We start from the raw sequence: 69,168 nt of genomic DNA, 5'->3' as shown, positions 1-69,168 counted from the left end.
TACCTTAACTCTAACCATCGCCTAATGTTAACCAATCCAGAAACTAAACCGATTATAAACGTATTATAGATGTTTTAAATGAAGCATTTTTCTTTATAGTTGTCCTGTCTGTGGTACCTGTGATAACCTTATATCCAGTGATGAAAAGTGGTCTGTGTTTTTAGTACAGATGCAGTACATAAGACCTACATAGAATGTGAATAATGACATTAAGGGCACGTCTCAAATGTCACCATATTCCCTGTATAGTGCACTACCTTTAACCAGGGTCCATCACTATGTAGGAAATAGGGTTCTATTTGGGACACAGTAAGTTTAGGGAAGTTATTGCTGGAACACCTATTGTATTGTAATTTCAGTTGATTTCAGCATGCGTTGCTGTGCCAACACATTTTAGGCCATACCACTGACTTCCTTTAATAACAGCTTCCTGTCTGTCTGTCTCATATCAAATGTTATTGGTCACATACACATGGTTAGCAGATGTTAATGCGAGTGTAGTGAAATGCCTGTGCTTCTAGTTCCGACCATGCAATAATATCTAACAAGTAATCTAACAATTTCACAATTACATTTTACACACAAGTGTAAAGGAATGAATAAGAATATGTACATACATGTAAATACATGAATGAGTGATGGCCGAACGGCATAGGCAAGTTGCAGTAGATGGTATAGAGTACAGTATATACATATGAGATGAGTAATGTAGGATATGTAAACATTATATAAAGTGCCATTGTTTAAAGTGACACATACATTTCATCAAGTTTTTAATTATTAAAGTGGCTAGAGATTTAAGTCAGTATGTTGGCAGCAGCCACTCAATGTTAGTGGTGGCTGTTTAACAGTCTGATGGCCTTGAGATAGAAGCTGTTTTTCAGTCTCTCTGTCCCAGATTTGATGCACCTGTACTGACCTCGCCTTCTGGATGATAGCAGGGTGAACAGGCAGTGACTCGGGTAGTTGTTGTCCTTGATGATCTTTTTGGCCTTCCTGTGAAATCGGGTGGTGTAGGTGTCCTGGAGGGCAGGTAGTTTGCCCCCGGTTATGCGTTGTGCAGACCTCACTACCCTCTGGAGAGCCTTACGGTTGTGGGCAGAGCAGTTGCCGTACCAGGCGGTGATACAGCCCGACAGGACGCTCTCGATTGTGCGTCTGTAAAAGTTTGTGAGTGTTTTTGGTGACAAGCCAAATTTCTTCAGCCTCCTGAGATTGAAGAGGCGCAGTTGCGCCTTCTTTTCACCACACTGTCTGTGTGGGTGGACCATTTCAGTTTGTCCGTGATGTGTACGCCGAGGAACTTAAAACTTTCCACCTTCTCCACTACTGTCCCGTCAATGTGGATGGGGGGCTGCTCCCTCTGCTGTTTCCTGATGTCCACGATCATCTCCTTTATTTTGTTGATGTTGAGTGTGAGTTTATTTTCCTGACACCACACTCCGAGGGCCCTCACCTCCTCCCTGTAGGCTGTCTCGTTGTTGTTGGTAATCAAGCCTACCACTGTAGTGTCGTCACTGGTGGGAGTCACGTGGTGGCCAGTATTGTGTTAATATCACACTGTGGTTGACTGATAAAGAGTTCCACTTCCATAAATCACACAGACACAGGACAGTGCAGGGAGAAGACACAGGTACAGATGTACATTAGAGTTGAGGTTAGAAGTATTTGACCACAAGTTTGTTAAGATGTCAGAGGGAGTCTATGAAAACTCAGAAATATTTAAAGACGATGAGCCTGATGCAATGAAGAACACAGACATTGATGGCCAACTATATGCCAACGTAAGAGCCTTCAAACCCAGTACAAGAGATGGAGTTGTTGCTTCAGGTAAGATTGCATGGACACACACACACACACACACACACACACACACACACACAATACATATAACAGGTGAGATTATCCTGTAGTACTACAGATTTATTTGTCCCAATCCTGGATGATACAGTAAAACATATTACCAAAGATGTTTAATCATTTGTGATTCAGTACATGTTCAGTGGTGGAAGAGACCCTCTGGAGTTGCTGCAGTGTGTCTGGGGCTGCTGTGTGTTCTCCTACTGGCTGGGATCATAGGCCTGTCTGTCCAATGTAAGTCTACAGTATATCTATACTAAACAACAATATAAACGCAACATGCAAACATTTCTAAGATTTCACTGAGTTACAGTTCATATCAGTCAATTGAAATAAATTAATTAGGCCCTAATCTATGGATGTCACATGACTGGCAGAGGTTCAGCCATGGGTGGGCCTTGGAGGGCATAGGTCCACCCACTTGGCCGCCAGATTCCAACCACTGAGGAACCAAGCCCAGCCAATCAGAATGAGTTTTTCCCCACAAAATGGCTTTATTACAGACAGAAATACTCCTCAGCACATCCCCACCCTCAGATGATCCAACAGGTGAAGAAGTCAGATGTGTAGGTCAGGGGCTTGCATGGTTATACGTGGTCTGCAGTTGTGAGGCCAGTTGAACGTACTGCCAAATTCTCTAAAACAACATAGGAGGCAGCTTATGGTAGAGAAATGAACATTAATTTATCTGGCAACGGCTCTGGTGGACATTCCTGCAGTTAGCATGCCAGATGCAGATCCCTCAAAACTTGAGACATTTGTGGCAAAACTACACATTTTTAAAGTGGCCTTTTATTGTCTCCTGCAGAAGGTGCACCTGTGTAATGATCATACTGTTTAATCAACTTCTTGATATGCCACACCTGTTAGGTGGATAGATTATTTTAGCAAAGGGTAACTGCTGAATAACAGGGATGTAAACACATTTGAGAGAAATAAGCTTTTTGTGGGAATGAAACATTTCTGGGATCTTTTAATTCATCTCATGAAACATAGGACCAACACTTTACATGTTACATTTATATTTTTGTTCACTGTTTAAATAGTTCTTATAACTCAGATTTAGTAGTTCTGATGTGATCTATTTTAGTGAGCAACTTGTCTTTATTGTTGTTGCAGACAGCAACGTCTCAAAGAATTCATCTGCAGCGATAGACCAGCTACAGACCAGTAACAACAACCTGACTAAAGAGAGAGACCAGCTACAGACCAGTTATAACAACATGACTAAAGAGAGAGACCAGCTACAGACTGAGAGAGATGTTCTTAGCGGCGGGCTTTCCGATCTCAGTGAGTAAACCTACAATAATAAATGATCATTAACAACACAGACCTGATCAAGAGTCTGTGTTTTTTCATTAAGTGTACAGGGTGATAAATTGAAGGAAATTAATGTTAATCGTCTTGTAGAAAAAACCTGTCCTGAAGGATGGCAGAAGTTAGAATCAAGTTGGTACTTCCTGTCTACTGAGACTAAGACCTGGAAGGAGAGCAGAGAGGACTGTCTGGAGAGAGGAGCAGACCTGGTGATCATAAAGAGTGATAAGGAAAAGGTGAGAGAAAGAGGGAGAGAGAGAAAGAGAGAGAGAGAGAGAGAGAGAGAGAGAGAGAGAGAGAGAGAGAGAGAGAGAGACGGTTAGATATTAACAAACATATGAATATATAGTTATCTTTCTCAACAACAGCCATTTCCCTTCAAAATCAAGAAGAGAGTCTGGATTGGTCTGACTTACTCTGTTAATGAGGGGACCTGGAAATGGGTGGACGGCACCCTACTGATCACAGGGTGAGAGATGATAACTAATGTGTCAATAAGTCTCCATTCAACCTTTTTCTATACAGGTTATTGTCATTGAGGGCAACAAAGTTCACTTTAAGATGAAACATGCCTGTATATTATTTAGGATTGTGATGTTTTAACAGTGATGTCTGACTGTTTTTAACCCTGTAGGTACTGGTATTAACCATGATATCTGACTGTTTTTAACCCTGTAGGTACTGGTATTAACCATGATATCTGACTGTTTTTAACCCTGTAGGTACTGGTATTAACCATGATATCTGACTGTTTTTAACCCTGTATGTACTGGTATTAACCGTGATATCTGACTGTTTGTAACCCTGTATGTACTGGTATTAACCATGATATCTGACTGTTTTTAACTCTGTAGTTACTGTTATTAACCATGATATCTGACTGTTGTTTAACCCTGTAGGTACTGATATTAACCATGATATCTGACTGTTTGTAACCCTGTAGGTACTGGTATTAACCATGATATCTGACTGTTTTTAACCCTGTAGGTACTGGTATTAACCATGATATCTGACTGTTGTTTAACCCTGTAGGTACTGGTATTAACCATGATATCTGACTGTTTTTAACCCTGTAGGTACTGGTATTAACCATGATATCTGACTGTTTGTAACCCTGTAGGTACTGGTATTAACCATGATATCTGACTGTTTGTAACCCTGTAGGTACTGGTATTAACCATGATATCTGACTGTTTTTAACTCTGTAGGTACTGTTATTAACCATGATATCTGACTGTTTTTAACCCTGTAGGTACTGGTATTAACCATGATATCTGACTGTTATAAACCCTGTAGGTACTGGTATTAACCATGATATCTGACTGTTGTTAACCCTGTAGATACTGGTATTAACCATGATATCTGACTGTTTTTAACCCTGTAGGTTCTGGTATGATCCACAGCCTGATAATGGTGTGAAGGACTGTGTTGAGATACGCACAGATCAGAGTCCTCTGAAGGAATGGAATTACTTGTCATGTTTGGAGAATCGTCACTGGATTTGTGAGAAAGGTGTTTAACATCACCATGACAACATATACATACATACATACATACACATACAGCAGCCTACAGTGCACAGAACTTCCTCCTTCATTCTCTGTCTCTGTCTCTCTGTCTCTGTCTCTCTGTCTCTCTGTCTCTGTCTCTCTGTCTCTGTCTCTCTGTCTCTCTGTCTCTCTCTCTCTCTCTCTCTCTCTCTCTCTCTCTCTCTCTCTCTGTCTCTCTGTCTCTCTCTCTCTCTCTCTCTGTCTCTCTGTCTCTCTCTCTCTCTCTCTCAAACCCAGACACTCAAGCATGTTTTATTTGTTTGTATTAGCATATTAATAAAAGTCCAACTTTTTTTCCTGATTGTGACTTCCTGTGTCTCAGTAGTTATGTTTCACACATTATCAGACCCAACATGGAGTTAGTACAGTAGACTCAACAGAATACATTTAACAAGGAAAATGTATAATTTTGCTGTTATAATACCAAACCACACACACACACACTTGTTTACATGTTTGTATGAGCAAATTAATACAATTCCTACTTATTTCCTGATTGAAGCTTCCTGTCTACCAATAGGCGAGTTATGTTCCACAAAACATTGTGGAAGGGCGATGATGCTAATCCGAGGTAATGGCGCTAAGTATAAACCTTTGTCTGCTGCATACAAGCCAAGTCAATTTAAAAACAAATATATTTGTTCTCTTGAGGATCTTGGATACCATCATTCTACCTGCTCTGTTTAGAAACTCAAGGTGGAGTCGGTCTCCAGTAATGTTTGCTCTGAAATGAAGCCTAGCCAGGATGAAGTGCCTGCAGTGGCAGCCATAGTAGAGACTTCCAGCCTTGGCCCTGATCATACCAGAGATGATTTTGGATGGGTAGGAGTGAGATTTTGGGAAAACGTGGATCCCTGCTCTTTGTCCGACCCATGTGTTGTTTCAAGCTGGGAACTGTCACATATGTCACATTTTCGAGAAGTGGAATTGTTTATATTTTGTGTGCATCCAGAGGCAGAGGGTGCTCCACATGATGTAGCATATGATCGGGCCAAAGTAGAGGGATGGTGTGGTGGGTGTGTTGGGGATAGTGGTAGGATCGATAGAGCCAAAGTAGAGGGATGGGGTGGTGGGTGTGTTGGTGAAAGTGCTGTATACAGGTGTAGGATGTTAATTTGATCCCCTTGTTGCACAATAACTTTTCTGCAAAGCATTTAGCATGTACAGTGGGGAGAACAAGTATTTGATACACTGCCGAGTTTGCAGGTTTTCCCACTTACAAAGCATGTAGAGGTCTGTAATTTTTATCATAGGTACACTTCAATTGTGAGAGACGGAATCTAAAACAAAAATCCAGAAAATCACAGTTTTATGATTTTTAAGTAATTAATTTGCATTTTATTACCCTCACTGAGATAACACACACTGTCACTCAGAACACACTGAGAGTAAAAACACTAGCATCAAACACCAATACAGAAAATACAAACTTTTCATCTTTACAGTTTGAACAATTTCAGTGACTTCATACAAAGTAATATTTTCTTCAAAGAAAAGAGTGACATTCTTTCACATGATTTATAAATTTTTTTAGAACATAACAATTCTTTAAGGTAAATGTAAATTAGCAGTTTGCTTCAATAGTCTGTAGTAATTTACGGAATTACAGTAATGAGAAAAAAAAGGTAGAAACTAAAAGTACATACTGTAATTCAAACAAATAATTGAGGGGCTAATCCTGCCTCTCTCTAGCATCAGGCCACAGGTTTTCTTCAACATCACATCTAATGTTTTCTCTTGCCATGCACTTGGGGAAGAACCTTCTGGAGTGCCTTATCCATCCCTGGCAGTCCTCTGGACTCGTGTCCTCACATCCGGCACGCATGACTTCCAAAAGAGACATTTGGTCATGTGGGTGGTGACCAAACACTTTCCACCTCCAAGCAGAGAAAAACTCCTCTATTGGGTTGAGGAAGGGTGAATATGCAGGCAGGTACAAAACCATAAATCTGTGATGTGCTGAAAACCAATCTGTGACAGCTGCAGAGTGGTGAAAAGCAACGTTATCGCAAACTATGACAAAAACTTGGGGGTTTCTTACTGGCTTCCCCTGTTCTGCTGGCACTAGCTGAGCATAGAGCTGTTCTAGGAAAGCTATAAGCCTTTCTGTGTTGTATGGGCCAATGAGTGGTGTGTTGAGAAGCAAACCATCATTGGCCATTGCAGCACACATGGTGATATTTCCCCCCCTTTGGCCTGGAACCTCCACAGTGGCCCTTTGACCTATAACATTCCTTCCTCTGCGCCGTGTTTTGGCAAGGTTAAATCCAGCTTCATCGATAAATACAAATGAATGTGGTCTTTCCAGTGCTTCCACCTCCATTACTCTCTGAAAAACAGTAAGTGCACAGTTTTACTGTAGAAATGCTAGTGTTTTTTTTACTGTAAATATTTTGTATAGCTGTGTACGTAACCTCAGACGTCTTACCTGGACATATTGGTATCTTTGCTCTTTTACCCGTTCACTGTTTCTCTCGAACGGTACAGTGTGTAACTGTTTCATTGTAACTTGGTGTTTCTTTAGGACTCGAGCAATAGTTGTTGTGCTGACAGAATTAACATTTTCAAATATATCATTATCAGCCAGCACTCTATCTTGAATCTCCCGCAGTTTTATTGCATTGTTGACAACAACCATGTCAACGATAGCATTTTCCTGCGCATCTGAAAATATTTTTCCTCTTCCCCCTGTTGGGGGCAGCCTTTGGGTCCTGTTGTAAAAATATATTTTACAGTCAAACTTACCGAAATATATATCTGTGTAAATATTCTATAATTGCAATACAAAATAGATTCCTGTAATGTTTTCATTTACTGTAAGGATGTAACTCTCACCTGTTTGCATGATGGAAAATTCGTATTACAGATGCCACTGTGGATCTTTGCAGATTGGGTTGCACCCTCAACCCTGCCTCTCTCAATGAGAGACCATGGTTCACGACATGGTCTATAAGTGTAGCCCTTATTTCATCTGAAATAACAGCTCTTTGTCTTCTTTGTCTTCCTCCACGCATCCGCCCTCTCCCTGCCACCCTTCTCCCTCCACGAACCCATCTTCCTTGTTCCATTTCCAAAATGAGTCTTTCTGAGCTCTACCTATATATACTGTAATATGTGTGTGTGTTCACTAACAAGTCTAAAACAAGACACCTGCTTAGCCTTTCAGCTGAAATTGCAATCAGCAATGTTTGAAAGGCACAAGGCTGAAATCTATTCCGTTTTGAATGTGTGGTTCACAGTTTTGACAGCAGTGTGTTAGCATTTGAACAAAGTGCTGTAAATCCACAGTGTTGTGCAGGTTGTGGTTAAAGTCATGGGATAAGTGTGTAGAGTTTTGAAAACTGTGTTCAAGAAATGAAAAACGAACTAGAGTTTGGTCCACATGAACTGCTGCTGTGCAGACTGTAGTTAGAGTTTTGCACATGTGACTCCAGTTGTGTCCACTGTCGTTTAGCAATCGAAAAAAACTGTAATACTCTGATTCCAATTTCTACTTCCTCTCCACAGAGAAAAAAACCTGGGCTTCCTCCATGCTTCCACCATTTTAAAGTAATCAACGTTTTTAACTGTGTGGGTTTTCCTATGGGTTGTAGCCTCAATGGCACTACCCACAATGTCAAATATTAAGATGAGTCCTCTATCTATCTCTATGGGTCAAGGTAACGGTAATAGAAGGAAGAAACTGAGCTTGTAGAAGACAGCCAGAGATAAACACTTAATAAAGAAGGTATTATACCCAACATGAGGGACGTTTCTGACCAGCATCCCATTGACAAGCAGATTATAGACAAAACCTAAAACTGACCCTTACCTTGACCCTAACATTCACCTAATTTGAACCAATTCAGAAATTGAACAGATTATAAATGTTTTATGATTTAATAAAATGATGTTATTGATGTTTAAAATAAAGCCTTTATCTGTATATGTCCTGTTGTACTTTATCCATGGATGAAACGTGTCCTGTGTTTTCAGGACAGATGCAGTACATAAGACCTACATAGAATGTGAATAATGACATTAAGGTTATGTCTCAAATGGCACCATATTCCCTGTATAGTGCACTACCTTTAACCAGGGTCCATCACTATGTAGGAAATAGGGTTCCATTTGGGACACAGTAAGTTTAGGGAAGTTATTGCTGGAACACCTATTGTATTGTAATTGCAGTTGATTTCAGCATGCGTTGCTGTGCCAACACATTTTAGGCCATACCACTGACTTCCTTTAATAACAGCTTCCTGTCTGTCTGTCTCAAATGAAATGTTATTGGTCACATACACATGGTTAGCAGATGTTAATGCGAGTGTAGCGAAATGCCTGTGCTTCTAGTTCCGACCATGCAATAATATCTAACAAGTAATCTAACAATTTCACAAGTACATTTTACACACAAGTGTAAAGGAATGAATAAGAATATGTACATATAAATACATGGATGAGCGATGGCCGAACGGCATAGGCAAGTTGCAGTAGATGGTATAGAGTACAGTATATACATATGAGATGAGTCATGTAGGATATGTAAACATTATATAAAGTGGCATTGTTTAAAGTGACACATACATTTCATCAAGTTTTTAATTATTAAAGTGGCTAGAGATTTGAGTCAGTATGTTGGCAGCAGACACTCAATGTTAGTGATGGCTGTTTAACAGTCTGATGGCCTTGAGATAGAAGCTGTTTTTCAGTCTCTCGGTCCCAGATTTGATGCACCTGTCCTGACCTCGCCTTCTGGATGATAGCAGGATGAACAGGCAGTGACTCGGGTAGTTGTTGTCCTTGATGATCTTTTTGGCCTTCCTGTGACATCGGGTGGTGTAGGTGTCCTGGAGGGCAGGTAGTTTGCCCCCGGTTATGCGTTGTGCAGACCTCACTACCCTCTAGAGAGCCTTGCGGTTGTGGGCGGAGCAGTTGCCGTACCAGGCGGTGATACAGCCCGACAGAATGCTCTCGATTGTGCGTCTGTAAAAGTTTGTGAGTGTTTTTGGTGACAAGCCGAATTTCTTCAGCCTCCTGAGATAGAAGAGGCACAGTTGCGCCTTCTTCACCACTCTGTCTGTGTGGGTGGACCATGTCAGTTTGTCCGTGATGTGTACGCCGAGGAACTTAAAACTTTCCACCTTCTCCACTACTGTCCCGTCGATGTGGATAGGGGGGGTGCTCCCTCTGCTGTTTCCTGATGTCCACGATCATCTCCTTTATTTTGTTGATGTTGAGTGTGAGTTTATTTTCCTGACACCACACTCCGAGGGCCCTCACCTCCTCCCTGTAGGCTGTCTCGTTGTTGTTGGTAATCAAGCCTACCACTGTAGTGTCGTCACTGGTGGGAGTCACGTGGTGGCCAGTATTGTGTTAATATCACACTGTGGTTGACTGATAAAGAGTTCCACTTCCATAAATCACACAGACACAGGACAGTGCAGGGAGAAGACACAGGTACAGATGTGCATTAGAGTTGAGGTTAGAAGTAGAAGTTACTGTATTTGACCACAAGTTTGTAAAGATGTCAGAGGGAGTCTATGAAAACCCAGAACCATTTAAAGACGATGAGCCTGATACAATGAAGAACACAGACATTGATGACCAAATATATAACAACTTAAGAGCCTTCAAGTCCAGTCCAAGAGATGGAGGTGTTGCTTCAGGTAAGATTGCACTCATGCTCTCACACACACACGCACACACACACATACACACACACACACACACACACACACACACACACACACACACACACACACACACACACACACACACACACACACACACACAATATATTAAACAAGTGTTATAACCCTGTAGTACTCTAGCTTTATTTGTCCCAATCCTGGATGAAACAGTAAAACACATTACCAAAGATCTTTAATCATTTGTGATTCAGTACATGTTCAGTGGTGGAAAAGACCCTCTGGAGTTGCTGCAGTGTGTCTGGGGCTGCTGTGTGTTCTAATAATCTTTGAAAGTCAGTCTTTGTTGTCAAGTTACATATAAGCACAATATCAAATGATCATATTTGATTGTTGTTCCCCCACATGGGTCCCAAAAGAGGGAAGTGAAGTGGATGTTTCCTGTCACTCAACCAGCTGTCACTCAAAATCTCCTCGACCAATCAGGTTCCTTAAGAGAGAGGGAGGCAGGTCGTCTAGCGGTTGAGATTGTTTGGCCTTAACCTTTTGGTTACTGGCCAAAGGTTGAAATCCCGAGCTGACTACGTAAAAAATCTGTCGATATGCCCTTGAGCAAGGCACTTAACCCTAATGGCTCCTGTACATCTTTCTGGATAAGAGCGTCTGCTAAATAACTAAAATGTAAATGTAGAGGAGAGCCCCGGTGGTTACTGTTGTCATCTCATCCTCACTGGTTAAGACTACCCACCCTCAATATCCACTTAGAGCAGTTTGTAGTGTCACATCTATTGTCTGGACATTATAATGACCCATGTTTGTAGTCCTGGACCTCCTGAACATGTTGATGTATGGAGGAGTTCTGGAAACTCCCTGAATTATCTTGGGGCTGTTAAATATGATATTTAATATATGTTAACAACTAGTCTTTGTTCTCCACTTCCCCTCTATGATCTATATCTTCCTGGTATGATAGTGTCCTGTCCATCATCACAAATAGCAAGTCCCATTCCCTGGACAGGATGACTGTGTTGAGGTGTACTCTGGACAAGATGATCATTTAGAGACATGGAATGGTTTATATTGTGCTGCAGAAATTGGTTTAACAATAAACACTACAACAATCTCTCACACGCACACATGCAAATCAAATCAAAGTTTATTTGTCACGTGCGCCGAATACAACAACACCTTACAGTGAAATGCTTCCTTACAGGCTCTAACCAATAGTGCAAAAAAGGTATTAGGTGAACAATAGGTAAGTAAAGAAATAAAACAACAGTAAAAAGACAGTGAAAAATAACAGTAGTGAGGCTATATACAGTAGAGAGGCTATATACAGTAGAGAGGCTATATACAGGCACCGATTAGTCGGGCTGATTGAGGTAGTATGTACATGTAGATATGGTTAAAGTGACTATGCATATCTGATGAACAGAGAGTAGCAGTAGCGTAAAAGAGGGGTTGGCGGGTGGTGGGTGGCGAGTGGCGGGTGGCGGGAAACAATGCTGATAGTCCGGTTAGGCAATGTGCTGGAGCACTGGTTGGTCGGGCCAATTGAGGTAGTATGTAAATGAATGTATAGTTAAAGTGACTATGTATATATGATAAACAGAGCAGCAGCATAAAAGAGGGGTTGGAGGGGGGGCACACAATGCAAATAGTCTGGATAGCCATTTGATTACCTGTTCAGGAGTCTTATGGCTTGGGGGTAAAAACTGTTGAGAAGCCTTTTTGTCCTAGACTTGGCACTCCGGCACCACTTGCCATGCGGTAGTAGAGAGAACAGTCTATGACTGCACACAGTTGAGAGAACAGTCTATGACTGCACACAAGTACACACACAATTGCATACTCAACTATGCGAACTTGTTCTACGTTTTACATTAGCATAACCACAACTACCGTGCAATTTTGTTGATACTTCCGTAGAGTTAACACCTACACCTACACAGACAGAGACACACAGATGACTCAGAGACAGAGACATCACTAGAAGCAGAGACTTAATGTATAGAGGTCTTACAGTTGATGTACGACGCCTCCTGGTGACCATGTTGGAAGACCACCACATTAATTCTAGAAGCAGAGACTTAATGTATAGTAGACCTACATAGAAAGAAAGACCCAGGCATTGTTAAAGATGTCAAAGGTCATCTATACTGAACCAGATATGAACAAGAAGGTCAAGTTTGACAGAGGTGAGATGGAGGAGAGGATTGTGGATATCTACGTCAGTGCAGACACCCTGAGAGACGGTGAGACCAGCACCAAGAGAGAAGAGACAGCAGACTCTGCTCCTAATAATGGTCGAGGAGACCAGAACTCAGGTAAAACACACACACACACTCACAAAACATAACAATATATTATGTGTGTCCACAGAGCTTGATAGCTCAGGGAAGAGACCCTCTGGAGTTGCTGCAGTGTTTCTGGGGCTGCTGTGTGTTCTCCTACTGGCTGGGATCATAGGCCTGTCTGTCTACTGTGAGTTTGTGTCCAAGTTCATTGCTTATCACCCAGTTATAAGAGGTGCTGGTTACTAAGCCAATTTACCTGGTGTTTTACCTAGTAACTCTGTTTATACTTTGTAGATAACAGAGCCATTAAAGATTCTGAAGATAAAAGGAACATCTTGTCCCAGAGTTTCTCCCTTTTTAAAATCAACACAACTTCAGAGAGAGACCAGCTACAGACCAGCTACAACAACCTGACTGAAGAGAAAGGCCATATTCAAGCCAAGCTTTTTGTGATAGGTGAGATATAAACTGTGATAAATTAGAAGTAAAATCAACAATAATTATATATCAATGGGCTTATGAGTATGAAGCTACTGGCTAAGTTTCTCAATTTGTTCATCTGTGCTCTTCAACAGAGCAGCATTGTCAGGAGGGATGGAGATACTCTGACTCCAGTTTGTACTTCCTGTCTACTGAGAAGAAAACCTGGGAGGAGAGCAGACAGGACTGTCTGGAGAGAGGAGCAGACCTGGTGATCATAAACAGCGATAAGGAACAGGTGAGAGAGAGAGAGAGAGAGAGAGAGAGAGAGAGAGAGCGAGAGAGAGAGAGAGAGAGAGAGAGAGAGAGAAGGAGAGACGGAGCAAATATTATTTTTCATCAGTACACTAATACGTGTGCTGTATTTTTTAAATGTATTAAAATGTACATTATCTTTATCAACAGACATTTGTCTTCAACCTCCACCTGAGTCTGGATTGGTCTGACTGACTCTGTTACTGAGGGGACCTGGAAGTGGGTGGACGGCACATCACTGACCACAGGGTGAGAGATTAGACCATTTTACCTTGGGATATGGTGATAAAAAACAACAATGATATTTTGCTATTAATCATGTTCATCAAAATGTGTGTTTCTGATCATGGATGTCATTCAATGAGAACTATAGATGTATCACAGAAATCAAGTAATATTTTCAGAATAAAATGTCATTATATAAAAATAAATATCATTGTAAATGGCCCATTCTGTATAATGGTATGATCATCTTACAAAATGTGTCTTTAAAACTGTTAAAACATAGGACTATGTCTATAATTGAGGAGGATGTTTGTACCACAGTGTCTGACGGTCTGGATCTCTGTGTTGTCCAGGTACTGGGGGAAAGGACAGCCTGATAATTATGGGCAGGAGGACTGTGCTGAGATATACTTTAGAAAAGATGACCCTGTAACAACATGGAATGATGGCAAATGTGGCGCAAATAACAGCTGGATCTGTGAGAAAGTGGTGTAACAATCCCTCTCGCTCTATCTCTCTCTCATATACAGTGTATATATATTGATTGTTGGATACAGTGCTGAATGGTTAAGTGATGATTCCACCTGGTGGTTAAAGTGAAAAGTTGTATTACAGAGTTGCCTACGGGCTCTTTTTCAATGAGACCTTACTCAATTCCTCCTCACATCCTCTCTCTTCGACTCCTTCTCCAAACACATTAGAGAATACAATCCTAGGGGAGGGACCTTGGACCTTCTCCTCTAATAGGGTTGAGAAGGAGGGGAGGAGATAGGAGGAGAAGAGACAAGAGGAGAGGAATCTAGGCTAATTGAGATAGAGCCTTAGTGTCAGAGAGAGAGGAGGAAGAAGAACATTAAGAGAATGAGGAAGAGAAAAAGTGATTGTTGTGTTTAGATTTAGAGGAGAATATGTAGACATACTGTACTCTGTAAAATGCTTCTTCCTTATTTGTATTAGAAACATGTCATGTGATTTGCAGTAGGTTTATGCTTAGTAAAAAAAAAGAAAAGTGGGACCAATTATTAACCTGTGATTATCACTTTAATAATAAGTATAACAAAGTCACAGATTAATAAATAAAGGAACAATGTTCTTTAACAAGGTCGACTAGCTTCCTGATTGAATGTGATTGGATATTTTAAACAGTGTGACCTTGACACACACAGAGGGCAGAACAGTACTGAGAGGAAACACACACACAAAAAACGATGCTAATGAAAGGTGAGAATGACTCACAACCTTCACTGTACAAGAGACTACGTGTTGGTGACCAATGGCAACACCAAGCACAATGCAACAGTGGATCTGCCTGCTACACACTCATCATGGTGTCTATCTGCTGTTGTGTCTCTTCCTGGAGGTTGCTGTCTGTTCAAACCACCGGTTAAGGTGTGAAGTTCTCCCTACACATGTAACACTACGTTCTCAGACACAACAGACTGATAAACTAAAGCAGCTGTTTAACAGGATATAAAACATAATATACTGTCTGTTGTACTGTGTGCAGATACATAAAGTACCAAAGTATATTTTAAGGGGGTAATAAGAATGAGCCTTTATATGGAGCAGTCTGGGGAGATTTATGCTAATGTAGACAGGAAGAGCTGTGGACAGGATACTGTGAACGGGAGCATAAATGGTGAAACCTCAAGCTTAGGGACACTGGTTAATACACTGTAGTCATAGTGACACAGAGACATGGAAGTCTAAACCAATAGTTATTATTCTTCCAATGCCACACAAACTATTTAGCTTATGTTAATATGATGAGGTTGGCTGATGCTCCAAGACTTCAAACGTAAACTGAGTAAAATAAACTGTAACAAACAGATTATTAATATTCAAAAACAGAATACAAATGATCTTCCAAATGAAGGTACCTTACTTCACAAGGGACGCTTTTGAAATGACATACTTGTGGAAATTGATACATGAAATGTTAAATACTACATCTCCTAAATGAAACGTTGTTCCTTTAAGACTAGAGGTTAAATGATCTGAAATGTTCGAGGCTCTGTATTTTAGGATTTATACTACCTGCAGAAACACACATGTTCATGTTCATAAAGACCTATGTAACTCGCCACTGTGTATTTCCAGCCTGGTCTCAAAGCAATTCGTATTATTCTGTACGTAAATCCAAGACACACAATTTAGTATGATATGTTACGTTTCATACGGTGTGTATCAATTTGTGGATGCCCGTCATCCATTTTGTATGATATGTTACGAATTTGCAGTACTTAAAATATACCATGAATTTGCTAAACATATGATTAGTTATGAATTCTACTAACATTAGCTAGCTGGCTAACGTTAGCAAGGCTAGGAGATAACTGTAACTGGTAACTATATTTCCTGTTGCTGAGAGAAGTTGTAGCTTTAATTAATTAATTTAATTAATTAAAGGAAGCCTTTTCCTTATAGATGACCTGTTGTACTTGTACCTTACATCCATGGACAAAAAGTGGCTTGTGTTTTCAGGTCAGATGCGGTGCATAAGGCCTACATAGAATGTGAAAAATGACATTAAGTGTACGTCTCAAATGGCACCATATTCTATTGTTTCGTGCACTAATTTTGACCAGGGTTCATCACTATATAGGAAATAGGTTTCACTTTTGGGACACAGTAAGATTAGGGAGGTTATTGCTGGAGCACCTATTGTATTGTAATTTAAGTTGATTTCAACATGTGTTGCTGAGTCAAATCATATTTAGCCATACCACTGATTTTCTTTAATAACAGATTCCTTCCTGTCTGTATGTCTGTCAGTGGTTAGTGGTTATTAGCAGACCTGGGCCATGTATTCATTAGGTCACACCAGAGGAAACATGTTTTACAACTGCAAATGAAAACATGCCATTCTTATTGGACAGGTACATTTAGTCTCTCCCTGTTTCCATTTGCTTTCTTCCGTTTGGTGCCTAATGAATATGACCCACATACTTTAGCTGTGCTTGGTTGAGCTTGCCTGGCTTAAAGGAACCAATAGAATTGTCCCAAAAGCTCAAAGTATTTCAACGATTTCAAATAGTATTTAAACCAGGGTCTGGTTGTTTGTCATTTTTAAAATCATCCAGAGCCATTATTAAGATACATCCAATGTGTTAATCAGTGATATCGAGTAGTAAGAGATCATAAAAGAGGGTGTGTCTGGTGTATGTATTTGTATTGATCATGGATCCCCATTAGTTCCTGTCAAGACAGCAGCTACTCTTCCTGGGGTTTATTATGGATCCCCATTATTTCCTGTCAAGGCAGCAGCTACTCCTCCTGGGGTTTATTATGGTTCCCCATTAGTTCCTGTCAAGGCAGCAGCTACTCTTCCTGTGGTTTATTATGGATCCCCATTAGTTCCTGTCAAGACAGCAGCTACTCTTCCTGAGGTTTATTATGGATCCCCATTAGTTCCTGCCAAGACAGCAGCTACTCTTCCTGAGGTTTATTATGGATCCCCATTAGTTCCTGCCAAGGCAGCAGATACTCCTCCTGGGGTTTATTATGGATCCCCATTAGTTCCTGCCAAGGCAGCAGCTACTCTTCCTGGGGTTTATTATGGATCCCCATTAGTTCCTGCCAAGACAGCAGCTACTCTTCCTGAGGTTTATTATGGATCCCCATTAGTTCCTGCCAAGACAGCAGATACTCCTCCTGGGGTTTATTATGGATACCCATTAGTTCCTGTCAAGGCAGCAGCTACTCTTCCTGAGGTTTATTATGGATCCCCATTAGTTCCTGTCAAGGCAGCAGCTACTCTTCCTGAGGTTTATTATGGATCCCCATTAGTTCCTGTCAAGGCAGCAGCTACTCTTCCTGGGGTTTATTATGGATCCCCATTAGTTCCTGCCAAGGCAGCAGATACTCCTCCTGGGGTTTATTAAGGATCCCCATTAGTTCCTGTCAAGGCAGCAGCTACTCTTCCTGGGGTTTATTATGGATCCCCATTAGTTCCTGCCAAGGCAGCAGATACTCCTCCTGGGGTTTATTAAGGATCCCCATTAGTTCCTGCCAAGACAGCAGCTACTCCTCCTGGGGTTTATTATGGATCCCCATTAGTTCCTGTCAAGGCAGCAGCTACTCCTCCTGGGGTTTATTATCGATCCCCATTAGTTCCTGTCAAGGCAGCAGCTACTCCTCCTGGGGTTTATTATGGATCCCCATTAGTTCCTGTCAAGGCAGCAGCTACTCCTCCTGGGGTTTATTATGGATCCCCATTAGTTCCTGTCAAGGCAGCAGCTACTCCTCCTGGGGTTTATTATGGATCCCCATTAGTTCCTGTCAAGGCAGCAGCTACTCCTCCTGGGGTTTATTATGGATCCCCCAGGACATGTTACTGTATAACCAGCCAGGACATGTTACTGTATAACCAGCCAGGACATGTTACTGTATAACCAGCCAGGACATGTTACTGTATAACCAGCAGGACATGTTACTGTATAACCAGCCAGGACATGTTACTGTATAACAAGCCAGGACATGTTACTGTATAACCAGCCAGGACATGTTACTGTATAACCAGCCAGGACATGTTACTGTATAACCAGCAGGACATGTTACTGTATAACCAGCCAGGACATGTTACTGTATAACAAGCCAGGACATGTTACTGTATAACCAGCCAGGACATGTTACTGTATAACCAGCCAGGACATGTTACTGTATAACCAGCCAGGACATGTTACTGTATAACCAGACAGGACATCTTACTGAATAACCAGACAGGACATGTTAATGTATAACCAGTCAGGACATGTTACTGTATAACCAGCTAGGACATGTTACTGTATAACCAGCCAGGACATGTTACTTTATAACCAGCCAGGACATGTTACTGTATAACCAGCCAGGACATGTTACTGTATAACCAGCCAGGACATGTTACTGTATAACCAGCCAGGACATGTTACTGTATAACCAGCCAGGACATGTTACTGTATAACCAGCCAGGACATGTTACTGTACAACCAGCCATGACATGTTACTGTATAACCAGCCAGGACATGTTACTGTATAACCAGCCAGGACATGTTACTGTATAACCAACCAAGACATGTTATTGTATAACCAGCCAAGACATGTTACTGTATAACCAGCCAGAACATGTTTCTGTTCCACAAATCCCCATCTACAACAGGGTCAAAAGCAGTAATCTTCAGATTCAGACACTCTGTACTGGGGGCCCTTCCCTGGGTGCACAATGAGTGTTTTACCCTAGCACTACACAAGTGACTCAAAATTTCAAAGCTTGATGATGAGTTGCTTATTTGAATCAGCTGTGTAGTGCTAGGGCAAAACCCAAAATCTTCACTAAGGAGGGCCCCAGGACTGAGTTTGGGAAACCCTGCTTTAAGGCACTGTAGCTATAGTCAACAAACATTGTTAAAAATGTTGGAAGCCATCTATACAAATCCAAATATGACCATTAAGGTTTGACAGAGGTGAGATGGAAGAGAGGATTGTGGATATCTACATCAGTGCGGAGACACTGGGGGAACGGTGAGATCAGCACCACTATACATCTGCAGAAAGACCATCTACATGACATTTACAACACCCTTACCAAGGAACAGACCAGCTAAGACAACCTGACTGCAGAGAGACCAGCTACAGACCAGTTATAACAACCTGAAGAGAGAGACCAGCTCCAGACCAGTTGCAAGAACCTGACTGAAGAGAGAGACCAGCTCCAGACCAGTTATAACAACCTGACTAAAAAGAGAGACCAGCTACAGACCAGTTATAACAACCTGACTAAAGAGAGAGACCAGCTACAGACCAGTTATAACAACCTGACTAAAGAGAGAGACCAGCTACAGACCAGTTGCAAGAACCTAAGTGAAGAGAGATTCAGTGTTCATAAAGGACTTTGGTTATTTGGATTTTGAAACGCCCCTAATTAAATAGATATTACCAAAATGAACTAGATATGGTCAAAATCATCCCTGTAAAGCCCGTGGGAATATACAACGCCGTACCATGATATAGCCTACAAACCGCAGCCAAAAGAAGCTTAGAATGATAATAATGCAGACTGCAATACAGTTGCTAGTGTCAGATTGAGGTCAACCAACAGGTTTTTTTTGTCTCACTCAGTTGTGGTTTGAACAGTAAAAATTAAAACATAGCTACAAAGAGAGGACCATTAGGACAATTCAAGTTGCTTCAGCAAAGGCAAATGAGTGGTCAACACTCACCAATAAACCATCCATCCTCAACAGCTCCTTCCTGTAGGTGTAGATGCCGACATTGCTGTTCTACAGAATGAACAAGTCGTGGTTCCAACTGACCGCTTTGAAACCTCATTCAGCAGTGTTTTGTTGTTGTCATAAAACCTACCACCTGCACATTAAGATTTGAAGCCTTTTCTGTTCATATAGTTGAACTGGTTTTGGCATGGGGATGGGGATGTGGGTGCCGTCTATTGCTCTGTTTGTATTTGGGAATCCGTTGATGGGAAAGAAACCCCTTTTGATTTAAATCTGTTGTGTGATTGTGTATGGAAGTGGTATGCTGCAGTTTGTTTTGCTGTTGAAGGATGTAAGGTGACGATCGGCTAGCTCCCGCTGTCAAATGCCCGTCACTACAAACTCGAAACAGATTGGCACTTCATGTGCACCAGAATGACATGTTTTGGCCTTTCTTAGGTAGATCTTCAAAGATTGGGTTTGGGAAACGATATCAGATGATCCAATCTGTACTTTCTGTAAATCCCATCGGTCTCCGCGAAATGCAGCGTGGACAGAGCAGGATCAGGCATCTCTTATTTGTTTTCCATTATGGCAGTCTTGTATGGTTTATCTACAATGTTTTCTCTAATTTAACAAATTACTCTACATTATATTATTATATAGATTATTATCATAACAAATGCCCTAATGTGATCACATTATATATAGCCTGTCAAGATCTATTACATGAATTCACAAAGTAAATACAATTAAATCGATTTAAAAATAAATATATATTACTCACTTTTTCACACATTTTCAACATATGTTTTCCCCATTCTTGACAAGCAGTTCCCTTATTCCACCACTTGGCACTCACTGTTCCTAACATATGGTCATGTCTGTGTATAAATTCAAGCAAACGTTAATAGAAATCTCAGACCTTGAGTGGAAATGACACTACACATGGTTTACTAACAGATTTGTGTCTGTCTGCGGTTGATGAGGCTTCTGGTGATCATTAACAGAGAACAGGAACAGGTGTCAGAGACAGAGAGCTGGATGGGGTTCTGGACTAACATTCCTTGGTCAGTAGTGTATTTTACACATATAGACCATTTGTAGTTAACTTCATCTTTCTCAACAACACACATTTCTCTTCAACCTCAACAAGAGACGCTGGATTGGCCTGACTGACATAGATGAAGAGGAGACCTGGAGATGGGGGGACATGCATATGAAAAAATGAAAAAATGTTTCCTACTTATTTCCTGATTGTGGCTTTAGTGTCCCAGTAGTTACTGTATGTTTCACACATCATCAGATACAACATGAAGTCAGTACAACAGACTCGTTGTTAAATGTGTTTTCAATCAACAATGAAAACACACTGCCGTAGCACCCCACATTAGACACAACATGAGGTCAGGACATTAGACACAACATGAGGCTCGTTCAGAAGACACAACATGGATGTCAGTGCATTAGACGCAACATGAGGTCAGTACATTAGACAAAACATGAGGTCAGGACATTAGACACAACATGAGGTCAGGACAGTAGACACAACATGAGGTCAAGACATTAGACACAACATGAGGTCAGGACATTAGACACAACATGAGGTCAGGACAGTAGACACAACATGAGGTCAGGACAGTAGACACAACATGAGGTCAGGACAGTAGACACAACATGAGGTCAGGACATTAGACACAACATGAGGTCAGGACAGTAGACACAACATGAGGTCAGGACATTAGACACAACATGAGGTTAGGACAGTAGACACAACATGAGGTCAGGACAGTAGACACAACATGAGGTCCGTACATTAGACACAACATGTGGTCCGAACATTAGACACAACATGAGGCTCGTTCAGAAGACACAACATGAGGTCAGGACAGTAGACACAACATGAGGTCACGACAGTAGACACATCATGAGGTCAGGACTAGACACAACACGATGTCAGTACATTAGACACAACATGAGGTCAGGACATTAGACACAACATGAGGCTCGTTCAGAAGACACAACATGGATGTCAGTACATTAGACGCAACATGAGGTCAGTACATTAGACAAAACATGAGGTCAGGACATTAGACACAACATGAGGTCAGGACAGTAGACACAACATGAGGTCAAGACATTAGACACAACATGAGGTCAGGACATTAGACACAACATGAGGTCAGGACAGTAGACACAACATGAGGTCAGGACAGTAGACACAACATGAGGTCAGGACAGTAGACACAACATGAGGTCAGGACATTAGACACAACATGAGGTCAGGACAGTAGACACAACATGAGGTCAGGACATTAGACACAACATGAGGTTAGGACAGTAGACACAACATGAGGTCAGGACAGTAGACACAACATGAGGTCCGTACATTAGACACAACATGAGGTCCGAACATTAGACACAACATGAGGCTCGTTCAGAAGACACAACATGAGGTCAGTACATTAGACGCAACATGAGGTCAGTACATTAGACACAACATGAGGTCAGGACAGTAGACACAACATGAGGTCACGACAGTAGACACATCATGAGGTCAGGACTAGACACAACACGATGTCAGTACATTAGACACAACATGAGGTCAGGACATTAGACACAACATGAGGTCCGAACATTAGACGCAACATGAGGTCAGTACATTAGACACAACATGAGGTCAGTACATTAGACACAACATGAGGTCAGGATATTAGACACAACATGAGGTCAGGACAGTAGACACAACATGAGGTCAGTACATTAGACACAACATGAGGTCAGGACAGTAGACACATCATGAGGTCAGGACATTAGTCACAACATGAGGTCAGTACATTAGACACAACATGAGGTCAGGACTAGACACAACATGGTGTCAGTACATTAGACACAACATGAGGTCAGGACATTAGACACAACATGAGGTCAGTACATTAGACACAACATGTGGTCAGGACTAGACACAACATGATGTCAGGACAGTAGACACAACATGATGTCAGTACATTAGACACAACATGAGGTCTGTACAGTAGACACAACATGAGGTCAGTACATTAGTCACAACATGAGGTCAGTACAGTAGACACAACATGTGGTCAGGACTAAACACAACATGAGGTCAGGACATTAGACACAACATGAGGTCAGTACATTAGACACAACATGTGGTCAGGACTAGACACAACATAATGTCAGGACAGTAGACACAACATGATGTCAGTACATTAGACACAACATGAGGTCTGTACAGTAGACACAACATGAGGTCAGTACATTAGTCACAACATGAGGTCAGTACAGTAGACACAACATGAGGTCAGGACATTAGACACAACATGAGGTCAGGACATTAGACACAACATGAGGTCAGGACATTGGACACAACATGAGGTCAGGACATTAGACACAACATGAGGTCAGGACATTAGACACAACATGAAGTCAGGACATTAGACACAACATGAGGTCAGTATAGTAGAAACAACATGAGGTCAGTATAGTAGATACAACATGAGGTTGATACATTAGACACAAGATGAGGCCATGACAGTAGACACAACATGAGGTTATACAGTTTCTCCTGATAAGTAAGTCCACTGTTCTCAGGTATCAGCTATAAAGATGTACTGGAGCAGAAAATGTCCCAACATCAACCACCATGTTACACTTTTATTATCTTCCTCTTTCTACATTTCCCTTTTATTCTGAGGATGACATCATAAACAGTTAGTCACAGACTCAGAGCAGAGACAGAAACAGACACAGACACAGACCCAGAGCAGAGACAGAAACAGACACAGACAGAGTCAGAAACAGACTCAGACACAGACAGAGACAGAAACAGACACAGACCCAGAGCAGAGACCGAAACAGACACAGACACAGACCCAGAGCAGAGACAGAAACAGACACAGACAGAGGGGCAACGATAGTACCAGAATCTGAGTACAGACAGAAAACACAGTAAGTTGTTGGAGATGTCTGAGGACATCTATGCTGTGCCAGATATGACCAAGAAGGTCAAGTTTAACAGAGGTGAGATGAAGGAGAGGATTGTGGATATCTATGTCTGTGCAGACACCCTGAGAGACGGTGAGACCAGCACCAAGAGAGAAGAGACAGCAGACACTGCTCCTAATAATGGACCAGGAGACCAGCACTCAGGTAACACACACACACTCACACACAAACACGCAAATAAGTTACACACACATACATTAAACAGGTGAGATTACCCTGTAGTACTACAGATTTATTTGTCCCAGTTCTGGATGATACAGAAAAACACATTAACAAAGAGCTTTAATCATTTGTGATTCAGTACATGTTCAGTGGTGGAAGAGACCCTCTGGAGTTGCTGCAGTGTGTCTGGGGCTGCTGTGTGTTCTCCTACTGGCTGGGATCATAGGCCTGTCTGTCCAATGTAAGTCTACAGTATATCTATACCAAACAACAATGTAAACGCAACATGCAAACATTTCTAAGATTTCACTGAGTTACAGTTCATGTCAGTCAATGGGAATAAATTCATTAGGCCCTAATCTATGGATGTCACATGACTGGCAGAGGTTCAGCCATGGGTGGGCCTTGGAGGGCATAGGTCCACCCACTTGGCCGCCAGATTCCAACCACTGGGGAACCAGGCCCAGCCAATCAGAATGAGTTTTTCCCCACAAAATGGCTTTATTACAGAGAAATACTCCTCAGCACACCCCCACCCTCAGATGATCCAACAGGTGAAGAAGCCAGATGTGGAGGTCATGGGCTTGCGTGGTTATACGTGGTCTGCAGTTGTGAGGCCAGTTGAACGTACTGCCAAATTCTCTAAAACAACATTGGAGGCAGCTTATGGTAGAGAAATTAACATTCATTTATCTGGCAACGGCTCTGGTAGACATTCCTGCAGTTAGCATGCCAGATGCAGATCCCTCAAAACTTGAGACATTTGTGGCAAAACTACACATTTTAAAGTGGCCTTTTATTGTCCCCTGCAGAAGGTGCACCTGTGTAATGATCATACTGTTTAATCAGCTTCTTGATATGCCACACCTGTCAGGTGGATGGATTATCTTGGCAAAGGATAAATGCTGATGAACAGGGATGTAAACAGATTTGAGAGAAATATGTTTTTTTTTCATCTCATGAAACATGAGACCAACACTTTACATGTTACATTTATATTTTTGTTCACTGTTTAAATAGTTCTTATAATTGAGATTTAGTAGTTCTGGTGTGATCTATTTTAGTGAGCAACTTGTCTTTATTGTTGTTGCAGACAGCAACGTCTCAAAGAATTCATCTGCAGCGAGAGACCAGCTACAGACCAGTTATAACAACCTGACTAAAGAGAGAGACCAGCTACAGACCAGTTATAACAACCTGACTAAAGAGAGAGACCAGCTACAGACCAGTTATAACAACCTGACTAAAGTGAGCGACCAGGTACAGACCAGTTATAACAACATGACTAAAGAGAGAGACCAGCTACAGACTGAGAGAGATGTTCTTAGCGGCAGGCTTTCCAATCTCAGTGAGTAAACCTACAATAATAAATTATCATTAACAACACAGACCTGATCATGAGTCTGTGTTCTTTCATTAAGTGTACAGGGTGATAAATTGAAGGAAATTAATGTTAATCGTCTTGTAGAAAAAACCTGTCCTGAAGGATGGCAGAAGTTAGAATCAAGTTGGTACTTCCTGTCTACTGAGACTAAAACCTGGAAGGAGAGCAGACAGGACTGTCTGGAGAGAGGAGCAGACCTGGTGATCATTGACAGCAGCAATGAACAAGTGAGAGAGAGAGAGAGAGAGAGAGAGAGAGAGAGAGAGAGGGAGAGAGAGAGAGAGAGAGAGAGAGAGAGTTAGATATTAACAAACATGAATATATAGTTATCTTTCTCTACAACAGACATTTCTCTTCAACCTCAAGAAGAGAGTCTGGATTGGTCTGACTGACTCTGTTAAGGAGGGGACCTGGAAATGGGTGGACAGCACCCCACTGATCACATGGTGAGAGATGATAACTAATGTGTCAATAAGTCTCCATTCAACCTTTTTCTATACAGGTTATTGTCATTGATGGCATCAGTCAACAAAGTAAACTTTTAAGATGAAACAGGTCTGTATATTATTTAGGATTGTGATGTTCTAACTGTGCTATCTGACTGTTTTTAACCCTGTAGGTACTGGTATTAACCATGATATCTGACTGTTTTTAACCCTGTAGGTACTGGTATTAACCATGATATCCAACTGTTTTTAACCCTGTACTGATATTAACCATGCTATCTGACTGTTTTTAACCCTGTAGGTGCTGGTATTAACCATGATATCTGACTGTTTTAACTCTGTAGGTACTGGTATTAACCATGATATCTGACTGTTTTTAACCCTGTAGGTACTGGTATTAACCATGATATCTGACTGTTTTAACCCTGTAGGTACTGGTATAAACCATGATATCTGACTGTTTTTAACCCTGTAGATACTGGTATTAACCATGATATCTGACTGTTTTTAACCCTGTAGGTACTGGTATTAACCATGCAATCTGACTGTTTTTAACCCTGTTGGTACTGGTATTAACCATTATATCTGACTGTTGTTAACCCTGTAGGTACTGGTATTAACCATGCTATCTGACTGTTTTTAACCCTGTAGGTGCTGGTATTAACCATGATATCTGACTGTTTTAACTCTGTAGGTACTGGTATTAACCATGATATCTGACTGTTTTTAACCCTGTAGGTACTGGTATTAACCATGATATCTGACTGTTTTTTAACCCTGTTGGTACTGGTATTAACCATGATATCTGACTGTTTTTAACCCTGTAGGTACTGGTATTAACCATGATATCTGACTGTTTTTACCCTGTAGGTACTGGTATTAACCATGATATCTGACTGTTTTTAACCCTGTAGGTACTGGTATTAACCATGATATCTGACTGTTTTTAACCCTGTAGGTACTGGTATTAACCATGCTATCTGACTGTTCTTAACCCTGTTGGTACTGGTATTAACCATTATATCTGACTGTTGTTAACCTTGTAGGTGCTGGTATTAACCATGATATCTGACTGTTGTTAACCCTGTAGGTACTGGTATTAACCATGATATCTGACTGTTATTAACCCTGTAGGTACGGGTATTAACCATGATATCTGACTGATTTTAACCCTGTAGGTACTGGTATCAACCATGTTATCTGACTGTTATTAACCCTGTAGGTACTGGTATTAACCATGATATCTGACTGTTTTTAACCCTGTAGGTACTGGCATAAACCACAGCCTGATAATGGTGGTGGAAAACCAGAAAATGGTGAGGAGGACTGTGTTGAGATACGCACAGATCAGAGTCCTCTGAAGGCATGGAATGACTTGTCATGTGCGGAGAATCTTTACTGGATTTGTGAGAAAGTGGTTTAACATCACCATGACAACATACTGTAACACATACAGCAGCCTACAGTGCACAGAACTTCCTCCTTCATTCTCTCTCTCTCTCTCACTCTCTCTCTCTCTCTCTCTCTGTCTCTCTCTCTCTGTCTCTCTGTCTCTCTCTCTCTGTCTCTCTGTCTCTCTCGCTCTCTCTCAAACCCAGACACACATGCACAAGCGTGTTTTATTTGTTTGTATTAGCATATTAATAAAATTCCAACTTATTCCTGATTGTGACTTCCTGTGTCTCAGTATTTATGTTTCACACATTATCAGACACAGCATGAAGTTAGTACAGTAGACTCAACAGAATAAATTTAACAATGAAAATGTATAATTTTGCTGTTATAATACCAAACCACACACACACACACTTGTTTACATGTTTGTATGAGCAAATTAATACAATTCCTACTTATTTCCTGATTGAAGCTTCCTGTCTACCAATAGGCTAGTTATCTTCCACAAAACATTGTGGAAGGGCGATGATGCTAATCCGAGGTAATGGCGCTAAGTACAAACCTTTGTCTGCTGCATACAAGCCAAGTCAATTTAAAAACAAATCTATTTGTTCTCTTGAGGATCTTGAATACCATCATTCTACCTGCTCTGTTTAGAAACTCAAGGTGGAGTCGGTCTCCAGTAATGTTTGCTCTGAAATGAAGCCTAGCCAGGATGAAGTGCCTGCAGCGGCAGCTATAGTAGAGACTTCCAGCCTTGGCCCTGATCATACCAGAGATGATTTTGGACGGGTAGGAGTGAGATTTTGGGAAAACGTGGATCCCTGCTCTTTGTCCGACCCATATGTTGTGTCAAGCTGGGAACTGTCACATATGTCACATTTTCGAGAAGTGGAATTGTTTATATTTTGTGTGCATCCAGAGGCAGAGGGTGCTCCACATGATGTAGCATATGATCGGGCCAAAAGTAGAGGGATGGTGTGGTGGGTGTGTTGGTGAAAGTGCTGTATACAGGTGTAGGATGTTAATTTGATCCCCTTATTACACAAAAAAATTTCTGCAAAGCATTTAGCATGTACAGTGGGGAGAACAAGTATTTGATACACTGCCGAGTTTGCAGGTTTTCCCACTTACAAAGCATGTAGAGGTCTGTAATTTTTATCATAGGTACACTTCAATTGTGAGAGACGGAATCTAAAACAAAAATCCAGAAAATCACAGTTTTATGATTTTTAAGTAATTAATTTGCATTTTATTACCCTCACTGAGATAACACACACTGTCACTCAGAACACACTGAGAGTAAAAACACTAGCATCAAACACCAATACAGAAAATACAAACTTTTCATCTTTACAGTTTGAACAATTTCAGTGACTTCATACAAAGTAATATTTTCTTCAAAGAAAAGAGTGACATTCTTTCACATGATTTATTAAATTTTTTAGAACATAACCATTCTTTAAGGTAAATGTAAATTAGCAGTTTGCTTCAATAGTCTGTAGTAATTTACGGAATTATAGTAATGAGAAAAAAAAGGTAGAAACTAAAAGTACATACTGTAATTCGAACCAATAATTGAGGTCCTAATCCTGCCTCTCTAGCATCAGGTTTTCTCTCTAGCATCAGGTTTTCTTCAACATCACATCTAATGTTTTCTCTTGCCATGCACTTGGGGAAGAACCTTCTGGAGTGCCTTATCCATCCCTGGCAGTCCTCTGGACTCGTGTCCTCACATCCGGCACGCATGACTTCCAAAAGAGACATTTGGTCATGTGGGTGGTGACCAAACACTTTCCACCTCCAAGCAGAGAAAAACTCCTCTATTGGGTTGAGGAAGGGTGAATATGCAGGCAGGTACAAAACCATAAATCTGTGATGTGCTGAAAACCAATCTGTGACAGCTGCAGAGTGGTGAAAAGCAACGTTATCGCAAACTACGACAAAAACTTGGGGGTTTCTTACTGGCTTCCCCTGTTCTGCTGGCACTAGCTGAGCATAGAGCTGTTCTAGGAAAGCTATAAGCCTTTCTGTGTTGTATGGGCCAATGAGTGGTGTGTTGAGAAGCAAACCATCATTGGCCATTGCAGCACACATGGTGATATTTCCCCCCCTTTGGCCTGGAACCTCCACAGTGGCCCTTTGACCTATAACATTCCTTCCTCTGCGCCGTGTTTTGGCAAGGTTAAATCCAGCTTCATCGATAAATACAAATGAATGTGGTCTTTCCAGTGCTTCCACCTCCATTACTCTCTGAAAAACAGTAAGTGCACAGTTTTACTGTAGAAATGCTAGTGTTTTTTTTTACTGTAAATATTTTGTATAGCTGTGTACGTAACCTCAGACGTCTTACCTGGACATATTGGTATCTTTGCTCTTTTACCCGTTCACTGTTTCTCTCGAACGGTACAGTGTGTAACTTTTTCATTGTAACTTGGTGTTTCTTTAGGACTCGAGCAATAGTTGTTGTGCTGACAGAATTAACATTTTCAAATATATCATTATCAGCCAGCACTCTATCTTGAATCTCCCGCAGTTTTATTGCATTGTTGACAACAACCATGTCAACGATAGCATTTTCCTGCGCATCTGAAAATATTTTTCCTCTTCCCCCTGTTGGGGGCAGCCTTTGGGTCCTGTTGTAAAAATATATTTTACAGTCAAACTTACTGTAATATATATCTGTGTAAATATTCTATAATTGCAATACAAAATAGATTCCTGTAATGTTTTCATTTACTGTAAGGATGTAACTCTCACCTGTTTGCATGATGGAAAATTCGTATTACAGATGCCACTGTGGATCTTTGCAGATTGGGTTGCACCCTCAACCCTGCCTCTCTCAATGAGAGACCATGGTTCACGACATGGTCTATAAGTGTAGCCCGTATTTCATCTGAAATAACAGCTCTTTGTCTTCTTTGTCTTCCTCCACGCATCCGCCCTCTCCCTGCCACCCTTCTCCCTCCACGAACCCATCTTCCTTGTTCCATTTCCAAAATGAGTCTTTCTGAGCTCTACCTATATATACTGTAATATGTGTGTGTGTTCACTAACAAGTCTAAAACAAGACACCTGCTTAGCCTTTCAGCTGAAATTGCAATCAGCAATGTTTGAAAGGCACAAGGCTGAAATCTATTCCGTTTTGAATGTGTGGTTCACAGTTTTGACAGCAGTGTGTTAGCATTTGAACAAAGTGCTGTAAATCCACAGTGTTGTGCAGGTTGTGGTTAAAGTCATGGGATAAGTGTGTAGAGTTTTGAAAACTGTGTTCAAGCAATGAAAAACGAACTAGAGTTTGGTCCACATGAACTGCTGCTGTGCAGACTGTAGTTAGAGTTTTGCACATGTGACTCCAGTTGTGTCCACTGTCGTTTAGCAATCGAAAAAAACTGTAATACTGTTTTCAGGACAGATGCAGTACATAAGACCTACATAGAATGTGAATAATGACATTAAGGCTATGTCTCTAATGGCACCATATTCCCTGTATAGTGCACTACCTTTAACCAGGGTCCATCACTATGTAGGAAATAGGGTTCTATTTGGGACACAGTAAGTTTAGGGAAGTTATTGCTGGAACACCTATTATATTGTAACTGCAGTTGATTTCAGCATGCGTTGCTGTGCCAACACATTTTAGGCCATACCACTGTCTTCCTTTAATAACAGCTTCCTGTCTGTCTGTCTCAAATAAAATTTTATTGGTCACATACACATGGTTAGCAGATGTTAATGTGAGTGTAGCGAAATGCCTGTGCTTCTAGTTCCGACCATGCAATAATGTCTAACAAGTAATCTAACAATTTCACAATTACATTTTACACACAAGTGTAAAGGAATGAATAAGAATATGTACATGTATATATATGGATGAGTGATGGCCGAACGGCATAGGCAAGTTGCAGTAGATGGTATAGAGTACAGTATATACATATGAGATGAGTAATGTAGGATATGTAAACATTATATAAAGTGGCATTATTTAAAGTGACACATACATTTCATCAAGTTTTTAATTATTAAAGTGGCTAGAGATTGAGTCAGTACGTGTCCGTTTCACCACGCTGTCTGTGTGGGTGGACCATGTCAGTTTGTCCGTGATGTGTACGCCGAGGAACTTAAAACTTTCCACCTTCTCCACTACTGTCCCGTCGATGTGGATAGGGGGGGTGCTCCCTCTGCTGTTTCCTGATGTCCACGATCATCTCCTTTATTTTGTTGATGTTGAGTGTGAGTTTATTTTCCTGACACCACACTCCGAGGGCCCTCACCTCCTCCCTGTAGGCTGTCTCGTTGTTGTTGGTAATCAAGCCTACCACTGTAGTGTCGTCACTGGTGGGAGTCACGTGGTGGCCAGTATTGTGTTAATATCACACTGTGGTTGACTGATAAAGAGTTTCACTTCCATAAATCACACAGACACAGGACAGTGCAGGGAGAAGACACAGGTACAGATGTACATTAGAGTTGAGGTTAGAAGTAGAAGTTACTGTATTTGACCACCAGTGTGTAAAGATGTCAGAGGGAGTCTATGAAAACCCAGAACCATTTAAAGACGATGAGCCTGATGCAATGAAGAACACAGACATTGATGGCCAATTATATAACAACTTAAGAGCCTTCAAGTCCAGTCCAAGAGATGGAGTTGTTGCTTCAGGTAAGATTGCACTCATGCTCTCACACACACACGCACGCACATACACACACACACACACACACACACACACAATATATTAAACAAGTGTGATAACCCTGTAGTACTCTAGCTTTATTTGTCCCAATCCTGGATGATACAGTAAAACACATTACCAAAGATGTTTAATAATTTGTGATTCAGTACATGTTCAGTGGTGGAAGAGACCCTCTGGAGTTGCTGCAGTGTGTCTGGGGCTGCTGTGTGTTCTAATAATCTTTGACAGTCAGTCTTTGTTGTCAAGTTACATATAAGCACAATATCAAATGATCATATTTGATTGTTGTTCCCCCATATGGGTCCCAAAAGAGGGAAGTGAAGTGGATGTTTCCTGTCACTCAACCAGCTGTCACTCAAAATCTCCTCGACCAATCAGGTTCCTTAAGAGAGAGGGAGGCAGGTCGTCTAGCGGTTGAGATTGTTTGGCCTTAGCCTTTTGGTTACTGGCCAAAGGTTGAAATCCCGAGCCGACTACGTAAAAAATCTGTCGATATGCCCTTGAGCAAGGCACTTAACCCTAATGGCTCCTGTACATCTTTCTGGATAAGAGCGTCTGCTAAATAACTCAAATGTAAATGTAGAGGAGAGCCCCGGTGGTTACTGTTGTCATCTCATCCTCACTGGTTAAGACTACCCACCCTCAATATCCACTTAGAGCAGTTTGTAGTGTCACATCTATTGTCTGGACATTATAATGACCCATGTTTGTAGTCCTGGACCTCCTGAACATGTTGATGTATATTTGGGAGTAAACAGAGGGTCCAAATCAGCAGAAAGGTGAAAGGAAGGAGGAGTTCTGGAAACTCCCTGAATTATCTTGGGGCTGTTAAATATGATATTTAATATATGTTAACAACTAGTCTTTGTTCTCCACTTCCCCTCTATGATCTATATCTTCCTGGTATGATAGTGTCCTGTCCATCATCACAAATAACAAGTCCCATTCCCTGGACAGGAGGACTGTGTTGAGATATACTCTGGACAAGATGATCATGTAGAGACATGGAATGGTTTATATTGTTCTGCAGAAAATGGTTTAACAATAAACACTACAACAATCTCTCACACGCACACATGCAAATCAAATCAAAGTTTATTTGTCACGTGCACCGAATACAACAACACCTTACAGTTAAATGCTTCCTTACAGGCTCTAACCAATAGTGCAAAAAAGGTATTAGGTGAACAATAGGTAAGTAAAGAAATAAAACAACAGTAAAAAGACAGTGGAAAATAACAGTAGTGAGGCTATATACAGTAGAGAGGCTATATACAGGCACCGATTAGTCGGGCTGATTGAGGTAGTATGTACATGTAGATATGGTTAAAGTGACTATGCATATCTGATGAACAGAGAGTAGCAGTAGCGTAAAAGAGGGGTTGGCGGGTGGTGGGTGGCGAGTGGCGGGTGGCGGGAAACAATGCTGATAGTCCGGTTAGGCAATGTACTGGAGCACTGGTTGGTCGGGCCAATTGACGTAGTATGTAAATGAATGTATAGTTAAAGTGACTATGTATATATGATAAACAGAGAGTAGCAGCAGCATAAAAGAGGGGTTGGAGGGGGGGCACACAATGCAAATAGTCTGGATAGCCATTTGATTACCTGTTCAGGAGTCTTATGGCTTGGGGGTAAAAACTGTTGAGAAGCCTTTTTGTCCTAGACTTGGCACTCCGGTACCGCTTGCCATGCGGTAGTAGAGAGAACAGTCTATGACTGCACACAGTTGAGAGAACAGTCTATGACTGCACACAAGTACACACACAATTACATACTCAACTATGCAAACTTGTTCTACGTTTTACATTAGCATAACCACAACTACCGTGCAATTTTGTTGATACTTCCGTAGAGTTAACACCTACAGCAGTGACACAGACAGAGACACACTGATGACTCAGAGACAGAGATATCACTAGAATCAGAGACTTAACGTATAGAGGGCCTGCAGTTGATCTACGACGCCACCTGGTGGCCATGTTGGAAGACCACCACATTAATTCTAGAAGCAGAGACTTAATGTATAGTAGACCTACATAGAAAGAAAGACCCAGGCATTGTTAAAGATGTCAAAGGTCATCTATACTGAACCAGATATGAACAAGAAGGTCAAGTTTGACAGAGGTGAGATGGAGGAGAGGATTGTGGATATCTACGTCAGTGCAGACACCCTGAGAGACGGTGAGACCAGCACCAAGAGAGAAGAGACAGCAGACTCTGCTCCTAATATTGGTCGAGGAGACCAGAACTCAGGTAAAACACACACACACACACTCACAAAACATAACAATATATTATGTGTGTCCACAGAGCTTGATAGCTCAGGGAAGAGACCCTCTGGAGTTGCTGCAGTGTTTCTGGGGCTGCTGTGTGTTCTTCTACTGGCTGGGATCATAGGCCTGTCTGTCTACTGTGAGTTTGTGTCCAAGTTCATTGCTTATCACCCAGTTATAAGAGGTGCTGGTTACTAAGCCAATTTACCTGGTGTTTTACCTAGTAACTCAGTTTATACTTTGTAGATAACAGAGCCATTAAAGATTCTGAAGATAAAAGGAACATCTTGTCCCAGAGTTTCTCCCTTTTTAAAATCAACACAACTTCAGAGAGAGACCAGCTACAGACCAGCTACAACAACCTGACTGAAGAGAAAGGCCATATTCAAGCCAAGCTTTTTGTGATAGGTGAGATATAAACTGTGATAAATTAGAAGTAAAATCAACAATAATTATATATCAATGGGCTTATGAGTATGAAGCTACTGGCTAAGTTTCTCAATTTGTTCATCTGTGCTCTTCAACAGAGCAGCATTGTCAGGAGGGATGGAGATACTCTGACTCCAGTTTGTACTTCCTGTCTACTGAGAAGAAAACCTGGGAGGAGAGCAGACAGGACTGTCTGGAGAGAGGAGCAGACCTGGTGATCATAAACAGCGATAAGGAACAGGTGAGAGAGAGAGAGAGAGAGAGAGAGAGAGAGAGAGAGAGAGAGAGAGAGAGAGAGAGAGAGAGAGAGAGAGAGAGAGCGAGAGAGAGAGAGAGAGAGAGAGAGAGAGAGAGAGAAGGAGAGACGGAGCAAATATTATTTTTCATCAGTACACTAATACGTGTGCTGTATTTTTTAAATGTATTAAAATGTACATTATCTTTATCAACAGACATTTGTCTTCAACCTCCACCTGAGAGTCTGGATTGGTCTGACTGACTCTGTTACTGAGGGGACCTGGAAGTGGGTGGACGGCACATCACTGACCACAGGGTGAGAGAATAGACCATTTTACCTTGGGATATGGTGATAAAAAACAACAATGATATTTTGCTATTAATCATGTTCATCAAAATGTGTGTTTCTGCTCATGGATGTCATTCAATGAGAACTATAGATGTATCACAGAAATCAAGTAATATTTTCAGAATAAAATGTCATTATATAAAAATAAATATCATTGTAAATGGCCCATTCTGTATAATGGTATGATCATCTTACAAAATGTGTCTTTAAAACTGTTAAAACATAGGACTATGTCTATAATTGAGGAGGATGTTTGTACCACAGTGTCTGACGGTCTGGATCTCTGTGTTGTCCAGGTACTGGGGGAAAGGACAGCCTGATAATTATGGGCAGGAGGACTGTGCTGAGATATACTTTAGAAAAGATGACCCTGTAACAACATGGAATGATGGCAAATGTGGCGCAAATAACAGCTGGATCTGTGAGAAAGTGGTGTAACAATCCCTCTCGCTCTATCTCTCTCTCATATACAGTGTATATATATTGATTGTTGGATACAGTGCTGAATGGTTAAGTGATGATTCCACCTGGTGGTTAAAGTGAAAAGTTGTATTACAGAGTTGCCTACGGGCTCTTTTTCAATGAGACCTTACTCAATTCCTCCTCACATCCTCTCTCTTCGACTCCTTCTCCAAACACATTAGAGAATTCAATCCTAGGGGAGGGACCTTGGACCTTCTCCTCTAATAGGGTTGAGAAGGAGGGGAGGAGATAGGAGGAGAAGAGACAGGAGGAGAGGAATCTAGGCTAATTGAGATAGAGCCTTAGTGTCAGAGAGAGAGGAGGAAGAAGAACATTAAGAGAATGAGGAAGAGAAAAAGTGATTGTTGTGTTTAGATTTAGAGGAGAATATGTAGACATACTGTACTCTGTAAAATGCTTCTTCCTTATTTTTATTAGAAACATGTCATGTGATTTGCAGTAGGCTTATGCTTAGTAAAAAAAAAAGTGGGACCAATTATTTACCTGTGATTATCACTTTAATAATAAGAATAACAAAGTCACAGATTAATAAATAAAGGAACAATGTTCTTTAACAAGGTCGACTAGCTTCCTGATTGAATGTGATTGGATATTTTAAACAGTGTGACCTTGACACACACAGAGGGCAGAACAGTACTGAGAGGAAACACACACACAAAAAACGATGCTAATGGAAGGTGAGAATGACTCACAACCTTCACTGTACAAGAGACTACGTGTTGGTGACCAATGGCAACACCAAGCACAATGCAACAGTGGATCTGCCTGCTACACACTCATCATGGTGTCTATCTGCTGTTGTGTCTCTTCCTGGAGGTTGCTGTCTGTTCAAACCACCGGTTAAGGTGTGAAGTTCTCCCTACACATGTAACACTACGTTCTCAGACACAACAGACTGATAAACTAAAGCAGCTGTTTAACAGGATATAAAACATAATATACTGTCTGTTGTACTGTGTGCAGATACATAAAGTACCAAAGTATATTTTAAGGGGGTAATAAGAATGAGCCTTTATATGGAGCAGTCTGGGGAGATTTATGCTAATGTAGACAGGAAGAGCTGTGGACAGGATACTGTGAACGGGAGCATAAATGGTGAAACCTCAAGCTGAGGGACACTGGTTAATACACTGTAGTCATAGTGACACAGAGACATGGAAGTCTAAACCAATAGTTATTATTCTTCCAATGCCACACAAACTATTTAGCTTATGTTAATATGATGTGGTTGGCTGATGCCCCATGCTCCAAGGCTTCAAACGTAAACTGAGTAAAATAAACTGTAACAAACAGATGATTAATATTCAAAAACAGAATACAATGTGTCTTCAAATGAAGGTACCTTACTTCACAAGGGACGCTTTTGAAATGACATACTTGTGGAAATTGATACATGAAATGTTAAATACTACAGCTCGTAAATGAAACGTTGTTCCTTTAAGACTAGAGGTTAAATGTTCTGAAATGTTCGAGGCTCTGTATTTTAGGATTTATACTACCTGCAGAAACACACATGTTCATGTTCATAAAGACCTATGTAACTCGCCACTGTGTATTTCCAGCCTGGTCTCAAAGCAATTCGTATTATTCTGTACGTAAATCCAAGACACACAATTTAGTATGATATGTTACGTTTCATACGGTGTGTATCAATTTGTGGATGCCCGTCATCCATTTTGTATGATATGTTACGAATTTGCAGTACTTAAAATATACCATGAATTTGCTAAATATATGATTGGTTATGAAGTCTACTAACATTAGCTAGCTGGCTAACGTTAGCAAGGCTAGGAGATAACTGTAACTGGTCACTATATTTCCTGTTGCTGAGAGAAGTTGTAGCTTTAATTAATTAATTTAATTAATTAAAGGAAGCCTTTTCCTTATAGATGACCTGTTGTACTTGTACCTTACATCCATGGACAAAAAGTGGCTTGTGTTTTCAGGTCAGATGCGGTGCATAAGGCCTACATAGAATGTGAAAAATGACATTAAGTGTACGTCTCAAATGGCACCATATTCTATTGTTTCGTGCACTAATTTTGACCAGGGTTCATCACTATATAGGAAATAGGTTTCACTTTTGGGACACAGTAAGATTAGGGAGGTTATTGCTGGAGCACCTATTGTATTGTAATTTCAGTTGATTTCAGCATGTGTTGCTGAGTCAAATCATATTTAGCCATACCACTGATTTTCTTTAATAACAGATTCCTTCCTGTCTGTATGTCTGTCAGTGGTTAGTGGTTATTAGCAGACCTGGGCCACGAATTCATTAGGTCACACCAGAGGAAACATGTTTTACAACTGCAAATGAAAACATGCTATTCTTATTGGACATGTACATTTAGTCTCTCCCTGTTTCCATTTGCTTTCTTCCGTTTGGTGCCTAATGAATATGACCCACATACTTTAGCTGTGCTTGGTTGAGCTTGCCTGGCTTAAAGGAACCAATAGAATTGTCCCAAAAGCTCAAAGTATTTCAACGATTTCAAATAGTATTTAAACCAGGGTCTGGTTGTTTGTCATTTTTAAAATCATCCAGAGACATTATTAAGATACATCCAATGTGTTAATCAGTGATATCGAGTAGTAAGAGATCATAAAAGAGGGTGTGTCTGGTGTATGTATTTGTATTGATCATGGATCCCCATTAGTTCCTGCCAAGACAGCAGCTACTCCTCCTGGGGTTTATTATGGATCCCCATTAGTTCCTGTCAAGACAGCAGCTACTCCTCCTGGGGTTTATTATGGATCCCCATTAGTTCCTGCCAAGACAGCAGATACTCTTCCTGGGTTTTATCATGGATCCCCATTAGTTCCTGCCAAGACAGCAGCTACTCCTCCTGGGGTTTATTATGGATCCCCATTAGTTCCTGTCAAGACAGCAGCTACTCTTCCTGGGGTTTATTATGGATACCCAATAGTTCTTGCCAAGACAGCAGCTACTCTTCCTGGGGTTTATTATGGATCCCCATTAGTTCCTGTCAAGGCAGCAGCTACTCCTCCTGGGGTTTATTATGGATCCCCATTAGTTCCTGTCAAGGCAGCAGCTACTCCTCCTGGGGTTTATTATGGATCCCCATTAGTTCCTGTCAAGGCAGCAGCTACTCCTCCTGGGGTTTATTATGGATCCCCATTAGTTCCTGTCAAGGCAGCAGCTACTCCTCCTGGGGTTTATTATGGATCCCCATTAGTTCCTGTCAAGGCAGCAGCTACTCCTCCTGGGGTTTATTATGGATCCCCCAGGACATGTTACTGTATAACCAGCCAGGACATGTTACTGTATAACCAGCCAGGACATGTTACTGTATAACCAGCCAGGACATGTTACTGTATAACCAGCCAGGACATGTTACTGTATAACCAGCCAGGACATGTTACTGTATAACCAGCCAGGACATGTTACTGTATAACCAGCCAGGACATGTTACTGTATAACCAGACAGGACATGTTACTGTATAACCAGCCAGGACATGTTACTGTATAACCAGCCAGGACATGTTACTGTATAACCAGCCAGGACATGTTACTGTATAACCAGCCAGGACATGTTACTGTATAACCAGACAGGACATGTTACTGTATAACCAGACAGGACATGTTACTGTATAACCAGCCAGGACATGTTACTGTATAACCAGCCAGGACATGTTACTGTATAACCAGACAGGACATGCTACTGTATAACCAGACAGGACATGTTATTGTACAACCAGCCAGGACATGTTACAATATAACCAAACAGGACATGTTACTGTATAACCAGCCAGGACATGTTACTGTATGACCAGACAGGACATGTTACTGTATAACCAGCCAGGACATGTTACTGTATAACCAGCCAGGACATGTTACTGTATAACCAGACAGGACATGTTACTGTATAACCAGCCAGGACATGTTACTGTATAACCAGCCAGGACATGTTACTGTATAACCAGACAGGACATGTTACTGTATAACCAGCCAGAACATGTTACTGTATAACCAGCCAGAACATGTTACTGTATAACCAGACAGGACATGTTACTGTATAACCAGCCAGGACATGTTACTGTATAACCAGCCAGGACATGTTACTGTATAACCAGACAGGACATGTTACTGTATAACCAGACAGGACATGTTACTGTATAACCAGCCAGGACATGTTACTGTATAACCAGACAGGACATGTTACTGTATAACCAGCCAGGACATGTTACTGTATAACCAGCCAGGACATGTTACTGTATAACCAGCCAGGACATGTTACTGTATAACCAGCCAGGACATGTTACTGTATAACCAGACAGGACATGTTACTGTATAACCAGACAGGACATGTTACTGTATAACCAGCCAGGACATGTTACTGTATAACCAGCCAGGACATGTTACTGTATAACCAGACAGGACATGTTACTGTATAACCAGACAGGACATGTTACTGTATAACCAGCCAGGACATGTTACTGTATAACCAGCCAGGACATGTTACTGTATAACCAGCCAGGACATGTTACTGTATAACCAGCCAGGACATGTTACTGTATAACCAGCCAGGACATGTTACTGTATAACCAGCCAGGACATGTTACTGTATAACCAGCCAGGACATGTTACTGTATAACCAACCAGGACATGTTACTGTATAACCAGCCAGGACATGTTACTGTATAACCAGCCAGGACATGTTACTGTATAACCAGCCAGGGGCATGTTACTGTATAACCAACCAGGACATGTTACTGTATAACCAGCCAGGACATGTTACTGTATAACCAGCCAGGACATGTTAATGTATAACCAGCCAGGACATGTTACTGTATAACCAGCCAGGACATGTTACTGTATAACCAGCCAGGACATGTTACTGTATAACCAGACAGGACATGTTACTGTATAACCAGACAGGACATGTTACTGTATAACCAGCCAGGACATGTTACTGTATAACCAGCCAGGACATGTTACTGTATAACCAGACAGGACATGTTACTGTATAACCAGACAGGACATGTTACTGTATAACCAGACAGGACATGTTACTGTATAACCAGCCAGGACATGTTACTGTATAACCAGCCAGGACATGTTACTGTATAACCAGCCAGGACATGTTACTGTATAACCAGCCAGGACATGTTACTGTATAACCAGCCAGGACATGTTACTGTATAACCAGACAGGACATGTTACTGTAAAACCAGCCAGGGGCATGTTACTGTATAACCAACCAGGACATGTTACTGTATAACCAGACAGGACATGTTACTGTATAACCAGACAGGACATGTTACTGTATAACCAGCCAGGACATGTTACTGTAAAACCAGCCAGGGGCATGTTACTGTATAACCAACCAGGACATGTTACTGTATAACCAGCCAGGACATGTTACTGTATAACCAGCCAGGACATGTTACTGTATAACCAGCCAGGACATGTTACTGTATAACCAGCCAGGACGTGTTACTGTATAACCAGACAGGACATGTTACTGTATAACCAGACAGGACATGTTACTGTATAACCAGACAGGAAATGTTACTGTATAACCAGCCAGGACATGTTACTGTATAACCAGCCAGGACATGTTACTGTATAACCAGCCAGGACATGTTACTTTATAACCAGCCAGGACATGTTACTGTATAACCAGCCAGGACATGTTACTGTATAACCAGCCAGGACATGTTACTGTATAACCAGCCAGGACATGTTACTGTATAACCAGCCAGGACATGTTACTGTATAACCAGCCAGGACATGTTACTGTATAACCAGCCAGGACATGTTACTGTATAACCAGCCAGGACATGTTACTGTATAACCAGCCAGGACATGTTACTGTATAACCAGCCAGGACATGTTACTGTATAACCAGCCAGGACATGTTACTGTATAACCAGCCAGGACATGTTACTGTATAACCAGACAGGACATGTTACTGTATAACCAGCCAGGACATGTTACTGTATAACCAGCCAGGACATGTTACTGTATAACCAGCCAGGACATGTTACTGTATAACCAGCCAGGACATGTTACTGTATAACCAGACAGGACATGTTACTGTATAACCAGCCAGGACATGTTGCTGTATAACCAGCCAGGACATGTTACTGTATAACCAGACAGGACATGTTACTGTATAACCAGACAGGACATGTTACTGTATAACCAGCCAGGACATGTTACTGTATAACCAGCCAGGACATGTTACTGTATAACCAGACAGGACATGTTACTGTATAACCAGCCAGGACATGTTACTGTATAACCAGCCAGGACATGTTACTGTATAACCAGCCAGGACATGTTACTGTATAACCAGCCAGGACATGTTACTGTATAACCAGCCATGACATGTTACTGTATAACCAGACAGGACATGTTACTGTATAACCAGACAGGACATGTTACTGTATAACCAGCCAGGACATGTTACTGTATAACCAGCCAGGACATGTTACTGTATAACCAGACAGGACATGTTACTGTATAACCAGACAGGACATGTTACTGTATAACCAGACAGGACATGTTACTGTATAACCAGCCAGGACATGTTACTGTATAACCAGCCAGGACATGTTACTGTATAACCAGACAGGACATGTTACTGTATAACCAGCCAGGACATGTTACCGTATAACCAGCCAGGACATGTTACTGTATAACCAGCCAGGACATGTTACTGTATAACCAGCCAGGACATGTTACTGTATAACCAGCCAGGACATGTTACTGTATAACCAGACAGGACATGTTACTGTATAACCAGCCAGGACATGTTACTGTATAACCAACCAGGACATGTTACTGTATAACCAGCCAGGACATGTTACTGTATAACCAGCCAGGACATGTTACTGTATAACCAGCCAGGACATGTTACTGTATAACAAGCCAGGACATGTTACTGTATAACCAGCCAGGACATGTTACTGTATAACCAGACAGGACATGTTACTGTATAACCAGACAGGACATGTTACTGTATAACCAGACAGGACACGTTACTGTATAACCAGCCAGGACATGTTACTGTATAACCAGGACATGTTACTGTATAACCAGCCAGGACATGTTACTGTATAACCAGCCAGGACATGTTACTGTATAACCAGCCAGGACATGTTACTGTATAACCAGCCAGGACATGTTACTGTATAACCAGACAGGACATGTTACTGTAAAACCAGCCAGGGGCATGTTACTGTATAACCAACCAGGACATGTTACTGTATAACCAGCCAGGACATGTTACTGTATAACCAGCCAGGACATGTTACTGTATAACCAGCCAGGACATGTTACTGTATAACCAGACAGGACATGTTACTGTATAACCAGACAGGACATGTTACTGTATAACCAGACAGGACATGTTACTGTATAACCAGCCAGGACATGTTACTGTATAACCAGCCAGGACATGTTACTGTATAACCAGCCAGGACATGTTACTGTATAACCAGCCAGGACATGTTACTGTATAACCAGCCAGGACATGTTACTGTATAACCAGCCAGGACATGTTACTGTATAACCAGCCAGGACATGTTACTGTATAACCAGACAGGACATGTTACTGTATAACCAGCCAGGACATGTTACTGTATAACCAGCCAGGACATGTTACTGTATAACCAGCCAGGACATGTTACTGTATAACCAGCCAGGACATGTTACTGTATAACCAGCCAGGACATGTTACTGTATAACCAGCCAGGACATGTTACTGTATAACCAGCCAGGACATGTTACTGTATAACCAGACAGGACATGTTACTGTATAACCAGCCAGGACATGTTACTGTATAACCAGCCAGGACATGTTACTGTATAACCAGCCAGGACATGTTACTGTATAACCAGCCAGGACGTGTTACTGTATAACCAGCCAGGACATGTTACTGTATAACCAGCCAGGACATGTTACTGTATAACCAGCCAGGACATGTTACTGTATAGCCAGCCAGGACATGTTACTGTATAACCAGCCAGGACATGTTACTGTATAACCAGCCAGGACATGTTACTGTATAACCAGCCAGGACATGTTACTGTATAACCAGACAGGACATGTTACTGTATAACCAGCCAGGACATGTTACTGTATAACCAGACAGGACATGTTACTGTATAACCAGCCAGGACATGTTACTGTATAACCAGGATGTGTTACTGTATAACCAGCCAGGACATGTTACAGTATAACCAGCCAGGACATGTTACTGTATAACCAGACAGGACATGTTACTGTAGAACCAGCCAGGACATGTTACTGTTAACCAGATAGGACATGTTACTGCCAGGACATACTTATCATGCAATAAAATGCAAATGAATTACTTAAAAATCATTCAATGTGATTTTCTGGATTTTTGTTTTATATTCTGTCTCTCACAGTTGAAGTGTGCCTATGATAAAAATTACAGACATCTACATGCTTTGTAAGTAGGAAAACCTGCAAAATCGGCAGTGTATCAAATACTTGTTCTCCCCACTGTATGTTAAAAACAAAAAGAAAGGCCAGATACAACACCCTTGCTGAATAGAGAAACCAGCTAGTTCTGATGTGATATATTTTAGTGAGCAACATCTTCTTTATTGTTGTTGAAGATAACGTCTCAAATAACTCAGAGAACAGATACAACAACCTGACTAAAGAAAGACCAGCTAGAGACCCGTTGCAACACCCTGACTAAAGAAAGACGAGGTACAGACCAGTTATAACAACCTGACTACAGAGAGAGCCCAGCTACAGACCAGTTATAACACCCTGACTAAAGAAAGGCGAGGAACAGACCAGTTATAACACCCTGACTAATGAGAGAGCGCAGCTACAGACCAGTTACAACAATCTGACTACAGAGAGACCAGCTAGAGACCAGTTACAAACATCTGACTAGAGAGAGACCAGCTACAGAGGGAGAGAGATGGTACTACATCTTCACCAAAACCTGGACAGCAGACAGGACTGTATCAAGAGAGACCTGGGGCCTCATTTATCAATACTACATTAGAACTGAATTTAGAATGTTGGTAAGAATAGAAAAAGTTAGATTTAACAAACAATCCTACCAGCATCATAAGCACACCAATAGGAGATAACCTTTGATAAATACCAAATTGTCCTCAGCCTCAGTGCTCTTGCACAACCTTGGCTAGTTGGATATAGAAATGCCTCTAATTAACCATATATGGTCAAAATAAACCCTTTAAAGCCCATGGGAATATACAACGTCGTACCATGAAATACAGTTGTAGTGTCAGAGATTGAGTACAACCAACAGGTTTTATTTGTCTCACTCAGTTGTGGTTTGAACAATAAAATATTGACACAGCTACAAAGAGAGGACCAGTTGGACAATTCAAGTTAATTTATTTAACCAGGCAAGTCAGTTAAGAACAAATTCTTATTTTCAATGATGACCTAGAAACAGTGGTTTAACTGCCTGTTCAGGTGCAGGTGCACACTGCTGTCACTTGACGTGCAACAGAATGGCATGTTTTTGCCTTTCTTAGGTAGGTCTTAAATCCTCGAAAAGATACAACATGATTGGTTTTGGCAAATTATATCTGATGAGCCAATCTGTGCTTTCTCTAAAAAAAAGTCTCTAAAAACGCGCTCTGCTAAATGCAGTGTGTGACAAACCTTCTAACAGAGCAACATCAGGCATCTCTAATTCCATTTCCATTATCTCAGTCTTAGAGTATTTCTACAATGGTTTCACTTTAACACATGTCTCTAATTGAACATATTACCCTACTTTATATTGATTATTATCCTAACAAATGCACTGATGTGGTGAAATTATATATATTTATTCTGTCAAGATCTGTTGCATTAATTCACAATGGAAGTAGAACTACATTATTACTCACACAATTTCAACATATATTTTCCCCATATTTGACAAGCAGTTCCCTTATTCCACCACTTGGCACTCATTGTTCCTAGCGGATGGTCATGTCTGTGTATAAATTCAAGCAAACATTAATATAAATCTCAGTCTTTGCGTGGAAATGACGCTACGCATGGTTTACTAACAGATTTGTGTCTGTCTGCGGTTGATGAGGCCTCTGGTGATCACTAACCGAGAACAGGAACAGGTGTCAGAGACAGAGAGCTGAGTTCAGTACATTAGATACAACATGAAGTTAGATACAACATACTGACATGACATTAGATATAACATACAGAGGTCAGTACATTCGATACAACATGAAGTCAGTACATTAGACACAACATGAGGTCAGTACATTAGACACAACATGAGGTCAGTACATTAGACACAACATGAGGTCATTATAGTAGACACAACATGAGGTCAGTACATCAGACACAACATGAGGTCAGTATAGTAGACACAACATGAGGTCAGTACATTAGACACAACATGAGGTCAGTATAGTAGACACAACATGAGGTCAGTACATTAGACACAACATGAGGTCAGTACAGTAGACACAACATGAGGTCACTAGACACAACATGAGGTCAGTATAGTAGACACAACAAGAGGTCAGTACATTAGACACAACATGAGGTCAGGACATTAGACACAACACGAGGTCAGTACATTAGACACAACATGAGGTCAGGACATTAGACACAACATGAGGTCACTAGACACAACATGAGGTCAGTATAGTAGACACAACAAGAGGTCAGTACAATAGACACAACATGAGGTCAGGACATTAGACACAACATGAGGTCAGGACATTAGACACAACACGAGGTCAGTACATTAGACACAACATGAGGTCAGGACATTAGACACAACATGAGGTCACTAGACACAGCATGAGGTCAGTACATTAGACACAACATGAGGTCAGGACATTAGACACAACATGAGGTCACTAGACACAGCATGAGGTCAGTACATTAGACACAACATGAGGTCAGTACATTAGACACCACATGAGGTCACTAGACACAACATGAGGTCAGTACATTAGACACAACATGAGCTCAGTACGATGGACACAACATGAGGCCTGTGCAGTAGACGCAACATGAGGTCTGTACGATGGACACAACATGAGGTCAGTATATTAGACACAACATGAGGTCAGTACATTAGACACAACATGAGGCCTGTGCAGTAGACGCAACATGAGGTCTGTACGATGGACACAACATGAGGTCAGTATATTAGACACAACATGAGGTCAGTACATTAGACACAACATGAGGTCAGTGCATTAGACGCAACATGAGGTCAGTACATTAGACACACCATGAGGTCAGGACATTAGACACAACATGAGGCCTGTGCAGTAGACGCAACATGAGGTCTGTACGATGGACACAACATGAGGTCAGTATATTAGACACAACATGAGGTCAGTACATTAGACACAACATGAGGCCTGTGCAGTAGACGCAACATGAGGTCTGTACGATGGACACAACATGAGGTCAGTATATTAGACACACCATGAGGTCAGTACATTAGACACAACATGAGGCCTGTGCAGTAGACGCAACATGAGGCCTGTGCAGTAGACACAACATGAGGTCAGTACATTAGACACAACATGAGGCCTGTGCAGTAGACACAACATGAGGCCTGTGCAGTAGACACAACATGAGGTCAGCACATTAGACACAACATGAGGCCTGTGCAGTAGACACAACATGAGGCCTATGCAGTAGACACAACATGTGGTCAGGACATTAGACACAACATGAGATCAGTACATTAGACACAACATGAGATCAGTACATTAGACACAACATGAGATCAGTACATTAGACACAACATGAGATCAGTACATTAGACACAACATGTGTTCAGTGCATTAGACGCAACATGAGGCCCGTGCAGTAGACGGAAATTGAGGTCAGGACATTAGACACAACATGAGGTCAGTATAGTAGGCACAACATGAAGTTATACAGTTTCTCCTGATACGTAAGTCCACTGTTCTCAGGAATCATCTATAAAGATAAACTGGTGCAGAAAATCTCCCAACCTCAACCACTATGCTACACTTGTATTATCTTCCTCTTTCTACATTTCCCTTTTATTATGAGGATGACATCATCAACAGTTAGTCGCAGACTCAGAGCAGAGACAGACAAAGACACAGAGCAGAGACAGACACAGACACAGACTCAGACTCAGACTCAGAGCAGAGACAGACACAGACACAGACTCAGAGCAGAGACAGAGACAGATACAGACACAGACTCAGAGCAGAGACAGACACAGACAGAGGGGCAACGATAGCACCAGAACCTGAGTACAGACAGAAAGCACATTAAGTTATTGGAGATGTCTGAGGCCATCTATGCTGTGCCAGATATGACAAAGAAGGTCAAGTTTAACAGAGGTGAGATAAAGGAGAGGATTGTGGATATCTACGTCAGTGCAGACACCCTGAGAGACGGTGAGACCAGCACCACGAGAGAAGAGACAGCAGACACTGCTCCTAATAATGGACCAGGAGACCAGCACTCAGGTAAGACACACACACACATCCACTCACACACAAATGCAAATAAATGACACACACAATACATTAAACACATGAGATTACCCTGTGGTACTACAGATTTATTTGTCCCAATCCTGGATGAAACAGTAAAACACATTACCAAAGATGTTTAATCATTTGTGATTCAGTACATGTTCAGTGGTGGAAGAGACCCTCTGGAGTTGCTGCAGTGTGTCTGGGGCTGCTGTGTGTTCTCCTACTGGCTGGGATCATAGGCCTGTCTGTCCAATGTAAGTCTACAGTATATCTATACTAAACAACAAAATGCAACATGCAGACATTTCTAAGATTTTACTGATTTACAGTTCATGTAAATCAATTGAAATAAATAAATTAGGCCCTAATCTATGGATGTCACATGACTGGCAGAGGATCAGCCATGGGTGGGCCTTGAAGGGCATAGGTCCACCCACTTCAGATTAAATCAAATCAAATCGAACGGCATAGGCAAGATGCAGTAGATGGTATCGAGTACAGCATATACATATGAGATGAGTAAATGTAGGGTATGTAACCATTATATTAAGTAGCATTGTTTAAAGTGGCTAGTGATATATTTTCCATCAATTTCCATCGATTCCCATTATTAAAGTGGCTGGAGTTGAGTCAGTGTGTTGGCAGCAGCCACTCAATGTTAGTGGTGGCTGTTTAACAGTCTGATAGCCTTGAGATAGAAGCTGTTTTTCAGTCTCTCGGTCCCAGCTTTGATGCACCTGTACTGACCTCGCCTTCTGGATGATAGCGGTGTGAACAGGCCGTCGGGTGGTTGTTGTCCTTGATGATCTTTATGGCCTTCCTGTGACATCGGGTGGTGTAGGTGTCCTGGAGGGCAGGTAGTTTGCCCCCGGTGATGCGTTGTGCAGACCTCACTACCCTCTAGAGAGCCTTACGGTTGTGGGCGGAGCAGTTGCCGTACCAGGCGGTGATACAGCCCAACAGGATGCTCTTGATTGTGCATCTGTAGAAGTTTGTGAGTGCTTTTGGTGACAAGCCAAATTTCTTCAGCCTCCTGAGGTTGAAGAGGCGCTGCTGCGCATTCTTCACGACGCTGTCTGTGTGGGTGGACCAATTCAGTTTGTCCGTGATGTGTACGCCGAGGAACTTAAAACTTACTACCCTCTCCACTACTGTCCCATCGATGTGGATAGGGGGGTGCTCCCTCTGCTGTTTCCTGAAGTCCACAATTGTCTCCTTTGATTTGTTGACGTTGAGTGTGAGGTTATTTTCCTGACACCACAGGGACCTCGGAAGGTCCCTCACCTCCTCCCTCGTTGTTGGTAATCAAGCCTACCACTGTAGTGTCGTCCGCAAACTTGATGATTGAGTTGGAGGCGTGCATGGCCACGCAGTCGTGGGTGAACAGGGAGTACAGGAGAGGGCTCAGAACGCACCCTTGTGGGGCCCCAGTGTTGAGGATCAGCGGGGTGGAGATGTTGTTACCTACCCTCACCACCTGGGGGTGGTCCGTCAGGAAGTCCAGTACCCAGTTGCACAGGGCGGGGTTGTGACCCAGGGTCTTGAGCTTGATGACGAGTTTGGAGAGTACTATGGTGTTAAATGCTGAGCTGTAGTCGATGAACAGCATTCTCACATAGGTATTCCTCTTGTCCAGATGGGTTAGGGCAGTGTGCAGTGTGGTTGAGATTGCATCGTCTGTGGACCTATTTGGGCGGTAAGCAAATTGGTGTCGGTCTAGGGTGTCAGGTAGGGTGGAGGTGATATGGTCCTTGACTAGTCTCTCAAAGCATTTCATGATGACGGAAGTCATCGTAGTCGTTTAGCTCAGTTACCTTAGCTTTCTTGGGAACAGGGACAAGGGTGGCCCTCCTGAAGCATGTGGGAACAGCAGACTGGGATACGGATTGATTGAAAATGTCCGTAAACACACCAGCTAGCTGGTCTGCGCATAAACTTGGCAGCCAGATTCCAAAAGGGCTTTATTACATACAGAAATGCTCCTCAGCACCCTCCCTCAGACGATCCAACAGGTGAATAAGCCTGATGTGGAGATCCTGGGCTGCTAAATTCTCTTAAACGACATTAGAGTTAGCTTATGTTAGAGGAATGAACATTCAGCTCTGGTGGACATTCCTGCAGTTTGCATGCCAGTTGCATGCACCCTCAAAACTTGAGACATCTGTGGCATTGTGTGGGACAAAAAAAACTGCACATTTTAAAGTGACTTTTTATTGTCCCGAGCACAAGGTACATCTGTATAATGATCATGCTCACTAACAGGAATGTTAACACATTTGTGCACTTAATTTTAGAGCGTATGAACGTACATGTGACCAACACTTTACGTGTAGCGTTTATATTTTGGTTCAGTGTATATGTAGTTCTTATAATTCAGCTTTAGTAGTTCTGATGTGATATATTTTAGTTAGCAGTTTCTTCTTTATTGTTGTTGCAGACAGCAACGTCTCAAAGAACTCATCTGCAGAGAGAGACCAGCTACAGACCAGTTACAATAACCTGACTAAAGAGAGATACCAGCTACAGACCAGTTATAACAACCTGACTAAAGAGAGATACCAGCTAGAGACCAAATACAATAACCTGACTAAAGAGAGATACCAGCTACAGACCAGTTACAATAACCTGACTAAAGAGAGATACCAGCTACAGACCAGTTACAATAACCTGACTAAAGAGAGAGACCAGCTACAGACCAGTTACAATAACCTGACTAAAGAGAGATACCAGCTACAGACCAGTTATAACAACCTGACTAAAGAGAGATACCAGCTAGAGACCAAATACAATAACCTGACTAAAGAAAAAGACCAGCTACAGACCAGATACAACAACCTGACGAATGAGAGAGACCAGCTACAGACTGAGAAAGCGTTTCTTAAAATGAGGTTGACCAATCTCAGTGAGTAAAACTACAGTCATCAATTATCAGTAAAAACACACACCTGATCATTTGTCTTTATTCTTTCATTAAGTATCCAGGGTGATCAGTTGAGGGAAATTAATGTTTCATTTTGTAGAACAAATATGCCCTGAAGGCTGGCAGAAGTTTGAATCCAGTTGGTACTTCCTGTCTACTGAGACTAAAACCTGGAAGGAGAGCAGAGAGGACTGTCTGGAGAGAGGAGCAGACCTGGTGATCATAAACAGTGATAAGGAGCAGGTGAGAGAGAGAGAGAGAGAGAGAGAGAGAGAGAGAGAGAGAGAGAGAGATAGAGGGAGGATATGGGTGTGCAGGGGGTAGATATGATCAAACATAAGTGTGTATATGTTTATGTCTCTCAACAACAGGAATTTCTCTTCAACCTCAACAAGAGAGTCTGGATTGGTCTGACTGACTCTGTTAATGAGAAGACCTGGAAATGGGTGGACGGCACCCCACTGACCACAGGGTGAGAGATGATAACTAATCTGTCAATAAGGCTACATTCAACCTTTTCATATACCGATTATTGTCATTGATGGCAGCAGTCAACAAAGTTAACTTTAAGATTTAACATTTCTTTATATTATTTTGTCTGACTGTTTTTAACCTTGTAGATAATGGTATTAACCATGATATCTGACTGTTTTTACCCTGTAGGTACTGGTATTACCCACAACCTGATAATGCAGGTCCTACTCAGAACGAGGACTGTGTTGAGATACATAATGACCAGCTTCCTCTAAATGCATGGAACGACTTGTCATGTGACAGCCAACTCAACTGGATTTGTGAGAAAGCGTTTTATCATCACCATGACAACATACTGTAATACATACAGCAGCCTACAGTGCACAGAACTTCCTCCTTCATTCTCTCTCTCTCTCTCTCTCTCTCTCTCTCTCTCTCTCTCTTTCTCTTTCTCTTTCTCCCTCTTTCTCCCTCTTTCTTCCTCCCTCTCCCTCTCCCTCCCGCACGCAAACACATTGTATTTGTTTGTATTAGCATATGAATAAAAGTCCTACTCATTTCCTGAAATTGTAGCTTCCTGTGTCCCAGTAGTTATGTTTGACACGTCATCAGATACAACATGAAGTTAGTACATTTGACTTTGTTTACACTCTGCATGCAGTACATTTCATAATTTCCAATTATAAAACCTTCTTCTTACTTGCTAAAAATATTTACATGCTCCAATTTAGTCCTGGTGATGACATTCTCAACAGTACCAAACCACCATTACATACACTGTATAGGAAGGAGGTGACTGTATCACCAATCAATGAGTGTAGTAGAGATATCAAAGGATGTTACTGAATCATCTTTGACAGTCAGTCTTTGTTGTCAAGTTACATATAAGCACAATATCAAATGCTCACATTTGACAGTTGATCCTCTATACAGTTCCTTTCGGAAACAATTCAGAACCCTTGATGTTTTCCACTACAGCCTTTTTCAAAAATGTTCTAAACTATTGTCCTCGTCAATCTGCAAACAATAACCTATAATGGCAAAGCATAAACAGTGTTAAGATTAAGAAATATCACATTTGCATAAGTATTCAGACCCTTTACTAAGTACTTTGTTGAAGCATTTTTGGCAGCGATTACAGCCTTCCTGGGTATGACGCCAAAAGGTTGGCACACCTGTATTTGGGGAGTTTCTCACATTCTTCTTTGCAGATCCTCTCAAGCTCTGTCAGGTTGGATAGAGGGCGTTGCTGCAAGGCTATTTTTAGGTCTCTCCAGAGATGTTTGATCGTGTTCGAGTCCAGGCTCTGGCCACTCAAGGACATTCAGATACTTATCCCAAGGCCACTTTTGCATTGTCTTGGCTGTGTGCTTAGGATCGTTGTCCTGTTGGAAGGTGAACCTTCACCCCAGTCTGAGGTCCTGAGCATTCTGTAGCAGGTTTTCATCAAGGATCTCTTTGCTGCGTTCATCTTTGCCTCAATCCTGACTAGTCTCCCAGTCTCTGCTGCTGAAAAACATCCCCACAGCATGATGCTGCCACCATCATGCTTAAACGTACGGATGGTGCCAGGTTTCCCCCAGACTTGACGCTTAGCATTCTGGCCAAAGAGTTCAATATTGGTTTCAACAGACTAGATAATCTTGTTTCTCATGGTCTGAGAGTCTTCAGGAGCCTTTTAGTAAATTCCAAGCAGGCTGTCATGTGCCTTTATTAAATTGTGGCTTCCGTCTAGCAATTCTACCATAAAGGCCTGATTGGTTGAGTGCTACAGAGATGGATGTCCTTCTGGAAGGTTCTCCCATCTCCACAGAGAAAATGTAGAGCTCTGTCAGAGTGACCATCAGGTTCTTGGTCACATCACTGACCAAGGCCCTTCGCCACTGATTGCTCAGTTTCTCGGCAAGCTCTAGGAATAGTCTTGGTGGTTCCAAATGTCTTCCATTTTAGAATGATGGAGGCCAGTGTGTACTTGGGGACCTTCAATGTTGCAGACTTCTTTTGTTACCCTTCCTTAAGTATGTGCCTCGACTCTATCCTGTCTCGGAGCTAAACTGACAATTCCTTCGACCTCATGGCTTGATTTTTTCTCTGACATGCACTGTTAACTTTGGGACCTTATATTGACAGGTGTTCCTTTCCAATCTGTTCCTTTCCAGGTGTTCATGTCCAATCATTTGAATTTACCACAGGTGGACTCCAATCAAGCAGTAGAAACATCTCAAGGATTATCAATGGAAACAGGATGTACCTAACCTCAATTTCGAGTGTTATAGCACAGGGTGGGACTGCTTATGTGAATATGTTTTTTCTGTTTAGTATTTTTAAGAATTTTGCCAACATTTCTAAAAACCCGTTTTTGCTCTGTCAGTTTGGGGTATTGTGTGTAGATTGCTGAGGAAAAAATCATATTCAACCCATTTTAAAATAAGGCTGTAACATAACAAAATGTGGAAAAAGTCAAGGGGTCTGAATACTTTCCGAAGGCACAGTATGGGTCCCAAAAGAGGTAAGTGAAGCTGAACTTTTTAGTGGTTCAAACAGCTGTCACTCAAAAACTCCTCAACCAATCAGGTGCATTAAGAGAGAAGGGAGCTGCAGCCAATTATGTTTCCATCTCATCCTCACTGTTTAAGACTACCCACCCTCAATATCCACATGGAGCAGTTTGTAGTGTTAAATCTATTGCTAAGACATTATAATGACCAATGTTTGCAGTCCTGGACAAAGGACAAAGGATGTAGGAATTCTGGAAAAGCCCTGAATTATCCTGGGGCTGTTACATCTGATATTTAATATATACATGTATATTTATTTATTTTCCTTTTTTTAACCCGCCCATTGAGGCCCAGAGTCTCTTTTTCAAGGAAGACCTGGCCAGGGCAACAGCAACAACCAATAGATTACATAATTAAAACATACAACAATACAATACAACAACAGCCTAAAAAAGCCTAAAAAAAACATTTACACTCCTCTGTAACAGTCTCCAATTAATATTTTAAATTCATTCAGTGGCACTAACACATCTAGATGAAGCATGGATTGTAGATTATTCCAGGCGTCTGGTGCACAAGAAGAGAAGGCATTCTTGCGTCATACTGTGAATGTCATGGGGACTTTAAGTAGCAACCAGCTAGCAGACCGGGTATGGTAACTGCTGGTGGTGAAGGAGACCAGACTGCAGGGGTAAAGAGGGAGTTTACCCAAAAGGGCTTTGTAGATGAACACATACAAATCTATCTTTCAGCGCATATAAAGTGAGGTCCAACCTGCCATTTGGTACAATGTGCAATTTATTAACAGCTAGTCTTTGTTCTCCACTTCCCCTCTATGATCTATAACTTCCTGGTATGATAGTGTCCTGTCCATCATCACAAATAGCAAGTCCCATTGCCTGGGCAGGAGGACAGTGTTGAGAAATACTCTGGACAAGATGACCATGTAGAGACATTGAATGATGTATAATTTGCCACAGAAAATGGTTTAACAATAACAACTGCAACAATCTCTCACAAGCACAGAAAAAAATATGAACACAAGCTTGTTCTATTTCTTGAATTAGCATAGCCACAACTACCTGTGTCATTTGTTGGTACTTCCCTAGAGTTAACACCTACAGCAGTCTCACAGACAGAGACACATAGATCAAATCAAATTTATTTATATAGCCCTTCGTACATCAGCTGATATCTCAAAGTGCTGTACAGAAACCCAGCCTAAAACCCCAAACAGCAAGCAATGCAGGTGTAGAAGCACGGTGGCTAGGAAAAACTCCCTAGAAAGGCCAAAACCTAGGAAGAAACCTAGAGAGGAACCAGGCTATGTGTGGTGGCCAGTCCTCTTCTGGCTGTGCCGGGTGGAGATTATAACAGAACATGGCCAAGATGTTCAAATGTTCATAAATGACCAGCATGGTCCAATAATAATAAGGCAGAACAGTTGAAACTGGAGCAGCAGCACGGCCAGGTGGACTGGGGACAACAAGGAGTCATCATGTCAGGTAGTCCTGAGGCATGGTCCTAGGGCTCAGGTCCTCCGAGAGAGAGAAAGAAAGAGAGAATTAGAGAGAGCACACTTAAATTCACACAGGACACCGAATTGGACAGGAGAAGTACTCCAGATATAACAAACTGACCTTAGCCCCCGACACATAAACTACTGCAGCATAAATACTGGAGGCTGAGGCAGGAGGGGTCAGGAGACACTGTGGCCCCATCCGATGATACCCCCGGACAGGGCCAAACAGGAAGGATATAAGCCCACCCACTTTGCCAAAGCACAGCCCCCATAACACTAGAGGGATATCTTCAACAACCAACTTACCATCCTGAGACAAGGCCGAGTATAGCCCATAAAGCTCTCCGCTATGACACAACCCAAGGGGGGCGCCAACCCAGACAGGAAGATCACATCAGTGACTCAACCCACTCAAGTCACGCAGCCCTCCTAGGGACGTCATGAAAGAGCACCAGTAAGCCAGTGACTCAGCCCCTGTAATAGGGTTAGAGGCAGAGAATCCCAGTGGAAAGAGGGGAACCGGCCAGGCAGAGACAGCAAGGGCGGTTTGTTGCTACAGAGTCTTTCCGTTCACCTTCACACTCCTGGGCCAGACTACACTCAATCATATGACCCACTGAAGAGATGAGTCTTCAGTAAAGACTTAAAGGTTGAGACCGAGTTTGTGTCTCTCACATGGGTAGGCAGACCATTCCATAAAAATTGAGCTCTATAGGAGAAAGCCCTGCCTCCAGCTGTTTGCTTAGAAATTCTAGGGACAATTAGGAGGCCTGCATCTTGTGACCATAGCGTACGTGTAGGTATGTATGGCAGGACCAAATCAGTGAGATAGGTAGGAGCAAGCCCATGTAATGCTTTGTAGGTTAGCAGTAATACCTTGAAATCAGCCCTTGCCTTGACAGGAAGCCAGTGTAGGGAGGCTAGCACTGGAGTAATATGATACATTTTTTTGGTTCTAGTCAGGATTCTAGCAGCCGTATTTAGCACTAACTGAAGATTATTTAGTGCTTTATCCAGGTAGCCGGAAAGTAGAGCATTGCAGTTGTCTAACCTAGAAGTAACAAAAGCATGGATACATTTTTCTGCATCATTTTTGGACGGAAGGTTTCTGATTTTTGCAATGTTACGTAGATGGAAAAAAGCTGTCCTTGAAACAGTCTTGATATGTTCGTCAAAAGAGAGATCAGGGTCCAGAGTAACACCGAGGTCCTTCACAGTTTAATTTGAGACGACTGTACAACCATTAAGATTAATTGTCAGATTCAACAGAAGATCTCTTTGTTTCTTGGGACCTAGAACAAGCATCTCTGTTTTGTCCGAGTTTAAAAGTAGAATGTTTGCAGCCATCCACTTCTTTATGTCTGAAACACAGGCTTCTAGCGAGGGCAATTTTGGGGCTTCACCATGTTTCATTGAAATGTACAGCTGTGGGTCATCCGCATAGCAGTGAAAGTTAACATTATGTTTTCGAATGACATCCCCATGAGGTAAAATATATAGTGACAACAATAGTGGTCCTAAAACGGAACCTTGAGGAACACCGAAATTGACAGTTGATTTGTCAGAGGACAAACCATTCACAGAGACAAACTGATATCTTTCTGACAGATAAGATCTAAACCAGGCCAGAATTTGTCGGTGCAGACCAATTTGGATTTCCAATCTCTCCAAAAGAATGTGGTGATCGATGGTATCAAAAGCAGCAGTCTAGGAGCACGAGGACAGATGCAGAGCCTTGGTCTGATGCCATTAAAAGGTAATTTACCACCTTCACAAGTGCAGTCTCAGTGCTATGATGGGGTCTAAAACCAGACTGAAGCATTTCGTATACATTGTTTGTCTTCAGGAAGGGATTTTTGAAAGGAATGGAAGATTCGATATGGACCGATAGTTTTTTCAATATTTTCTGGGTCAAAATTTGGCTTTTTCAAGAGAGGATTTATTACTGCCACTTTTAGTTTGGTACACATCCGGTGGATAGAGAGCCGTTTATTATGTTCAACATAGGAGGGCCAAGCACAGGAAGAAGCTCTTTCAGTAGTTTAGTTGAAATGGGTCCAGTATGCGGCTTGAAGGTTTAGAGGCCATGATTATTTATTTTCTGATAGGCTAATTGACATCATTTGAGTCAATTTGAGGTGTACCTGTAGATGTATTTCAAGGCCTACCTTCAAACTCAGTTCCTCTTTGCATGACATCATGGGAAAATCAAAAGAAATCAGCCAAGACCTCAGAAAATGCATTGTAGACCTCCCCAAGTCTGGTTCATCCTTGGGAGCAATTTCCAAATGTCTGAAGGTACCACGTTCATCTGTACAAACAACAGCACGCAAGTACAAACACCATGGGACAATGCAGCGGTCATACTGCTCAGGAAGGAGATGCGTTCTGTCTCCTAGAGATGAACGTACTTAGGTGTGAAAGTGCAAATCAATCCCAGAACAACAGCAAAGGACCTTGTGAAGATGCTGGAGGAAACAGGTACAAAAGTATCCACAGTAAAACGAGTATATCCACAGTAAAATTAATCCTATATCGACATAACCTGAAAGGCCGCTCAGCAAGGAAGAAGCCACTGCTCCAAAACCACCATAAATAAACCAGACGGTTTGCAACTGCACATAGGGATAAAGGATCGTACTTTTTGGAGAAATGCCCTCTGGTCTGATGAAACAAAAATAGAACTGTTTGGCCATAATGACAAACATTATATTTGGAGGTAAAAGGGAAAGGCTTGCAAGCCGAAGAACACAATCCAAACCATGAAGCACGGGGGTGGCAGCATCATGTTGTGGCGGTGCTTTGCTGCCGGAGGGACTGGTGCACTTCAGAAAATAGATGGCATCATGAGGATAGAAAATGATGTGCATATATTGAAGCAAAATCAGTCAGGAAGTTAAAGCTTGCTCGCCCATCGGTCTTCCAAATTGACAATGACCCCAAGCGTTCTTCCAAAGTTGTGTCAAAATGGCTTAAGGACAACAAAGTCAAGGTATTGGAGTGGCCATCACAAAGCCCTGACCTCAATCCTATAGAACATTTGTGGGCAGTACTGAAAAAGCATGTGCGAGCAAGGACGCCTACATACCTGACTCAGTTACACCAGCTCTGTCAGGAGGAATGGGACACAATTCACCCAACATACTGTGGGAAGCTTGTGGAAGGCTACTCAAAACGTTTGACCCATGTTAAACAATTAAAGGCAATGCTACCAAATACTAATTGAGTGTATGTAAACTTCTGACCCAGTGGGAATGTGATGAAAGAAATAAAAGCTGAAATACATCATTCTCTCTACTATTATTCTAACATTTCACATTCTTAAAATAAAGTGGTCATCCTAACTGACCTAAGAAAGGGAATTTTTACTAGGATTAAGTGTCAGGAATTGTGAAAAACGGAGTTGAAATGTATTTGGCTGAGGTGTATGTAAACTTCTGACTTCAGCTGTATACTCCCCAGTTTAGGTGGTCTCCTCCTTCCCTCTAAACATTTCATCTTTATTGCAAAGCAGGAAATTAATTGATTTGGCTAATAAACTGTTCCTTCTCCCTTACTGTGACCTGAGCTGACCTCATCCTCCATTCCTCACTAATCCACAGCTCTCCACCCTTATCTGTGACTGTAACCATGTCATTGCCTTTCCCTTACTCAGTAACATTCCAAGCCCCTGGTTCATATTCAACCTTAATTGACCCCACCATATACATTCCTCCTACAGATAACCATTAACTTCTGGTGTAGCAAGTATTTCAAATTACAACCCAATAACTGAAACCAGATTGTGGCCCTTCGCCTTTCCATAGGATACCTGATGTCAAACAATAACATGTTCTGACAGAATGTAAACGTTCTGCATTCCCCTCTCTCCCTCAGTACCACAAGGATATTTCATATTTCAAGTTTAGAACCCATCAGTCCCCCCTAATGAATTTTGCACAATAATTCCATACTGTTCAACATGATATAAACTTGGAAATAACTTCTAAATGAACAAAAACATAAGACATGATTAACTTTCACAGTTCATTATTAGGTTTACACCTCTGAGACTTATGGTCTCTGATCTACAATGACACTATACACACTCTTATTTACATCTCTCGTCAGACAACTGAGAATGACATTTCAACTAAAGCTTGATACAAAGATGTCTTCTATCTATCTCTATGGGTCAAGGTAACAGTAATTGAAGGAAGAAACTGAGCTTTTAGAAAACAGCCAGTAGAGGGAGACAAACACTTATGTTCGGTATAATACCTGCTTTTATAAGGGACTTTTCTGACCAGCATCCCATTGACAAGCAGATTATAGACAAAACCTAAAACTGACCCTTAACTTGAACAAATACAGAAACTGAACAGATTATATATATATATATATATATATATATTTACATTTATTTAACTAGGCAAGTCAGTTAAGAACAAATTCTTATTTTCAATGACAGCCTAGGAACAATGGGTTTCTGCCTTGTTCAGGGACAGAACGACAGATTCAACAGATATTCAGTTTGGGGATTTGAATTTGCAACCTTTCGGTTACTAGTTCAACGCTCTAACCACTAGGCTACGCTGCTGCAACCCCATATTATTTATGATTAAATAAAATAATGTTCCTGAAGTTTAAAATTAAGCCTTTTTCTGTATAGATGTCCTGTTGTACTTGTGGTGACCATATATTCATGGCCAAAAAGTGGTCTGTGTTTTCAGGACAGATACAGTGCATAAGGCATACATGGAATATGAATAATGACGTTAAAGGCACGTCTCAAATGGCACCATATTCCCTGTATAGTGCACTACCTTTAACCAGGGTCCATCACTATGTAGGAAATAGGGTTCCATTTGGGACACAGAGTTTAGGGAAGTTATTGCTGGATCACCTATTGTATTGTAATTTCAGTTGATTTCAGCATGTGATGCTGTGCCAACACATATTAGCCCATACCACTGACTTCCTTTAATAACAGCTTCCTTTCAGCATGTCTGTCAGTGATTGGTGCTTATTAGCAGACCTGGGTAACGTATTGATTAGGACACATCATAGCAAAAATGTTTTGCAGCTGAAAATAAAAACACATTTATCTTACTGGACAGGTACAGTTAGTTACTCTCTGTTTCTGTTTGCTTTCTTCTGGTTGGTGCCTAATGAATATGACACAGGTACTTTAGCTGTGCTTGGTTGAGCTTGTCTGGCTTAATGCAACCAATAGAATTGTCCCAAAGGCTCAAAGTATTTTACAGATATTAAATTGTTTTTAAACCCAGGTCTTGTTATTAGTTATTTTTTAAATCATCCAGAGACATTATTAAGCTGTATATATTCAAAATGTTAATCATTGATATAGAGTATTAGGAGACCATATAAGAGGGTGTGTGTGTTTGGTGTATGTGGGTGGAACAGTATGTGGGTGGAACTTCCCCCCGAAGACCAGGAAGTTACTCAGGAATCAGATAACAAGGTGAATTATTATTTTTTTTTTCACCTTTATTTAACCAGGTAGGCTAGTTGAGAACAAGTTCTCATTTGCAATTGCGACCTGGCCAAGATAAAGCATAGCAGTGTGAGCAGACAATACAAAGTTACACATGGAGTAAGTAAACAATTAACAAGTCAATAACACAGTAGAAAAAAAAGGGGAGTCTATATACATTGTGTGCAAAAGGCATGTAATAATTACAATTTTGCAGATTAATAACACTGGAGTGATAAATGATCAGATGGTCATGTACAGGTAGAGATATTGGTGTGCAAAAGAGGAGAAAAGTAAATAAATAAAAACAGTATGGGGATGAGGTAGGTAAAAATGGGTGGGCTATTTACCGATAGACTATGTACAGCTGCAGCGATCGGTTAACTGCTCAGATAGCAGATGTTTGAAGTTGGTGAGGGAGATAAAAGTCTCCAACTTCAGCGATTTTTGCAATTCGTTCCAGTCACAGGCAGCAGAGAACTGGAATGAAAGGAAGGAGAAGGAAGTGTCCCAACTAAAACCAGCCAGGACATGTTACTATATAACCAGCCAGGACATGTTACTGTATAACCAGCCAGGACATGTTACTGTATAACCAGACAGGACATGTTACTGTATAACCAGCCAGGACATGTTACTGTATAACCAGACAGGACATGTTACTGTATAACCAGTCAGGACATGTTACTGTATAACCAGACAGGACATGTTACTGTATAACCAGACAGGACATGTTACTGTATAACCAGACAGGACATGCTACTGTATAACCAGCCAGGACATGTTACTGTATAACCAGCCATGATATGTTACTGTATAACCAGCAGGACATGTTACTGTATAACCAGCCAAGACATGTTACTGTATAACCAGCCAGGACATGTTATTGTATAACCAGCCAGGACATGTTACTGTATAACCAGACAGGACATGTTACTGTATAACCAGCCAGGACATGTTACTGTATAACCAGACAGGACATGTTACTGTATAACCAGCCAGGACATGTTACTGTATAACCAGCCAGGACATGTTACTGTATAACCAGCCAAGACATGTTACTGTATAACCAGACAGGACTTGTTACTGTATAACCAGCCAGGACATGTTATTGTAAAACAGGACAGCCAGGACATGTATAACCAGACAGGACATGTTACTGTATAACCAGACAGGACATGTTACTGTATAACCAGACAGGACATGCTACTGTATAACCAGCCAGGACATGTTACTGTATAACCAGCCAGGACATGTTACTGTATAACCAGCAGGACATGTTACTGTATAACCAGACAGGACATGTTACTGTATAACCAGCCAGGACATGTTATTGTATAACCAGCCAGGACATGTTACTGTATAACCAGCCAGGACATGTTATTGTATAACCAGCCAGGACATGCTACTGTATAACCAGCCAGGACATGTTACTGTATAACCAGCCAGGACATGCTACTGTATAACCAGCCAGGACATGTTACTGTATAACCAGCCAGGACATGTTACTGTATAACCAGCCAGGACATGTTACTGTATAACCAGCCAGGACATGTTACTGTATAACCAGCCAGGACATGTTACTGTATAATCAGCCAGGACATGTTACTGTATAACCAGCCAGGACATGTAATTGTATAACCAGCCAGGACATGCTACTGTATAACCAGCCAGGACATGTTACTGTATAACCAGCCAGGACATGCTACTGTATAACCAGCCAGGACATGTTACTGTATAACCAGCCAGGACATGTTACTGTATAACCAGCTATGACATGTTACTGTATAACCAGCCAGGACATGTTACTGTATAACCAGCCAGGACATGTTACTGTATAACCAGCCAGGACATGTTACTGTATAACCAGCCAGGACATGTTACTGTATAACCAGACAGAACATGTTTCTGTTCCACAAATCCCCATCCACAACAGGGTCAAAAGCAGTCATCTTCAGACTCAGACTCTCTGTACTGGGGGCCCTTCCCTGGGTGCACAATGAGTTTTTTACCCTAGCACTACACAAGTGACTCAAAACATCAAAGCTTGATGATGAGTTGGTTATTTGAATCGGCTGTGTAGTGCTAGGGCAACACCCAAAATGTTCACTAAGGGGGGCCCCAGGACTGAGTTTGGTAAACCCTGCTTTAAGACACTGTAGCTTTAGTCAATTAACATTGTTGAACATGTTGGAGAGCATCTATACAAAGCCAGATATGACCATTAAGGTTTGACAGAGGTGAGATGGAGGAGAGGATTATGGATATCTACATCAGTGCAGAGACCCTGAGAGACAGTGAGACCAGCACCTCAACACATCTGCAGAATGGCCAGCTACATGACAGTTACAACACCCTTACTGAGGAAAGAGACCAACTACAGACTAGCTAAGACAACCTGACTGAAGAGAGAGACCAGCTGCACACCAGTTGCAAGAACCTGACTGAAGAGAGAGACCAGCTACAGACCAGTTACAACAACCAGACTAAAGAGAGAGACCAGCTACAGACCAGTTATAACAACCTGACTGAAGAGAGAGACCAACTACAGACTAGCTAAGACAACCTGACTGCAGAGAGACCAGCTACAGACCAGTTACAACAACCTGACTGAAGAGAGAGACCAGGAAAAGACCAGTTACAACAACGTAACTGAAGAGAGAGACAAGCTACAGACCAGTTATAACAAGTAGACTAAAGACAGACAACAGCTACAGACCTGTTACAACAATCTGACTAAATAGAGAACCAGCTACAGACCTGTTACAACAATCTGACTAAATAGAGAACCAGCTACAGACCAGTTACAACAATCTGACTAAATAGAGAACCAGCTACAGACCAGTTACAACAATCTGACTAAATAGAGAACCAGTTACAGACCTGTTACAACAATCTGACTAAATAGAGAACCAGCTACAGACCAGTTACAACAATCTGACTAAATAGAGAACCAGCTACAGACCTGTTACAACAATCTGACTAAATAGAGAACCAGCTACAGACCAGTTACAACAACTGAGGAGAGAGACATCATCAACAAAGGGAAAGAGATGATTTTTGAAGGCTGGTACTTCATCTCGACCAAGACAAAAAACTGGAGGGACAGTAGAAAGAACTGAATGAACAGAGGAACAGCACTGAAGCCTCATTTATCAAGACTACTTAACCCCTCATAGTCTAAAGCACTGTTTCATCCAGATGGGGGGGGGGGGGAGGGGAGATTAGCTACAAACTGAGCAACTCCACTGCCACAACAGCAAACGACACACAACATTTCCTGTATGAACATATTAATGTAATCACCACTTATCAGCATCCTGTGTGTCTAGATTTAAAGAAGACATTTTTTTCCCAACCTCAACCACCATGTTACTATTTCATCATCTTCCTCTTTTGACATTTTCCTTTTCTTCTGGGGATGCCATCTTAAACAGTTAGTCTGAGACAGAGCGGAGACAGAAACACACCCAGAAACAGACACAGGGTCAATGATAGGACCAGAACCTGAGTATGGACAGAAAACACAGTAAGTTGTTGGAGATGTCTGAGGCCATCTATGCTGAGCCAGATATGACCAAGAAGGTCAAGTTTAACAGAGGTGAGATGAAGGAGAGGATTGTGGATATCTATGTCAGTGCAGACACCCTGAGAAACGGTGAGACCAGCACCAAGAGAGAAGAGACAGCAGACGCTGCTCCTAATAATGGACCAGGAGACCAGCACTCAGGTAACACACACACACACACACACACACACACACACACACACACATACACACACACACACACACACACACACACACACACACACACACACAAATAAATGACCAACACATACATTAAACAGATGAGATTACCCTGTGGTACTACAGATTTATTTGTCCCAATCCTGGATGAAACAGTAAAACACATTACCAAAGATGTTTAATCATTTGTGATTCAGTACATGTTCAGTGGTGGAAGAGACCCTCTGGAGTTGCTGCAGTGTGTCTGGGGCTGCTGTGTGTTCTCCTACTGGCTGGGATCATAGGCCTGTCTGTCCAATGTAAGTCTACAGTATATCTATACCAAACAACAATGTAAACGCAACATGCAAACATTTCTAAGATTTCACTGAGTTACAGTTCATATCAGTCAATTGAAACAAATTCATGACTGGCAGAGGATCAGCCATGGGTGGGCCTTGGAGGGCATAGGTCCACCCACTTGGCAGCCAGATTCCAACCACTGGGGAACCAGCACAGCCAATCAGAATGAGTTTTTCCCCACAAAAGGGCTTTATTACAGACAGAAATACTCCTCAGAACCCTCCCTCAGACGATCCAACAGGTGAAGAAGCCAGATGTGGAGGTCATGGGCTTGTGTGGTTATACGTGGTCTGCCTGTTGTGAGGCCAGTTGAACATACTGCAGAATTATCTAAAACAACATTCGAGGCAGCTTATGGTAGAGTAATTAACATGAATTTATCTGGCAATGGCTCTGGTGGACATTCCTGCAGTTAGCATGCCAGATGCAGATCCCTCAAAACTTGAGACATCTGTGGCAAAACTACACATTTTAAAGTTGTCTTTTATTGTCTCCAGCACGAGGTGCACCTGTGGAATGATCCTGCTCTTTAATCAGCTTCTTGATATGCCACACCTGTCAGGTGGATGGATTATCTTGACCAAGGGTAAATGCTGAATAACAGGAATGTAAACATATTTGAGAGAAATAAGCTTTTTTTGTGTATGGAACATGTCTGGGAACTTTTAATTCATCTCATGAAACATGAGACCAACACTTTACATGTTACATTTATATTGTTGTTCACTGTTTGAATAGTTCTTATAACTTAGATATAGTAGTTCTGATGTGATCTATTTTAGTGAGCAACTTGTTCTTTATTGTTGTTGCAGACAGAAACGTCTCAACGAACTCATCCATAGAGAGAGACCAGCTTCAGAACAGTTACAACACCATAACTAAAGAGAGAGACCAGCTGCAGACCAGCGCCAACAACCTGACTAAAGAGAGAGACCAGCTACAGACTGAGAGAGATGTTCTTAGCGGGTGGCTTAACAATTGCAGTGAGTAAACCTACAGCAATACATTATCATTAACAACACATACCTGGTTATGTGTCTGTATTCTTTCATTATTAAGTATCCAGAGGGATAAGTTGAAGGAAATTAATGTTAATCATCTTGTAGAACAAACCTGCCCTGAAGTCTGGCAGAAGTTTGAATCAAGTTGGTACTTCCTGTCTACTGAGACAAAAACCTGGGAGGAGAGCAGACAGGACTGTCTGGAGAGAGGAGCAGACCTGGTGATCACAAACAGTGATAAGGAACAGGTGACAGAAAGAGGGAGAGGGAGACGGTTAGATATGATCAAACATATGAATATATATTTATATATATATATATATATATATATATATATATATATACCTCTATGTATTTATCTTTCTCAACTACAGACTTTTCTCTTCAACCTCAAGAAGAGAGTCTGGATTGGTCTGACTGACTCTGTTAAGGAGGGGACCTGGAAATGGGTGGACGGCACCCCACTGACCACAAGGTGAGAGATGATAACTAATCTATTAATAAGGCTCCATTCAACATGTTTCTATGCAGGATACTGATATTGATGATAACAGTCATGACAATTAACTATGAAACATTTCTGTATATTATTTAGGATTATGATGTTCTAACTGTGACGTCTGATCGTTATTAACCTTGTAGGTACTGGTATTAACCATGATATCTGACTGTTATTAACCCTGTAGATACTGGTATTAACCATGATACCTGACTGTTGTTAACCCTGTAGGTACTGGTATTAACCATGATATCTGACTGTTGTTAACCCTGTAGGTACTGGTATTAACCATGATATCTGACTGTTTTTAACCCTGTAGGTACTGGTATTAACCATGATATCTGACTGTTTTTAACCCTGTAGGTACTGGTATTTACCATGATATCTGACTGTTTTTAACCCTGTAGGTACAGGTATTAACCATGATATCTGACTGTTTTTAACCCTGTAGGTACTGGTATTAACCATGATATCTGACTGTTTTTAACCCTGTGGGTACTGGTATTAACCATGATATATGACTGTTTTTAACCCTGTAGGTACTGGTTTTAACCATGATATCTGACTGTTTTTAACCCTGTAGGTACTGGTATTAACCATGATATCTGACTGTTTTTAACCCTGTAGGTACTGGTATTAACCATGATGTCTGACTGTTTTTAACCCTGTAGGTACTGGTATTAACCATGATATCTGACTGTTTTTAACCCTGTAGGTACTAGTATTAACCATGCTATCTGACTGTTGTTAACCCTGTAGGTACTGGTATTAACCATGATATCTGACTGTTTTTAACCCTGTAGGTACTGGTATTAACCATGCTATCTGACTGTTGTTAACCCTGTAGGTACTGGTATTAACCATGATATCTGACTGTTTTTAAACCTGTAGGTACTGGTATTAACCATGATATCGGACTGTTTTTAACCCTGTAGGTACTGGTATTAACCATGATATCTGACTGTTATTAACCCTGTAGGTACTGGTATTAACCATGATATCTGACTGTTTTTAACCCTGTAGGTACTGGTATTAACCATGATATCTGACTGTTGTTAACCCTGTAGGTACTGGTATTAACCATGATATCTGACTGTTTTAACCCTGTAGGTACTGGTATTAACCATGATATCTGACTGTTATTAACCCTGTAGGTACTGGTATTAACCATGATATCTGACTGTTTTTAACCCTGTAGGTACTGGTATTAACCATGATATCTGACTGTTGTTAACCCTGTAGGTACTGGTATTAACCATGATATCTGACTGTTTTAACCCTGTAGGTACTGGTATTAACCATGATATCTGACTGTTTTAACCCTGTAGGTACTGGTATTAACCATGATATCGGACTGTTTTTAACCCTGTAGGTACTGGTATTAACCATGATATCTGACTGTTGTTAACCCTGTAGGTACTGGTATTAACCATGATATCTGACTGTTTTTAACCCTGTAGGTACTGGTATTAACCATGATATCTGACTGTTTTTAACCCTGTAGGTACTGGTATTAACCATGATATCTGACTGTTTTTAACCCTGTAGGTACTGGTATTAACCATGATATCTGACTGTTGTTAACCCTGTAGGTACTGGTATTAACCATGATATCTGACTGTTTTTAACCCTGTAGGTACTGGTATTAACCATGATATCTGACTGTTTTTAACCCTGTAGGTACTGGTATTAACCATGATATCTGACTGTTTTTAACCCTGTAGGTACTGGTATTAACCAAGATATCTGACTGTTTTTAACCTTGTAGGTACTGGTATTAATCATGATATCTGACTGTTTTAACCCTGTAGGTACTGGTATTAACCATGATATCTGACTGTTTTAACCCTGTAGGTACTGGTATTAACCATGATATCGGACTGTTTTTAACCCTGTAGGTACTGGTATTAACCATGATATCTGACTGTTTTTAACCCTGTAGGTACTGGTATTAACCATGATATCTGACTGTTTTTAACCCTGTAGGTACTGGTATTAACCATGATATCTGACTGTTTTTAACCCTGTAGGTACTGGTATTAACCATGATATCTGACTGTTGTTAACCCTGTAGGTACTGGTATGACCCACAGCCTGATAATGGTGGTGGAAAACCAGAAAATGGTGAGGAGGACTGTGTTGCGATACACACCGATCAGAGTCCCCTGGGGCGGCAGGGTAGCCTAGTGGTTAGAGCATTGGACTAGTAACCGAAAGGTTGCAAGTTCAAATCCCCGAGCCGACAAGGTACAAAATCTGTCGTTCTGCCCCTGAACAGGCAGTTAACCCACTGTTCCAAGGCCGTCATTGTAAATAAGAATTTGTTCTTAACTGACTTGCCTAGAAAAATAAAGGTAAAAAAATAAAAAAATTTAAAAAAAGGCATGGAATTACTTGTCGGAGAATCTTCACTGGATTTGTGATAAAGTGGTTTAACTTCACCATGACAACATACTGTAACACATACAGCAGCCTACAGTGCACAGAACTTCCTCCTTCTCTCTCTTCTCTCTCTCTC

General features: G+C 41.4%; 2 protein-coding genes and 2 pseudogenes across 2 annotated transcripts; all 4 read left to right on the top strand.

The window, feature by feature from the left end:
* The first annotated feature begins 1,688 nt into the window (after window positions 1–1,688).
* LOC139397186 (C-type lectin domain family 12 member B-like) lies at window positions 1,689–3,824 on the top strand. The gene is made up of 6 exons (XM_071144056.1): window positions 1,689–1,830; window positions 1,993–2,094; window positions 2,980–3,150; window positions 3,289–3,413; window positions 3,546–3,646; window positions 3,812–3,824. The coding sequence occupies exons 1-6, from the start codon at window positions 1,689–1,691 to the stop codon at window positions 3,822–3,824; spliced, it is 654 nt and encodes a 217-aa protein (XP_071000157.1).
* Window positions 3,825–12,497: 8,673 nt separating this feature from the next.
* Window positions 12,498–36,226, top strand: LOC139397185 (macrophage mannose receptor 1-like; annotated as a pseudogene).
* Window positions 36,227–47,971: 11,745 nt separating this feature from the next.
* Window positions 47,972–51,925, top strand: LOC139397184 (C-type lectin domain family 4 member M-like). Its single transcript, XM_071144054.1, has 5 exons — window positions 47,972–48,158; window positions 50,608–51,019; window positions 51,198–51,333; window positions 51,462–51,562; window positions 51,754–51,925. The coding sequence occupies exons 1-5, from the start codon at window positions 47,972–47,974 to the stop codon at window positions 51,923–51,925; spliced, it is 1,008 nt and encodes a 335-aa protein (XP_071000155.1).
* Window positions 51,926–63,305: 11,380 nt separating this feature from the next.
* LOC139397183 (C-type lectin domain family 4 member M-like) lies at window positions 63,306–68,828 on the top strand (annotated as a pseudogene).
* Window positions 68,829–69,168: the final 340 nt, after the last annotated feature.

Source organism: Oncorhynchus clarkii, unplaced genomic scaffold, assembly GCF_045791955.1.
Source record: "Oncorhynchus clarkii lewisi isolate Uvic-CL-2024 unplaced genomic scaffold, UVic_Ocla_1.0 unplaced_contig_7923_pilon_pilon, whole genome shotgun sequence".
NCBI lineage: Eukaryota > Metazoa > Chordata > Actinopteri > Salmoniformes > Salmonidae > Oncorhynchus > Oncorhynchus clarkii.
The sequence above is the reverse complement of the archived record's forward strand: the minus strand, read 5'-3'. Positions and strand labels throughout refer to the sequence as shown.

Coding starts and splice junctions, on each gene's coding strand:
- LOC139397186 (XM_071144056.1), top strand. CDS start 1,689: ATGTCAGAGGGAGTCTATGAAAACTCAGAAATATTTAAAGACGATGAG. Junction 1,831..1,992: donor AGATGGAGTTGTTGCTTCAG/GTAAGATTGCAT, acceptor TTTGTGATTCAG/TACATGTTCAGTGGTGGAAG. Junction 2,095..2,979: donor CATAGGCCTGTCTGTCCAAT/GTAAGTCTACAG, acceptor TTGTTGTTGCAG/ACAGCAACGTCTCAAAGAAT.
- LOC139397184 (XM_071144054.1), top strand. CDS start 47,972: ATGTCTGAGGCCATCTATGCTGTGCCAGATATGACAAAGAAGGTCAAG. Junction 51,020..51,197: donor AACAACCTGACGAATGAGAG/AGACCAGCTACA, acceptor TGTAGAACAAAT/ATGCCCTGAAGGCTGGCAGA. Junction 51,563..51,753: donor GGCACCCCACTGACCACAGG/GTGAGAGATGAT, acceptor TTTACCCTGTAG/GTACTGGTATTACCCACAAC.